The sequence below is a fragment of the Pyrgilauda ruficollis genome, unplaced genomic scaffold (genome assembly GCF_017590135.1).
Source record: "Pyrgilauda ruficollis isolate IOZ18807 unplaced genomic scaffold, ASM1759013v1 scaffold128, whole genome shotgun sequence".
Lineage (NCBI taxonomy): Eukaryota > Metazoa > Chordata > Aves > Passeriformes > Passeridae > Pyrgilauda > Pyrgilauda ruficollis.
The window spans coordinates 944,269-1,016,357 of NW_024511210.1; the positions used below are offsets into that span (position 1 = coordinate 944,269).

The 72,089-nt window shown below is 39.5% G+C and overlaps 2 protein-coding genes across 7 annotated transcripts in view; one reads left to right on the plus strand and one right to left on the minus strand.

Moving 5' to 3' along the window:
* The first annotated feature begins 21,347 nt into the window (after positions 1-21,347).
* GDA (guanine deaminase) lies at positions 21,348-51,288 on the plus strand. Of its 3 annotated transcripts, none has more exons than XM_041458430.1 (14): positions 21,348-21,729; positions 26,671-26,759; positions 28,473-28,644; positions 31,111-31,198; positions 32,423-32,528; positions 35,373-35,400; positions 36,803-36,910; positions 37,384-37,491; positions 39,611-39,708; positions 40,235-40,302; positions 40,759-40,905; positions 43,117-43,235; positions 44,076-44,103; positions 44,828-51,288. In XM_041458430.1, exons 1-14 carry the CDS (start codon positions 21,514-21,516, stop codon positions 44,896-44,898), a joined length of 1,446 nt encoding a protein of 481 aa, XP_041314364.1. In that variant the 5' UTR covers positions 21,348-21,513; the 3' UTR covers positions 44,899-51,288. The 3 variants fall into 3 exon arrangements, with proteins under 3 accessions (XP_041314364.1, XP_041314365.1, XP_041314367.1); XM_041458433.1 differs by lacking the exon at positions 21,348-21,729 and adding an exon at positions 21,736-22,051; XM_041458431.1 differs by lacking the exons at positions 26,671-26,759; positions 28,473-28,644.
* Positions 51,289-65,896: 14,608 nt separating this feature from the next.
* The window catches only part of ZFAND5 (zinc finger AN1-type containing 5), a 16,399-nt gene continuing 10,206 nt past the window's right edge, over positions 65,897-72,089 (minus strand). For all 4 annotated transcript variants that reach the window (XM_041458454.1, XM_041458451.1, XM_041458453.1 and 1 more), the window contains exons 5-6: positions 67,785-67,910; positions 65,897-67,531 (exon numbers count right to left, since the gene is read on the minus strand). In XM_041458454.1, the coding sequence (XP_041314388.1) occupies positions 67,383-67,531; positions 67,785-67,910 (275 nt within the window). In that variant the 3' untranslated portion in view covers positions 65,897-67,382. The remainder of the gene's footprint in view (positions 67,532-67,784; positions 67,911-72,089) is intronic.

Here is a 72,089-nt window from a genome sequence, read left to right on the forward strand (position 1 = left end):
AGCCATCCTGACCTCAGAGAACTAAAGCCAGGCAACCCTGTGAAATCAAGAGCCAGAAAGGTGTACCAGACACGTGGTATGATATACATAAGGCCTGACTAATGATTAATTTTTAGTTGCTAAGCATTTGCCTAGTCTTTGAGTATAAATAAAAACAGCCTGGAAGATTTGAGGTTGGCTGCTTCCATCACAGCAATTCCCAGATGCTGAACAAAACCAGCTGCAACACCTCCAAAATGCACCACAGTTTATGTCTTCACAATGGTCTTTATGCTTTAATAGATAGGGGCACTAGGGCCACAAGACAGGCACTACTGCAGGGAACACCTGAGGAGCAAATTTTTCTCACAGATAATGTCTTTTACAAGCACACATTAGCTGCCCTGATAAATCTATTTACAGAGTTATGCATGCTAATATTCAAATCCTTCACAGACCTGAGAGAATGTACATACTATTGTGAGAAGAATAGTTACATTATTATCACAATTTAACCTTGCAGATAGCTTTCAAAAACTCTAGTTTCAAAAACTAGTTTCAAAACTGGTTTTAGCAGAACAGGTAAGCTATTCATGAAGTCTAATTGTACCATTTTCTGATTAATTATACTGCATCTATATCTCAGCCTTATATGGTAAACTACCTGATTTAGTAGGACAAGATTTTTCTGACTGTGCTTCAAAAACTAGAAAAGATTAAAATCTACTTTATGACTGACAGAAAGCTGCTGATGTCTGGTGATTTTTCCCTCTCACCACTGTTGGTCACCTTGGCCTGGACCACACCACCATCAACATAGCACAGCCTTCAGCAAAGACTCCAGGCCCTGCTGCACCCTGCTGCAGGCAGCACCCTGTCCCTCCGAGATGGCTTCATTCCCTACAACCAGGCAGTTGTTGCAGCATTATACTCAAAATCCTGCTTATGGGATAGAGGAATCATAACTTACGTACAAGTAAATTTAGAAATATATTGTTAGGATGATGGAAATCCTAAAAGACTAACTCATGAATCTTGAATCTCCTGTTGGATATGAGGGAGGGTAACCTGGCTGTGAGATCTGATATGCCACTGATTACATGGATTGATCTGACTGATCTGGTTAGCTTAGGCAGGTGTTCCCTTTCTTCCTCGACATTTCACGTGTGTTCCTCTTAATGATGTGTGCTTGGTTAATGAGTAGAGCCTCCCCAACAGACATGGTATTGCTCATTGGTCAGAGGTAGCTGTGCTCCCCTGCTGGAAGGTCTAAGTGAGCTCAAGGTCCATTTGTAGATAAATGTAGGGTAGTCAAGCATCTAGTACTGAAAACACATTCATATGAGAAGCTGCATGCACCAGTCTGCCAGTGGCTTTTTTAAAAAATTAAAATTTCTTAGGGCAATGAAGCGTGGGAAAGGTCTAGAGTGTAAGTCATATGAGGAGTGGCTGAGGGAGCTGAGGTTATTTAGTCTGGAGAAAAGGATGTTCAGAGGGACCTTATCACTCTACAGCTACATGAAATGCGGTTGTAGCCTGGTGGGGTTGGTCTCTTCTCCCAGGCACTGAACAACAGAGCAAGAGGAAATAGCCTCAAGTTGAGCCAGGGGAGGCTCAGGCTGGACAACAGGACAACAGGAAGTGTCCAAAGCTGTCAGCCTCATGAATCATTCAGGAGGAAAAAGATATCACTGGTTTCTTCTTTCTCTCTCCAGGAGCCACTTGAGGCCACTTGTGCACATTTTTTTTACATCTTCCTTTTTCTTCAGTGGTATATAGCATAATACTACATCCAAATTTACTATGTATGGTGCTCTCTACATATGGCATGTTTATTTGTTCTCTTTGTTATCTTTAAAACCAGTTCTGGCCAGCTCTGGGTCTGCATTTCTTTAACTGATCAGAGGAGAGTTGTTTATAGATACAAGTCTCTCTCCAGTGCCAGCCTTGTTCCCCACTTTCTATCATCCCAAGCCTGTACTCCTCTGCATCATATTGTGCATCTCTCTGCTTTTCAAGCCTCTGTTATTGCACCAGACCTGGGTTTCTCTGCCTTATGGCTTAGTGTCAGAGGTATAACTATCCCATTCTGCATAGAATGGCTGATCATTACTGTTATCTGTAAAAAAAAAAAAAAGTGGTTTGTACTATACACAATTAAAACACTCATCACCAACTCTTGCTCAATTAGAGGAGTTGCTTTCACATCTGAGACAATAAAAAGAAAGCTATAGGTCAACAAAAATTCAGCCAGAACAAGACTGATGATCTTCCTACCCAAGGTCTTGCAAATTCAATAAAAAGAGTAAGGTCTGAGCCCCTGTTAGCTGCTCTGAGCCACTGTGAAAATGGGGAAAGATACCATTACTGCCACTTCTACCCGAAAAAAGCCAACTGCCAAGTGCTTTAGGAGCATGCTTATTCCTGAAACTTTTGACAGTAAAGAGGGAGGGAGTTGTCACTCCTCAAAGGTTTTTCATGGAATAAGGATTCATAAAAAAGAGATATAAAGCTGTTAGAGAGTGTCCAAAGAAAGACCACGAAGATCAAAGGGCCTTGAGGGGAAGCCTTGTGAGGAGTGGCCTTGAGAGCAGGAGACTGAGGGGAGACTTCATCACAGTCTTCAGCACTTTCACGAGGGGAAGCAGAGGGCAAGACACTGATCTCTTCTCTGCAGTGACCAGTGACAGGACCCAAGAGAATGGGCTGAAGTTGTGTCAGGAGAGGTTTAGGCAGGATGTCAGGAAAATTTTCTTCACACAGAGGATGGCTGGGCATTGAAACAGGCTCTCTGGGAAGTGGTCACAGCTCCAAGCCTGACAGAGTTGAAGGAGCATTTGGCCAGTTCTCTGAGGCACCTGGTGTGGCTCTTTGGAACTGTGCTGTGCAGGGCCAAGAACTGGACTCAGTGATCCTTGTGGTTCCTTTTCAATGCAGCATAGTTTGTGATTTTGTCACCTAGATGAAGTCACTTGTCACCTAATGCACCCTCAGCAAGTTTGCTGACGATAGCACACTGGGGAGGGTGGCTGATCCACCTGAGGGCTGACCTTCAGCAGGACCTTCGTAGGCTGCAGATTTGGGCACAGGGAATCCCAGTGAGGTTCAAAAGGGCAAGTGTAGGGTGCTGCACCTGGTGAGGAATAACCCCAAGCAGCAGCACAGGTCAGAGGGTGACCTGCTGGAGAGCAGAGAAGACCAGGGAGCCTTTGTGGATGACAAACCTGTTGAACATGAAGACAACATTTTTTCCATATATGGGAAGGTGATCACAGATTGTTAAGGGGTTGCTCTATCCCTATCCAGTGCTGTAGCCTCATCCTAGAAGATCACCAAATTTGTCAGACATGATTTCCCCTTTGTAAAGGCATATTGTCTGTTACCAGTCAACACTTTGTTTTTCATGTGCTTTTGCAAAGTTTCCACAATTTGCAAAATGGTCTTTTCTGGCACTAAAGTGGGACTGACTGGTCTTTAGTTCCCTGGGTCTTTTTAACTCTTTTAAAAAATGCGTGTTATATTTCCTTTTTTTCCAGTCATCAGGGACTTCACCTGACTGCAATGATTTTTCAAAAGTTATGGCTAGCAGCTTAGCAACTTCATCTGCCAGCTCCCTCAGGACCTATGGAGGAATCTCATTGGGTTCCATGGACTTGTACACACTCAGGTTCCTTAGGTGGTCTTGAAACTGATCCTCTCCTATGGTGGACCTAGGGATTTTATTCTCCCAATTTTTAAATTTTCTGTTCTGGACTTGGAAGGTGTCACTGGAGAACATCATCAGAGAACAGACCTTGGACTTCAAGCACAAAAACGTTGTCTTTTTCAGAGAATTTGTAGGTGGGCTCTCATAGGAGGTATCTCTGAGTGGAAAGAATTCCAGCAAAGCATGTTGGCCTTCAGAGACAGCATTCTCCAAGTACAAAAATGGTCCATCCTCATGGAAGCAAGGAGACATATCAGGAGGCCAGCTTGATGAAGCAAGAAAGTTGTGACACATCGGCAACAAAAAAAAAAAAAATGCAAATACAGGTGGGGGACAGGGGCGGGATACAGAGAAAGAATAAATAAAGATGGCCAAGCCATGTAGAGGCAGAATAAGGGAAGCCTGAATTCTAATGGCTTGCAAGAAGTGTCAGGGGCAATGGACGCTTTTACCACTACATTAGGCACAGGAGGCTGACCATTGTAGTATGGGGTAGGTGATTCAGTGACAGCAGGCATGGATAAGGCAGGTCTTCACCACCCTCTCACCAGCAAAGCCTGCCAGGCCTCTGCACTCAGCGAGGGAGAAGAGGAGCTACCAGCCTAGTTTAATAGTCAAGTCAGGGGTCATGCAGGAGCACTTAACACCCACAAATGTCCTGGGACCTGTCCTGCTGCACCCCAGGGTGCTGAGGGAGGTAGTGACGTCTTTGTACAACCAGTTTCCATCAGCTTTCCAAGGCTGTAGATACCAGGGAGAACCCCAACAACTGGAGAAAGCGAAGTGTCAGAGCTGCCTTCAAAAATGGGCAAAAGCCACCTTGATATGCCTGTTGGCTGGTCATCAGTCTGGGGTAAAAACAAGGAGGAAGACATCCTGGAGCCCGCATCTGGGCATCTGAGAGAGAAGACAGTGATGGGGAGCAGTCAACAAGAATTTACTAAGAGTATTTGTTGCTGCTGGAGAAAGATTCTCTGCAGTAAGACTCTTAATCCAAAGAATTTACATTTGCAGAAATAAACGAGCATGAGTAAACATTCATCTGAAGTAAACACAAACTGAACTATGTGATGTTTACTTCAGTTGTGAAATGCTTACTTTTTTAGAGGTTGGTTGTTTGGAAAGTGGGAGCCAGAGCCAGTGCCAAATTCTTGTAACTCCCAAAACTAAATGGAAGATCACCTGTCATTGTATTTATTCAACAGAAAAATGATTATATTTTTGCTGCATTTTATCCTTTTGTGTGGTGGCTCTATTATGTGGGATGTTGAAATATGTACATAATGAACAAATTCTTAGTGATGTAATCTGCAGAATGCCTCTTCTGCTGCTTTCTATCCATCAATATGTTTTCCTGAATACAATGAATGATCATTCTATGGAATAGTCAATATGTACCATCCTAGTAGCAGCACTAGCCTCTCTCATTTCTAAATAGTTTCAGAAAATAAAATGTAAACTGCTTTTTATTATTGCTCCTATTGCACAAGAGCTGAAAATACATGATTCAATAAAACACATTTCTTTGTTAAGAGAAAGATCCAAAGGAAAGACCTGTAATAACATTTTAGATTTCTGAATATGCGTTCCTCCTTTAATGTTCACTGAGTGTTCAGGATAACTGAATGGAAATACGAAGCTTGTTTTTCAACTACTAGGAGTCAGCTCAGCTCCATTAAGGACCAATCTATGAGGCAAGGTGGCTTCAGAGTGTCAGGCTCAGTATAAATGCAACACTTAGAATCTTGAAGGGGAAATTCAGTTTAGCCATGAAATTTATATATTTTATGAGCTGATATGAGACATGAGAAAGACTTCCCCATTATTAAGAATAAAATTTAATCACACTTCCCAAATAGTTAGCTCATAAATTAAAGAAAACCACTGAAAATTATGTTACTCTGAAGCAGAATGGTATGGAAACATACATGATACATTCAGTAATTCTACAGAGCTTCCCTAATGCAGAAAGCAGCAACTAATCTTTCAAGTCTTGTCTTTCAAATATAAAACTAAACAATTTCTCAAGTATCTGCCTGTAGAAGTAATGTTAGAAATAATAAAGACACAGTTTTACTCAGTGTCCCAAGACAAAAAGAAGGGAATTATACAAAGGAAAAATTTCCTTCACTTTCATTAAGAGCAATGGACTAACTTCTTTCCAGAATAAAGTCATCAGCTTGTTTATTGGGTCCCTCTTTATTATGCTATTCACAGTACTCATCACAAATCTTACAAATGCAGTCTTACTCTCCTCTTACTACTGCAGCTGCAGTGATGTATAATTTGAGTTCATAGCAGATGCAAGTCTTATTGCAGACTCCTCTTATGGAACTTCCAGTGGGAAATAAGGAAATTAGTTTGATTTGTTATTGCTTAGGAATGGTATTCTCCAGTACTGCGCTCCCACTAAAACCAGGCACTGCTCGCTCCCTCCTCTCCCTCTCCGGTGCTGTGTGCTGGAGAGGGGAGCTGGGGGCACAAAAGGCAAAGACCATGGGTTGGGATAAAAACAATTTACTGGAAATAGCAATGAGATAAGAAAATGAACACAAACAGCTACAATATTAATGACAGAATGTACAAAGGTCAGTGATTCACGTGTAAAATGCTCACCTACAACCGTGACCAGGAGGGAGCCCTTCTCCCTGGAAGAGACTCCCTTCCCCCACTCTTGGCAATGAATTGAGGTAGTATAGAATAACTTCTGGGTTCTGGCCATACCCCTCCTGACTACTGGCTGGAACAAGAATAGACATGAAATAAGTTAATTCATTTTTATTTTCTCCCTTCCTTTCTTGTCCTTCTCTTACTGAATTCCCAGAATCTTCATCCAAAGTCTTCCAACTACAGTCTGTTGTAACTGGGGCCTTTGAAGTGGCTTAGAGAACAGGTATATAATCTGAAGCTAGATCTTGACATGGTAGAAATAGCTTCAGGCATTATAATTATGAAAGAACAACTTACTACCTGAAAGAACAAACTGAGAGAACAACTACTTGTAGAGGCTACTTCATAATAAGAGACAGGCTGACCTCAGTTTTGTCTCCTCACACTGTCCTCAAGATCTCTTCTTGAGATAAAATTAAGCTTCCAAATGTTCAAGTAGAAATCTCACAAGCCCTTTAAGAAAATACTTTAGGGGTAGGAGTTTCAGGGCTAGTATAATAAGCTGTTTCACATCCTCCACATTGAAACCGCCTCTCTGAAATTTTTTATACCTCAGTTAGAGATCTGTTCAGCAGAAAGCTATGAAAAAGCTCTTTTTTGGCAAGTACTGTGGTACTGTGCAAGCAAGTACCCAATGGAGATTGGACAGTCACAACAAAAAGAGTTGCTGCTAAGTGGAACATATAAATTCAGAAGCTTAATCAGAAAAAAGGGAGAAAAGCAGGCCCAGAAGCACTGATTAGCTTGCACATACAAGCCTATCTGTACCCCTTGTGAAACAGATATTGCCTTAGCAGGCACACTTTCACTGCAAAGGCATACAATATGTAACCAGTCTTAAAAAAACCCTCAAGACTATCTTTAATCAGGTGCATCTGAGCATGATTTAAGAGAATGAGTTATGAACAAAGTGGGTGGTTGCATGTGGGAAGTGAATGAAGTTATCTGGCAGTGAGGAGTTAACAAATTCTGGTGGGTGTTGCTATTTTTGTTTAAGGCACACTGAGTTGCTGTTAGTATTAATACAACCTTCAACTAATCAGTTGCTTAGTCTTTAACCATTATAGGGTAATAGGAAAGGTATCTTCTCAGTCCCAAAACTAGTTCAATTAAGTTGCCTGGAAAATGAGCTACAATCTGACTTTTCTGATCAACTCCTTCACTGTACAAATTTGTTCCACAGTATAAACATTCCTTCTCCCTAGAGAAGGAAATGGGTCCCTACCACTAATAAAATAAGATTTTAATGTACACAAAATCTTGTATTTCTGCTGTACTATACTGCCAAAAGTATAGAGAAGTATAAACTCCAGTTTAGTTTTGTGGTGTAAAATGCAACTGCCCACTTTTCTTTTTGTAGCTTGGTTGTGTCAAAATAACCAGGCTTTTTCAGTTGAAACTTAACTGCTCAGCTGAGGAGTGAAAGATGCAAATGAGGCTTTCTCTGCAGATCAACCCTCCTTATGTTATAGATACATATTATAATATTGGCTTTTTGCAAATGTTAAAATTGATTTTATATGTGTAGTGTTAAAATAACTTTGTTATACAGGTATAATTTTTATTTCTGTTGTTAACTAAGTTTAGATGTAGTAGTGAAATAGCTATGCTTGTGTTAAAATACCTGCTTGGATGAGGTAACATCCAATGAACACAGGATGAGGGCACCTGCTGCAGATATGCCAGCTATCAGCACTCACCATCTGAAGACAGTGTGGACCAAGGCCTGAACTGGAAATGATAAGGAGAAGGAGCCAAAACCACAGCCAAGAAACACGCGTGCTCTTAAAAGGTGGGCCCAAGGAGGGGCCATGTAAAATAGTTCCTGGAAAATGTAAACCAGTTTATGGATATGCATGAGCACCTATGAATATGAAAAGAGCTGATGTAAGGAAAAAGGTATTTAAGGGGTATCCAAAGATAACAGTGTGCTCTTGGCTGAGTGCCGAGATGCACCCGGCCTTTTTAACCTTTGCTTTATGGTCCTTGTCTCCTATTGTCCTTTATTAAACTTTCTAAATTTTCACAGGAGAGTGAACCTGTTTTTCACACTTAAAATTTGATATAATTTTTTTATATAAAAATTTTGTGATTCCATAGATGAGGTGAAATCAGGAAGTCTAACAGCAACCATTTCAAAATCATTGTAAATTATTTCAGTTCAGCCAGTTCAAGATTCCTAAAAATACATGGGATTTAAGTTTTGCAACAGCAGAACATACTTTGAGGTCAGTGCTTGAGGAGCATCGCCACTCATAGCAAGAAATCAGCAGGGGTAACTGAGAGGTCCATGACATTTTGCAGTCAGAAACTTGCTCGGATATTTTACATTTCCGCACGATTTCCCTGATGTGACGCAACAGATTTGGCATCACTGGAACATGGTTAACTATTGCCTAAAATCATCTAGGTTTTGGCAGCACACGGCTCTGGAATAGCCCAGGCACATCCAGCTTTGTTAGTTTCCCAGTGTCCCCTGGCCACCTGCTGTGCTGTGCAAATGCCTCTGGAGTAATCATGTGTTTCCTGGAAACCAGGAGTTGTCACACATCTCTTGTGCCCAGACCACCATCTCACTGATCATAATCCTCTTTGGGGTTGTGCCTGGGTGTTGGCAATCCCCCCTGCACAGTGAAGATGGCCTTCCCTCTTGGTAGTCATTACTGCAGTACTGGATACCAATTATATGACAGTTTCAAAATCGGTCTGGCTTTATCATGGAATCTATCTACCCAGAGCCTTCACTGAAGAATGGCACACATACATGACCTCTAATCTTGCAGGCCTGGAAGGTCTGTAGTTTCTGCAAAATACAGCTATAAACTCATTGACTAACACTAACACTTTTCAGGAGGTAAACTTTTACCTAAATCTCTTGGGGAAAAATAGCATTTTAAAATTAAAAAAAAAAAAATTAAAAAAAAAGAGTGAATAATTTTCTATAACATCCATTTTTGAGACTAAATTAGAAATCAGTGTTGATACCATGGGAATTACAGAACCTGTCCTAGGTATGTATGCCCTTCCCTTCCCTTCCCTTCATCTCTCAGCCCAGCAGGTGTTCCTGCCTGTATTTTCCTTGGAAGCTGTAGGGTTGGCACACAGAAAAACCCATGTAGAATCACAGAGTAGAAGTTCTCTTTCTCAAATGACACATCCAGAGCAGAGTCTTTTTGGCTGGTACTTACTTGGTTGTCCAGACATCCCTTTCTTTCTTACTTGACAGAGCAATGGAATAAAACTCCTTTTCCCCTAGACAGTGAAGGACTCACTGAGAAACTAGGTAGTAGGTGGTAGGCCCCAGCTGTTTTTCTGTAGCTCTGTGTGGAGGACTGAGAAAAAGGAGCCTATTCGATTTGCATAAATTACTGCCTTTTACAAAGGATTAGTCGTGGTTTGGGGTTTTTTTTCCTCCCTGTTGTATCTAATAGAAAAAAAACCCCCAAATTACAGTGTTTTAACACTGATAGTGTGTGAATGAGTGTGACTTACCAGGGACCAAGATTCTCAAAGCAGACAATCCACTTTGCCTGCTCTGTTCCTGTCATGGTGTACTATTTAAAGCATCATACTTGCATATCAAAAGAGCCTGTGAGTCACGACAGAACTTCTGAATCACAAAAATCCGTGCTTGTGCCACGGATGAAAAAAATAGCTTCACTGTGAATGCTACCAGGCAGCAGATAGTTGAATACCTGTGTGTATGTGAGTAGATGTTCAAAGCAGAACTTCTGCATTCCCAGGAAGCAGCCTTGATAGTTGCAAGGGTCGCAGGGTGGGCCCGTAGATACTGATAATACCTGGTTTAAATACAGATGGCATGTCCTGCATTTTCCAATTCTGGAAGGGTTGTAAGAAACCACTTAAGAGGCTAGTGACATATTCTGCTTCTGCACACAGACTATTTGGGTTAGGAAAGCTGGTGCCTGGAAAAGAGTAGGTAAAAAAAAAAAAAAAAAAAGACAACTCCCAGGAAGTGAAGAGAGACTCTGGAGATCAGAGGGCTGAGTGAAGATGAGTGCCAGGAGATGCCCAGAATTCCTAGCCAGTAACACACAAGAGAGGTACCTGCCAGAGGTGACACAGCCGGAGTCTGTGTGACATTCTGCCTGACAACACTGGGTCAGCAGTGACCTCCCTGCTGCAGACTGAAGTTGACAATTGCGAGCCTAATGCTGAGAGAAGTGAGGATGTAAGTGCATAGCTCAGTCCCCAGATCCTTGATGAGCTGTCATTCAATATGCCTCATCTGGGATACCTTGACAACTTGCTTCATATTTTTAATGTAATGATTTTTTAAAAATTTCAGAGCAAAGATTTACTAATGTGTGCCAACTGATGCACACAGATGCTTTGGATTAGAGATACCACTGCTCTTTCCCACAAGCATTAGAAGAAATTATGAAAGAAAAAAAGCACAGAAAGTATTTACCTCAATCATTTTGAGTGCTTTTATCTCTTAGATAAGATTTTTCTGCTATAGTGGAGTAATAAAATTCTAAAAAACTTAAAATTTAAAAAAACTTCACACTGAGTATTTAGCTAATCTGTTTTATCAGAAATAGCATAAGATGGGGTACCATACACAATGTGTTTTTGACAATCCCACTAACTCATATAAGAATGACAGACCTCTAGCCACAGTATTCATGTGGAAGTATATTATGGTATCTCCACTAGCGCTGTGGAGATACTGATGCTGTGCTCCACATTCTTCTTACTAGCCATTAAAAAAAACCCCAAATTTTCACTGTTACACTCTGCAAAATACACAGATAGGAAGAGTAGCAAATAATAGAATCCACTTCTGTGATTTGGACATCTTGACTGCTTTGTCTCATGAAAATTGTGCATACATAGACAGAAACATATATAAGGTGTATGCTCATAAGTGACTAATGTATATTGTATTTATTCTGCATCTGAGACATAGGATTTATTTGTGGTCTATAAGGCAATATGGCCTGTCAGTGCAACAGTACAAGCAAAATGGCAAACATGCTGGTTTTAGCTGTATAAATAGGGACATTACATAACCTCTGCATTTGGCTTTACCGTGGCTTTCCTTGTTTCTAGCATATGGCATTCAGTTCTCAACGTCCATGACAGACACTGAAATCACACAGAATCAGAAAAAGACATAAGGAATGTTTAAGCTGGAAAAATAGGTTGTATCAAAACCACAATCCATTTAGCTTGTCAAACAGAGAGTGAAGGGATCTGTTTGATACTAGTGAAAGCACAACTTTCACAAAGAGTTTTCCTACTCAATATAAAAATATTTTTTGTTTGGAAATCCAATGTGAACAAATTCAAATTATAAATAAAGTGTCTTTTTTTTTTTTTTTTTTTTTTTTTTTGGCCAGGAGAGGTAGTTATCAATGAAAATAATTTGGCACACCTTATTGAAGACCATAATGAACTCTCTAATAGTATCAAATTATTAATCAAGGTATTCCTAGACATATCTAAATAAACATACGAAACTTCAGGTGTTACTAGTGGTACATATTACACAAATCACCACATTATAGGATCACAGTTTTCTCTTATTTATACAAAATTTAGCTACATATATGAATGAAGGGAACAGCCATGGAACACAGCGCAGTTTAAAAGCCTTGCATTTAGTGTCTCAGCTTAAAACTTGAATGGATAAGGACATCTCTTCATGCCACTAAGGTGAAAAACAGAAAAGCACATTTAAAAAAAATCAGAAAATTTACTGGAAGTTTTAAGAAAGTCTGCAGAAAACTTGTGTAAGCCATAACAATCCTTGAATACTGCAAGTCAGAAAAACTAGTTTGAGAACAAATTCAAATGTGATGGTATTCATCCATTCACTTGGGCTGAGGCCAACTACATGAGGTTCAACAAGGTGAAGTGCTGGGTCCTGCCCCTGGGTCAGAACAGTCCCCTGCAGTGCTATAGGCTGGGGCAGAGTGGCTGGAAAGCTGATGGCAGGAAAGCACTTGGGGATGCTGTTTGACAGCAGCTGAACATGAGCCAGCTGTGCCCAGGGGCCAGAAAGACAGTGGCATCCTGGTGTGAATTAGCAATAGCGGGGCCAGCAGGACCAGGGCAGTGACTGTCCCCCTGCATTCAGCACTCGTGAGGCCACACCTCAAGTTCAGTGTCCAGTTCTGGGCTCCTCACTACAAGAAAGACTTTGAGGTGCTGGACCGTATCCAGAGAAGGGCAATGGAGCTGGGAAAGGGTCTGGAGCACAGGTTTGATGAGAGGTGCCTGAGGGAGTTGGGGGTGTGTAGTCTGGGGAGGCTCAAGGAAGACCTTTTCACCCCCTACAACTGCCTGAAAGGAGAGTGTAGCAACATGGGGCTGGGCTCTTCTCCCAGGCTTACAGCAACAGCACAAGAGGACAGAGCCTCAGGCTGCACCATGGAAAGTTCATGTTGGACATCAGGAAGAATTTCTTCATGGAAAGGGTCGTTAAACATTGGAACAGACTGCCCAGGGAGATGGTGGAATCATCATCCCCAGAGGCGCTCAAGAAACAACTGGATGTGGCACTCAGTGCTGTGGTCTAGTGGTGAGCAGTCAAAAGTTGGGCTCAATGATCTTAGAGGCATTTTCCAGCCTAAAATATTCTGAGTGTGATACGCAGGAGAAAGACTACAGCATAAAGAGGAGTCACATAAAAACAGAATTGAAAAAGTGCTGTTAGTTACAACCTAGTCAATAAATTGAGGTGACGAAATAAATAACGCCAAGCATGATGAAACAAGTCTTGCCTAAAAAGGACAAGTGATCCAATGTTTGTTAACATTAATTCATGGCCTCTGCAACATTTCCTTGTGTCTTGGTGTTCTGCTTTGTGGTGGTATGTTGTCTGTCTATGTATTCATAATGCTCTAGTCAGTTAAGTTTGTCCAGAGCTTTTGCAGATGCATTTCCAGCAGAACAATTTTGCCTTGGCATTACCTTTGGGAGTAGCTCTGTGATTATTTTGTGAATTATGTCAGGATTCTCTTCTGGAAGTATCAACAAGAGCAAGGGTAAGTGACTCAGTATGTCTTGAGCTTCAAGAAGAGCACTCCATAAAATTGTAAACACTGTTATTACCTTTGGAAAACAAAAATGCATGTCTTCAGAAGAAGGAAGATACTTAGAATCACAAAATGGTTTAGGGTTTCTTGACATTTAAAGTCATCTAGACCAAACACTCTACCACTGGCAGGGACACCTTCCACTACTCCAGGTTACTCAAATCTCTGTCCAACCTGGTCTTGAACGCCTCCAGAGATGGAGCATCCACAGCTTGTCTGGGAATCTGTTCCAGTGTCTCATCACCATTACAGTACAAAATTTATTTCTTATGGTCAATCTCAATTGACAATCTTTCAGCTTTAAATTGCTATCCCTTGTGCTATCACTAAAGACTCAGATAAAAGTATTTCTTATAAGAAATATATAAGATATATTTCTATATAAGTTTCTTATATAAGATCAATGTAAGAAAAAATTTATGTTGAAAAAACACAATAAAAATCTTTACTGGAGTATTTTCTTCTCCAGGCCAAACAATCTCAACTCTTTCTTCACAGGAGGGGTGCTTCAGGCCACTCATCATCTTCATCCTTTCCTTTAACAAGTCCTTGTCTTTTCTGTGCTGGGAACCCAAGAGCTGGATGCAGTACTGCAGGTGGAGTCTCACAAGAGCAGAGCAAAGGGACAGAATCCTTTCCCTCACCCTGCTGGCCACACTACTTTTTGTTCAGCTCAGCATGCAACTGACTTTCAGGGCTGAAATGGCATGCAGCAGATTCATGTCTAACTTTTCATCTACCAATATGCCCAAGTCATGCAGGGCTGCTCTCAATTCACAGCCTCTGCTGATGCTGGTGACTGCTCCCATCAACTGAGTTCTGTTGACCTTCATGAAGTTCACATTGTCTCAGTCCTCAAGCCTGTCAAGGTCAATGGCATCCTGTCCCTTCAGCACATCAGCTGTAGCGCTCACCTTAGTGTCATCTGCAAGCTTGCTGAGAATGCACTCAATCTACTGTTTATGTCATTAATAAAGAAACAACTTTACTAGTGCCAATGCAGATCCCTGAGGATCTTGTTAGGGATCTCCTTTGGATACTGAGGCGTTAATAGCAAATCCTTGGATACAGTCATCCAGCCAGTTTCTTATCCATCTAGTAGTCCACCAGTGAAGCGAAGCACATCTCTAATTTACCAACAAGGATGTTGTGTGAGACAGTGCCCTCAACGGATTAAGGCTCTCACCTTACCTACCGCCACGATTCAGTGTTGATCTGCTGCAGGGTAGGAAGGCTCCTCAGAGGGATCTGGATAGGCTGACACCAACAGCATGAGGTGCAACAAGACCAGGTACCGGATCTCACACTTCAATCACAACAATCCTATGCAGCCCTACAGGCTGGGGACAGGCTGGCTGGGAAGTTGCCTCGGGAAAAGCTCCTGGGGGTAATGGTCAACAGCCAGCTGAGCATGACCAAAGTGTGCCCATGTGGCCAAGGAGGCCAGTGGCAACCTGGTGTGTATCAGTGGGGCGTGAACAGGACTAGGGAAGTGATTTCCTCCTGTGCTTGATACAGATGAGGCTGCATCTCAAATCCTGTGTTCAGTTCTGAGCCACTCAATTAAGGAAGGATATGAGGCATTGGAGCAGATCCAGACAAGGACCAATGTAGTGGGTGAAGGTTATGGAGCACAAGTCCTATGAGAAGCAGCTGAGGGAGCTGGGGGTATTTAGTCTGGATGCAAGGAGGCTGAGGGGAAACCTTATCATTCTCCACAACTACTGGGAAGGAGATTGCAGCAGGATGGGGATCGGCCTCTTCTTCCAGGCAACCAGCAACAGAACCAGAAGATACAGACTTAATCTCCGCCAGGGAAGGTTTAGATTGGACATTAGGAAGAATTTCTTCACAGAAAGGGTGATTGGGCATTGGAATGAACTGTCCGGGGAGGCGGTGGAGTCACCATTCCTGGAGGTACTTAAGGAGGGGGTGGGCGTGGCACTCAGTGCTATGGTCTGTTTGACACAGCAGTGTTTGGTCACAGGTTGGACTCTGACAGTTTCCAACGTAACTGATTCTGTGATTCTGCGACAGAGACTTGATTTGATGCTGTCTGTTGTGGCTCTAGAATTGCATATCCAAGTTGTGCTTACCAGCAAATGATTTGATGCTAGCTGATGGTCATCAAATGCACCACGTGTCCATACTTAATGTGTCCATATCTAATACCACATATCTTACGTGTCCATGTGTCTACACCTAATACATCATTCCTACATCAATAAGTTTACAGATTGCATGTGAAACTAGATTTCTGTAGAAACACCTCAGATGTCCTAGTCTTTACTAAGAGAAAATTGTGCAAGTATAAAAGGAAAACTACTGGAGGACCTTGCAAACAGATTTCAGAAGGAGAATTTTTTTTTGGTTTCATGTATGCAGTCATCATCAGCTCACTCCAACCAAGAGGAAAACCACAACAAGCATACAACTGGTGCTCACAAGCAGACACTGCATTACTTGAAATGTAGATACAAAACAAAACTACAACCAAAAAAACAAACACAGCTTGGAAAAGGAATTTAAATTTGCAGCTCAATCTGCTCAAACTGCCAACATAAACACATCTATTGGATGTCCAGATGACACTTGTACTACGTTCAGCTTATATGATTGAGTGCTGAAGAGTCAGCAAGGTAGAAAAAACAGTGGTTTTATGAAAAAGACACTATCAAAAATCTTCTGAAATACTAAGCAAAATAAGGACAAAAACAAGGACTGAGGAAATGAATACAGAAAAGATTAAAATATATCCAAATCTGCAATTTTCCAGCTGTAGGCAATCATGTTTTTTCATGTTCATGTGGTCTTTACAGACCACTGACCAGTAGCCATAATGCTTCAAACTAGGTAAACAGCATCCCATGAAGCCCTGTTAGGAAAGGGAGAGGTTGGGAAGTGTTAGTGAGAGAATGAGCATTATGATCAGCCTTTAGGTGATGAAAACTCCACTTTTTCCTACTTGTCATATTTATTTGCCTTTTGGGGAAGTAAGTGGGCTTTTATCAACTTTTCAGATTGACCTTGGATGAATATGTGCCTCTACAAAATGTTGCTCCTTTTCTCTCATCTTTCCTCCTTCCTTCTGTTCTCTGTCCTTCTTTAAGAAGAACTATTGGGAAGTTCAAAATATTGTATACCTCAAATTAGAGACCACCACTTTTAGATGGCTTCAAAATCCTGTTTTGGATGCAAAGCAGGAAGTTTCTGTCAAAAAGTCATTGAAATAAATTTCTGTTCATTTCAGAACTGGTAATCCATAAAATTATGTAACTGCAGATAAGTCAGTTAGTTCAGTGCAAATGCATCACTATTACAAATGAAATTCAAGAAGTGTTTGGTTATTTTTTAGATTCTCACAGTTTATATATTTATGTTTTACTATCTTCTGTAATGAAGTGATGGACTAATAATACTGTGATGTTATTTCTATATTTTCAATAGACTTCCTTAAACCTGATCACAAAACTTTTCATTATGATTTTGCTGCTTTACTGAACACTGGCACACTTGAAGAGATTCTTCAAATAGCTTAGGAGTGCAACTGCTCGTCAATCCATTGCAAATATTAAGTGATTTTACAGGAGTAGTTTTGGATACACAGACTATTAATCACATGTGTGAATTAGATTATTCATTATGGTTCAGGGTTCATAAATCACTCAAAAAGAAAATTAATTCCAGCATCAATGAAATTTGGTCTTTGGTAAAGTAGGAAAAGTGGTCATGTGTGGACAGCAATACAGCAGAAATAAATTGTAACATCTCACTTTAATTCCTTATGACAATTTATTTGTGTATTTATATTTTAGACATATTTTTATATGTCTAAAATGTTTTATCTTCTGTTAGCAATGCAAAGTTAGATAAATCGCCACTGATAGTATGTTGGAGATTATTATGTGGTTTTATTGGTTTTAAGCATGAAAATGAGACTAAGTGTTCTTTGAGCAGTTACCTACAGTGGTCTATGACATTGCCATGACCCATTCTATAATGCGTGTTGGCTCCACCATACAATGTAATTCTATGGATAAAGTTTCTCAGAGAAAGTTCTCAGGCAATAACAGCAAGTCATGTCCATATTTTTTCCCATAAACCTCTGTTAACAGCAGCAGACACCCAAATTCGATTGTATTCTCTTTTAACATGATCAGAGATAAAGTCCACCAAGCACATTGATTCATCCTTTGTGTCTTGTGGAAAATACGATGAATTTGTCAACAAAATCTTTTGACATATCTCACCTATTCATGTCTGTACTTCTTATGAGAAATGAATTTTACTGATATTTGTGTAGCATTTGTTGTCTCTCCTTAAGAATTTTTCTGGCTTAGTTAACACAATTCCTGTTATGAACAAGTCTTGGCAGTAAAATAGAAAAAAAATCATGAGCGTAAGAACTAACATCAGCCAACCTGTGCTTCAGTTAATTATGTATCTGAGAGCAAGCAGAATGTGCCATTTCAAAGTTCTAATGATGGGATATTTTATGACAGTACTATGCCAGTACTGGCCTCTTTAGGAGATGGGAAGCATCAGAAAGTAACTCCAGCATCCCCTGGCAGTGTCTGAGCCTTGCCTTCCAAAAGCTTTGTAGACTTGTGTATCAAAGGCTGAAAACTACAGCTGGGAGCTGCAGAGTGAACACTCATGGAAGCAAATGACAAAGAGGTTGTTTTTATTGTAATTTCTTCATATTCTTTTGGAGTGTGGTAATTTTCACTTTTACAAGGAGCTGGAAAAGTTAACTAATGTAACATATTCTGATTATATATATTTTTTGTGAGAAAATAAGGTGTATGAAATAGCCTGTGCTGGATTAAAACCTAGCTCCCAACTTAATTTCTCACTTGAGAGTGGGTATTTATCATGCTTCTCTCCTTTGGGTTTTTTTGTTCGGTTGGTTGGTTTTTTTTGTTTTTGTTTTTGTTTTTTTGTTTGGTTGTTTGTTTGTTTTTTTGTTTTGTTTTTTTTTTTTAATAAACCCAAGGATTGAGTAGCTGCATAATCAGCACTTCCTTATCCAGAAAAAGAATAAATTATTGGCAAAGAAATCAAGTGTATTTTTTTTCCTCTCCTCTTATCTAGTTGCTATGTTACAAATTATGGACAAGGTCCATTTTGATCATAAATGCTATAATAACATTCATTGCCAGATCAGAGTAGTAATTCTCGTATCCTGGCACTCTGGCTGCACAGGCACTGACCTCAACAGGCTCATGACGGAGGAGTTTCTTGTTGGTGGCAAGCACTCCATCAACTACTTTTTGAAAGCAGTGGGAAGAAGCAGGTTTCTTTTCCTTACATTTCTCAGAAGTTGCAGGATCAGCTTAAGTGCTCTGAGACTTTGAATCAACTAATTGAATTCTTCCTTGTCAGTGTGACAAGTGAAGAAAAGATCAGAAAGTGAAAGTGTTAAGGAGAATAAAGGCACTCTTATTCCGTTAAAATCTGTCCTTGTGCTCTTAGAAATACATTGACTGATTATTCCTCTAATCCTGAATATATCTGGCTTCAGGACTCCCCTAAGGACTAATTTAAATAATTGTCCAGAAGTCAGTAATTTAGAAGACATAGAAAGTCTGATAAGGCACTGAATAACGAGACAGACTTTTTTTTTAAAACAGTATTAGATCAAAGTACACGCTATTAACTATTAATTGTATTAACACATATATGACAATATTAAATTCTACTAAAAGTACACTCATTGCATGATTTATAAGAAGCTAAATGTCTCTCTCCAGACCATCAACTATTTCAGGGAAGGAAAAAAAAAAAAAGCTACTCCTTAAATTAATTACTGTGAAACAGTCACAACAGAGCATTATACTTCTATTCCAGATGGTGAAGTGCCTAGCCCAGTTTATCCCAGAAAAAACTAAACATACTTCAGTCTCACAACATTTTGGAACAACGGCTCAGTTTTTCATAGTTGGCCATGGTCTCACCTTGAGTCATGTAAGCATCTAGGGCATGCATATGTAACTCGTTGCAAATTAAAATAAAAAAAAATCTGGGAGGAGGGAAGGGTGTTAACGATTCTTCCACCAGCAGTTTTCCACAGCTCCCATGCTTCCATGTGACAGCTGGGAAAAGCAGAAGACACCTCTTTTTGGACGTACTTTTGACAAGGAAATTGTATAACTTCAGAGTGTTTGGAACACACTAAAGCCAAAAAAAAAAAAAATCATAACCAATGTTTGTTATTGACATTTCTCCTTAAAAGTGCTAATGAAACAGACTGTCCATGTTTTTGGTTTTCTTCTCTTGCATAAATACTATCTGGATTGCATCTCACTGAAATCACTGCACTTCTTTTTTAAAGGATGTTGGAGGCAACCCCTGAGATTTTTAAGGGAAAACTAGTGTCAAAGCAGACAGAGATTCTCAGGAGCAGCCCCCTTCCCCACCACACAACCTCAGAAACACTGAGCTCTGCTGAATGTTACTTTGAACAGCAGAGTAAATGAGTTTGGTAGCAGCAGCTCCCTTGGTTTACCTCTCCAGTAGCTGTCCTAGGACAGCTGTGTGCTTCACTTAATGCAAATCAGGCTAATACAGCTTTTGGTACCAAATCTCGAGCTCTTGTGCTGCCTGCTGCCGCCAGGGCAAAGGCAGTCTGTGTGGAACAGCAGCTGTTGCTGGGAAAACTGTTTTCACTCCTCTCTTCATAGGAGGAGCAAGTGAATTTACTGCTGCTTGGTCCCTTCACCATATTTCTTATTTCCACTCACCTTATTACTCAGTAGCAAAACCAGCCTTTCTCCCACTCTTTATCCTTCCTGCTGCAAAAGACAATTTTCCTTGCCTGGAGTAATAGCTTGGAAAACAGCTCATTTCATCTGCAGCACTGACGACCACAACTGTAACACCCTGAGAAACAACTTTGGAAGAGAGGTTTTTTGCAGTCCTAATTGAGAACTCTTTACTGCCTGACTTAGATGATCTCAAAATCCACGAATGAACATTTTTTTTAACTTAATTCTCAGTAACATAACATATTCTTATACAAAGAAGGCAAGATAGAGGCTGATGACTTGCCCATAGGAGACTAAAATTAAATTTATTCTGCACTTTCCTGCTGTGTTTTTCTTTCCTCCCACCATTAGTCTGGAGAGTCTGTAGGAAACATAATCTGCCAAGCATTTGTATAGTGTCAGCACAATGGGGATTGCAAAGGTCCTTCATGATAAACCATGTAATGACAAACTGCAATGCAGCCTTGAGAGCAGTAGTGTCAGTGCCCTTGGTGCCAAGCTCATTTGTCACTTGATAAGTTGATGAATAAAGGTCACTTCAAACATTAATTCAGAGGGCATTCATGGTTTTATCCTTGATGCACATAATTCTGCCTTTGTGAAGTCTTAGTCCAGCACTCTCAATAGTGATCCTCTTAGGATGTGTTCATTATGTGCTTTGACTTAGGTTGTTGGAGCAGAATGTCGTTCCGGGAACACATTTTTCTCAGTTAACAAAATTAATTTTTCTCTGCCTTTCATCCTCCTGAGGTTGTTTTCTTTTTTTCTGTAGACCATTTCCATTGAATGAGGCTGCCTACTTCTGGAAATTCTAGTACCTCAGCTGGCATCTATTCTCTACTCTTACATTCTTCTAATGTCTGATACAGAGGCTGAGGACTGAGGAGACAGTCTGACACTTGAAGGTCTAAAAGGTTTTTTCCCAACCTACAAATCCTATCGCAAATTAAACTTTTGCAAATGCTTACAACCCCCAGGTTGCTGCAAAACTGAGTTGCCAGACGCTCGTAAAACACCACCAGACACACTGTCGAATCTCTCACCGCTCCCCAGCGAGAAACTGGGACCCCAAAACCCACCGCGCATCTCTCCTTTCGATCGCGCCTCTTGCACGGGGGAGAACACATCCCCGGGATGGGGGCATCATTGGCGGGAAGGCCGGGGGCATCCCTGGCGGGAAGGCCGGGCTGCGGGACCCGCCGCGCTCCGCCCGGACACCGCCGTCCGCCGCCCGCCCGGGGGAAGGCGAAGCGTGCGGCGCGGCCTCCCGCCCTCCTTGCGCCGCAACCACTCCCCGTAAAGAAAGTCACCAGGGGGTGGGGAAATGGTTACAGCTCCAGGAAGCCGCCGGCGGCACCGAGAGACACCGAGGGAAGGCAGCCCGCGGGGTGGCAGCTGCCAGCCCGCGCCCGCCGCCATGAGCTCCCCGCAGCGGCCGCCGCTCGCTCACGTCTTCAAGGGGACCTTCGTGCACTCCAGCGCCTCCGCCCCCATGGAGATCCTGCACGGACACCTTCTGGGGGTGGACGATAACGGGACAGTGAGTGGGGGGCTCGGGCGGGGTGCGGGCGGCGGGGAGATGCCCGGCAGCCCCTCCCGGCGGGGCGGCGGGCGCGGAGCCCCGCGCTGCGCGGTGCGCCCGGGCTGGAAGTGACCCTTGGCGGCCCCCAGTCCGCCTCCGGGGTGGCGAGAGGCAGTGCCGGCTCCGCCGGTCACTGGAGAGAAAGCGGAGCATTTTCGCACTCCTGTGTGTCGGGGCAGGCGCCGCGGAGAAGGAATTTCGCACTTGCGGGAGCTGGAGTTAACCGGGATGGAGCGTCCCCTCGGCACGAGTCTGCAGTTGGCATAAATCTGCTTTTGAGGTGTGCTGAGTGTTCCCGGAACAGCAGCGTTCCGAGAACTGGCGTTCTTTCACGTTCTCTGTTTTCTTTCAGTTACACAAGCTGGATTTTGATTCTCAGGGTGTCTAAACAGTGATGGTGAAATTAGCTGTCTACCCACTGCACAGCCGTCTAAATGAGGCTTTTTCTGTCTTCTTGTCACAAAAATCCCCCCCATGGCTAAAGAGTTAGAAAGATCATGATGTTGGGCATTTCAGTAGTATGAACCAAGCTTAAAACAAGCATTGCACTTGCTGATAATGTAGGAGAGAGTCTGGCAGAGAAGCAATGTCATTTCCTTAACCCTTATCACACTTGAAAATCAGTTTCATAGTGCAGGTTGTGAAAGTAGACTGGTGATTTTTTGTAAATTCAATAATATATGGTCACCCTATGTTAAATCTAAAAAAGTAGTTTTCTTTCTTGTGGCTAAATAACAGGCTTCAGTAACATTTGAAATATGTACAAAACACAGTTTGAGCCCTAACAGTGCATTTTCTCTATTCACATTTGACCATGGGGGCCTGTTTCAAGACAGCCCTTTTGTAGCTGTTGAGGAGTCTGGTGCAGGGTGTCTTGAAGTCTGTGAGGAGCTGTATTTTGACGAACAGGAGGGGTGTAAAACCTTGCTTAGTTATGTATTGGCTGGTGTTCACTAAAACAATAGATCTAAATGAAAAAGGTTTGGCTGGTGTAACTCAGGTGCACAAGGCAGAAATTTATAGCCCATCACACTCTCTTTAATGTCAGTTTCTGGAAAAGTGTCGCTACACAGCATCCATATGAAATCAAGATTTTTTTGTGATTTTCTTGAAAAAGAGGTATCTTAGTAAGCGACACCTAGGGATCTGTGCTCTCACTTACTCTCTCCTTTTCCTAGGGAACAAGGATTCACAGTATACTGTTTTCCTTGCATAAATTGGCAGAAGTTTTTGGGTTTTTTTTAATCCATTAAAACACTATCTTCCTAAAATAAAATTCCCACCAGAATACAGTGACAAGCACTTTTATTTTATTCTCTTTTTATTACAAATTCTTGACACTTTAATATTCCAGGGACTGATAGAGTGGCTATCCCATATGCTCTCTTTTCTCTCTATACTCATAATGTAGCCTCATGCAGAACAACCACTGGAATCACAGAAGAGTTGGCTTTTCAAGAAAGACACAGTGGTTAGAAAATTGCTTATCTTTATTTTTCAAATTTACACCAAAACTGCTTCTGTTTTCCTCCCAAAGATGTAAATTTAACTAAACAGGTGTCCTTCTTTTGCCTCATGTTGCTGACTCCACCATGGAAAAATTTTGCATGGTCTCTGACACTGTGTGTCAGAGCTTGTATGAACAACTGGGTTCTGTTTTGCAGTGTGAGTCCCTGCATTTTACATCCAAGGGATATAAAATGTCATCTCTCTGCTTTGCCCAAGATGAAAACAAAGTTTAATGAAGAAAAACATTGCTTTTGGATATAAAACACGAATTTATCATCAAGTTAGCAAAGTAAGGACCATGTTTAACTGAGTGGTTTGCAGAGCAGTGTAGTGTCTCCTTTGAGGAATGGCAAAGAGAAAGACCAGCATTCCTCAGGGTAAAGAAAACAGACATAGGTGCAAAATGTGAGTTGTTATTGAAATGTTGGTGTAATTATCCTGAGTGGAATATTAAGTAAATAGAAAAAAAATATTAAGCTAAAAGCCCTTGTGGAAGTCATGAAAAGAGCAAGAGTTCTGGAATAAGGATTTTGAGCATAAGGTTTGATTTAAGCCAGTTGCGACAGTGAGTGAACACGTGTCAGCTGTACAAGGAGGAAGGTGCCATCTATCTGGAGTTCATTGCTTCCCATTTTTCAGCAGGCTGGGCAGTTCCTTCAGCAGCTGGGTGTTGCAAATGTTCTTGTCTCTCATTTAGCCTCACATTCCAGTTTTGGGAACTAGGCAAACAATAGACATCATCTAATAACTGTGGGAACAGGGAGGGACGAGAGCATGCGGGAGGGGAAAGAGGGAAAGAGAGAGCCCTTCTCATGTTCACCTCTGAATGTCATAGCCAGGCGCTGTTGGATCCAAGCAACCTATGTTCCTTCAGCCAGTATAATTACCTTTCCATTTTCTTGTTAGTAAAATATTTGTGCTGTGTGCTTGAAGGCACTCAGGGTTTGCTACATCAGGGTTGATGCATGGTTTAGTTGACCAGCTATGCTTTAATGTAAGAGCTTTGGGCATCACTTGGTATACAAAAGGCCTGAGTTAGTCACAAGTGTTGGGAGAGCTTTACCCCTTATCTTTGGATTCTTTAGCCCCATTACATGAGTAGCACGTGAGAACTTACGGAAGTGTTTGGACAATGGGGTTAGCAGCCACTAATTTTGTGTTTTGTGATACACCTTTGCCAGAGTGCCAGGTATTCTCCTTGGCTTCTCTTTAAAGCTGAAGTTCTTAGTCTTGTGCACTTCTCTTGACTCTGTAGTGACTCTGGTGTAGAATTTCTTCTTGCTTCTACAGTGTTGAGGTGCAGAACTAATTTAAAGAACTGTGCATCCGGTTGGTTGCCTTGAATGCATAAGCAAATACTAGAGCAAATATCCAAGCACAGGATCTCAAAGAGTTTAAAGCACTGAGCATTAGAAATGCATCCTGAAGCAATGGGGAACAGCTCTTGGCTGACTAAGGAATTCCATTGGGAAGTTTATTTGTCTTGTTGATTTACCCATAGTCTAATTCAACCATAATAGACCAGGTGTCAGGTTTAGAATTGATTTAATGTATCCAGCTTCCTTGAAACATATTTTCTTCATTTTCCATGATTTAGGTATTTTATTTTTCTGCACCCTAAGAGTACATTACAGCCACTGCTTTTCCATGGCAACGCCTGTTTCCAGAATTTGTCATCTGGTGTTTCATGTTTTTCTCGCTCTCTTTTTTCCCTCCCTCTTCACCCTTCTCCCCCCCAGAAGCTCTAACATTGCTCATTCTGCATCCATTTTGACTTCAATATCTGAATGACATTTTCTTTATTGCACATCAGATATTTCTGTAGGTCTGTATTCCAAACCTTCTGCAGTTAAATTAATTTAGATGTATTCCTCTTTGCATGGAGGACAATACTGCTTCTTGTTAACTATTAATGGAATACTACAATCTTACAATCTTAGTGTGGTATTTATTTATATGGCATTATTTTAGTATTTTTTCTGACTGAAAAGGTAAAACATCTGCTCTTTAAGTAATGTAAATCATACCAGCTATGATTAATTTAAAAGACAAGGTAGCCAATAACTTATTGTGGAGTATTTACAGTTTAGCAGCTTTGCTTATTTTTGTCTATGGAAAAACCAGAAAATGGTGAATTTCTATGCAAAAGAAGCATACACATAAAAAATGGCATGCAGATAAGTGGGAAACAATGCTTTTTTCAGTCCTCTTGCTCTTCCTCCTAAGTTTCTTCCTATTGCCATTTTACAGGTACTAAGTTTTGCCTTTTTCCATGTAGTTTTGTTTTTCTTCTTAACTGTTGCCCTAGAAGTTGCTGTTGTGAGGGTGATACAGGCCCTCAGTGTGGACACCATCCGGAGCAGAAGGATACTGATAGCAAGAAGAGTATTCCCTTGAACTTAGGGGAACGAGCTCTTACACCAAGGGAGTTAGAAGACCATGAATTGGTTTCTGGCAGAGGCTGTGGTTAGGGGCAGGAATTTCTGTAAGTTCAGTCTTTGGCCAGGGGAGATCTCCAAGTCCTCTAAATTGTCAAGTATTGAGGATACTTGGATCCCGTATGGAGCCTGTAGTGGGCATTGCAGTTCCTAGGCTGCACAGTCTCTGTTTCCTGGGGAGCTGTCATGCCTATTAGTGATAGACCAGAGAATCAAAGAGTTGAGAATTTAGCTGCTAAGAGTCATCTCATAGATTAAAATACCACAGAAGTTAAAAATAAATAGGAAATGTGTTAAAATTCTGACTAGGCAACAGCAACTCATCATCAGTAGAGTATATGTTCTCTAGGAGTCAAATGGGGTTGAGTTTGGCTCCAGATTGTAGGGTTTTATTTTGAAATAAACAAAGAACTCAGCATCCTTTTAGCCCATTCTGTAAAATGAAAATATTATCCACATTTTCCCCTTCAATTTATTTTCTCATCGTAGGCAGTGAAAAAATTAAAAAATACCAACACAAGCAGAAAATTAGAAAATACTTAGCTTGATGTCAGTCAGTCATAGGCACAGCAGGTAATTTGACCTCTCTGGTTGTGAATGCTGCACCTGCATTCCTGTAAGACTGTTGTACAACTCTTCGCAAGTGACCGTACTGCTAGCACGATGTTACCTTATGGGACACTAAGGTCTGTGCTGTTCTGCCTGTGTATTACCTGAGAAGGAATTAATTGTTTTATTACAAGTTACAAGGTGGATGCAGTTATTCACTGGATTATGAAAAGGTGTTTTAAAATCATGCTTGATAGTCAGGAAGAACAATGTCTCAATGCAAGCCTAACACCTCTGTAGTAAGTGTGTAAAATTGGTTTTAAGATATAACTTGTTTTGCTTTCACATAAAGCTGATGTGGGATGCACATTTAAGGTACTTAACTATGTTTTCTTTTTTTTAGATTGTGTTTGTGGAACAAGCTGATCAGCTAGAGGAACTGGCTAAGACCTGGGGGTTCAAAACATCTGACATAAGACAACTGAGTAAACAGTATGTGTTTTGTTAAGATTAGCTACAGGAAATGCAGTTTGTTCTTTGAGTGAGGTAAAGCGAGACTTTGGAATACATTTTGACAGGGAGAACATTAAACCCATATGATGCCCATACATTTAATGGCCAAAATTCCGTTTTAGTGCAGTGAGAGCTCTTCACTCAAAGGTGCCTGTGTTCTGGATGCAACTGGGAGGATGGACAGTCCATATTCTTTTAGTATTCCTTGGTTTGGGATTGCAGACAAGGCTGAATTATGCTGCTAATGTATGCTGCACAGAACAAAATGCCATATTTAATTTTCAGGCACTATCACTTCCGTGCTTGAGTGCCATTCTTTCCTGAGATTACATTTTATATCCATTCTTTCTTGAGATTACATTTTATATCCATTTTGTTTAGCAGTGGGCTGTGCCTAACATGAAAGTCTAGATGTAGTAAATGTAGGTAACACTGGCGCTGCAGACATGAAACTCATTTGCTTGGACTTTGACACATTGCATAATAAAAATTAATACAAGATGAAGATTTAAACCCTCTAAACACAGAGCTTTTGATTTCTCACTATACTGCAGCTGGAGCATTTTTTTTTCTTCATCCAGTGAAATCCTCCAACTTTATGGTGAAGTGAAGAAGTTTTGGACTGTGTGAAAAAGTTTTGGATTATGCTTTGCATGTAGTAGCACTGTAAATGACTTGTGGCTTATAAGTGAGAGCTGCAACTACCCTCTAGTAATCAAATGTTAAAAAACTTCTATGCTTTGCTGAAAGGCTAATCATACAGTATATATGAATAATGAGATTTTTTCTTCACTTGAAATAGCCTGAGGAAAATGGAAGGTGCTGAGAATGTGGATCAGATTGAGGAAGACTTTTCAGCATGTTTGCCTGCAAGAAAACAGAAAAAAGAGGAGCTAAAAAGAGACAAAATTCAGTTCATTCATAGTCAGGGAGAAGGAAAGAGGAGTGAGAGAAATGTTATGCACTAAGGAGTTTCAGCACAAAACAAAATAGCCATGGCAACTTCCTAGTAATCTTGATATATTAATTCCTGTTATTGCATGAACATTGCATGACAACTTATAGTTTTACAGTTACATTGTACATATGTCTTTCCTGTCAAGATATTGAGCAGAGCTTTTTTAACCAGTGTCTGTATCTGCATTTCTAGACAGAGTGTCTGCTCTTCCATTAAGCCTTGAAATTAATTGATTTTATATATCTATATAGACATATAAATAACATAGAAGAAAACTGGCGTATGGAAAGTCGCATTTTGTAAATATAATGGTCTGGAAGCTAGAGGCTTTCCATATATATTCAAACTGGGAAACAAGACTGTGTACAAGTCTCTTTTTCAGGTGGATTCTATAGTGGAGTAATTTTAGTTATTGTGAAGTCAGTTCCCCTTTGTTGGCATTTAGGGTGGGTCAATATTAGAGACAATTAGATTAATCATGCTCTTATACTTTTTTTTCTCACAGTTAGTATTTTGCTGTGGAAATGACATTACTCAACTGCTTCATACCAAAATATGGGTATGGGTAGAGGTACAGCAGGAGTTAATAGGCTGATGCTGAAAGAGACAGATTAATCTGTACTTGCAATTTATTCTGGTGGATTTTAATCAAGTATACTCTTTAAAACAAAGCTAACTACTATGGAGAATTTTGAGGCATTTGGGATTATTACAATTTTATTTTCTTTCCTTAGTGAATTCTTCATGCCGGGATTGATTGATACACATATTCATGCTCCTCAGTATTCATTTACTGGTACAAGAGTAGACCTGCCTCTTTTGCAGTGGTTGACTGCCTACACATTCCCAACAGAAGCCAAATACCAGGACAGTGGTTTTGCAGAAGAAGTGTACACCAGAGTTGTTGTAAGTCCTGCAAACGACATTTACCTACTTGATGACATTCATTTTTGTGTAATGCAGGCATGTTCTCAGAAGGTCAGCAGAAGGGGTAGAGAATGTTTTACTGTCGTGGAAACCAGATAAAGCCAAGATAGCCGCTGTTCTAATTGCTAGTCAAGACTGTCTGTTGCTAGTTACAGTCTTGTTCTCTTGTTGCTGGCAGTAGAGTTCATTTAATCACAAGGTTAAAAATGAACTGTTTAGTACATTTTCTGAATATAGTGACGACTACTAATCTACAACAGCTAATCTGCTCTCGGAATTAGCGAGAGCAGACAACCTCAATGTAGCAATAACCAAGCATAGTAAAAAAAAAAAATAATTTAGGGGATGTTTCATTTCTTGCACAAAAATCCTCCACCATCTGCAAAAACCACATGAAAGAGAAGATACTTCTGATAGATGACAAATCTGGGGTGTTCTGGAGGAGTAAAAGAAGACATTGCTGCTGCAGAGGTCTTTATAGTGAGAATGTCTTTCACTGCAGGGGCTTTAGAAGGAGTCTCTCCGTGGTGTTGTGGGCCAAAGAAAGACTGTGTTGGAGCTGGACTGGTTCTGAGCATCATAAAGTCTTTGAGATCCACTGGATGGACAACAGGCACCTAGGTCATATTGCAGAGTACTAGTTCTGGCCTGTAACTGAAATTTATCCTTTAATATGTGGACTGAAATATCTTCAACAGATTAAATTATTTGGCCAGCATAACTTGCCTTGCATTTGTCTATTACCCTGGCAGCATCTGTTGTCAATATAATAACACAACAAATCTGAAATAAATAGTTATGCTGTTCCCTGCCACACAAATTTTAAAAGAAATTACTTTCTGCCATCTGCCATGATAAAAGCATGCAGGAGTAGCCTGGTCATAAGCTCCAGTGACAAGCACACATGCCTTCAAGTGCTTAAAACATAGAGGTGACCTCACCTGTGAGCTGTGTGCCCAACACACTGTTGCAGTGCAGGCTGAGTGACCCCGGCACATCTGGAGACCTCACCCTGCAAGGTGTGTCACAGTATCATCTGCAAAAGAGCTGCCAGAGAGAGGTGGAAGTTAGCTGTGGGAGCCTGAACACCACAGTTAGGCTGTCCCCATGTGAATGAAATAGAACAGGGTCAGGAAAATGCCTTCACTGACAGAAGATGCAGAATACCAGTCACTCTGCAGTGTTTGACGGGGCCAATTATACCCTTCATCTGTTAGAAACAGAACTAAACTTTCATGGTGCAGATGTTTTTTCTTAAGTATCATTGTGCTTATGAAGTTGTAATGAAAAAGCAGTGGATTTTTTCAAATCAAAGTCCAGTTTCCAACAAACACCCTCTATACTCGGCAAAAGAAACAAATTAGGTGAAATTTTCCTGCTTTTAGCTGGAACCTCCTCATTGTGCTGATGATTTGGAAACAGAATGTTTTTAGATTTACTTTAACAATGTTGTTAGGAAGTTAGAAGACGAGAATTCTGAATTTCAAAAGCTAGGAAAGACAAAGGCAACTTGTCTTAGTAATGACATTGCTATTTTGAGACTTTTTTTGGAACTTCTAAAGATTTTCATTTGAATATTGTAAGGAACAGACAGAGCTTGGCTTCATGTTTGTCAAATAATTAACTCTAGACATCCTCCAAACATTGTGTGGGACGTCCCACTTCTTATCTCATTAAAAAAAAAAAATTAAGAAAATTCTCAAATTACGTGGCAGCCAGAACCCAAAAGTATAGTTTAGGCCTGTATGTTGAATAAGTGGTCAACATAGTTTGCATCACTCCCAAGGACAAGAGAAGCTACAAATTTCATCATGAATTAATGTAACTAAAATGCCTGGTAATTTACTGTTATGTTCCCCAAAGGTAATATGGGGATTTCCTTTCAAATGGTATACTAGATAAATAATTAGCTCATAGTCTGGGTGGTTTTGCTCAGTTTACTTTTACAGTTAAGTTTGATACTTGGTATTTGGGGCAACAAAGGTTTTTGATACATGAAAACCTGACTTGTTTTTCCAGCTAGCTCAGGTTGCTAAAAGAAAACCACCATGTTCCCCAAAAGCCTAGCTTTGCTAACACTAGTAAACAGTGCTTCACCATGAAAATTGGAGAGCCTTTCATAACTAGGAAACAGCAAAAATTACTAATTGTTTGTATTTCTAAATATAAGTTGGAGTATTTCCTGTTTGGGGAAAGGAATAGAGACTGGTTTCTATGGGTTTAGCCACTGAAAAATGTTGTGAGGAGTTTTTTGTATTTATTAGCCCTCAGACATAAAAAAAAACTATTATGAAATTAAAAATCTATATTTTTACCTTCCCACTTCACTGCAAAATTTCACAATAACTAAATGTTCTTGCAGTTTGAAATGAGACTTCCTGTTCTGCATTTTGACAGCTTTACTGGTTTTTTTCTCAGACAGTTGAAACTGATTTCTTTTTTTAGAGACGAACTCTAAAGAATGGCACGACTACAGCTTGCTACTTTGCAACTATTCACACAGATAGTTCCCTTCTTCTTGCTGAAATTATAGGTAAGTCTAACAGTGAGTTTTGAAGGATTGTGTGGATCGTGTTAGTTGAAGGAAACAATGTTTAGGAGTTTAGACTAGCTAGGGATCTGTCTTTCTCCTAATTTGTTTTTTATTCATTGTACCTGTCACACTGCATCCCCAAACCCACCTGTTACCCATTTTCACTTAAACACCTCTATCCTATGGTTGTTATTCCTTCTCATTCCCAAATCAGCTGCTGGCTGAGCTTGAATTAGGTCTGCTGGACTTGTTCTTCAGCTGCAGCTCTCTGCTTTTTCTGACCTTTTGTTATTGGAGGTTTAAAAGAACTGAACGACAGGAGGCCCAGTCAGTGCATTAATTTCCTGATACACTGAGGTGTCAATCAATATCAAAAATCTTTGCACAAATCAGAGAAGTGGAAGCTGCATCAGAATCTTATTCTTCCCTTCTGTTCATCGTTGGAAATGCTTGCTGTTTGAAAATGTTGTTGTTCTTGCAGGATTTCTCAAGGCTCAGACAGCTCATAAAGCAGAGAAATTTAATAAGAATCTCAAATTCCATCAAAAATTAGCTATTCTGATTTATTATGAAAACTTTAAAGCCATTACATTAAACAACTCAAATAGTAAAAGTGGACAAAGAGATCTGATTTTAAAACACATTTGACAGCCTAGAATTGGATATTATGTACGTGTTTTACATGAGTTCTGATTTATTCATCTAGCATGGGTAAATCTCAAGAAAGAGTCTAGAACAAATCTGGAAATTTCTCCCTCTGACTGCATGAGGGAGGCCTGTTAGCACTCTTTGCCTGTTAGCAAAAAGAGAGATGGTTTGCTAAGATCTTCATGTCTTCTCTCATCTTCAGGTAGTCATCTACTACAGCTACTGTGCTTTGATGCTTGTCTTTCTCATCCTTTGTGTCATAGCTGTCTTCATAGACTACCATTAAGAAATCTGGTTGTGGTTAAACTATAGTAATCTAGTTATTGTTTATAAAGTTGAGTATTAATGTGGAAGACAGCTCTTATTTGATGTCGTTTGTTTCCTTATTTAGTCTTTTCTTTTTATCCTTAAAAGTCACATGAATGATCCTAACTTAGAAGACAGGAGCGTAAATTCTGGTCATCGTAAATGGAGCTGGGTGGGGTGGACTTTGTTTTTTTTATTTCAGTACAAGCTTTGGTAATGGTTTCTGAGAACCAGTGATTCTGAGATTTATATTCTAATGCATCTCAACAGATAAATTTGGTCAACGAGCATTTGTTGGAAAAGTCTGCATGGATGTGAATGACAGTGTTCCAGAATACAGAGAGATTACTGCTGACTCTGTCCAAGAGACAGAAAGGTAAAATGATAAAATTTATGGCATAACCTTTTAAAATAAAATTTTTCATACCTCTGAAAAGTGAATGTGAATATGTCTAAGAGCTACAGGTGTGAATTTATTAGCATCAGGGTTTTTCTTCCAACAGTACTGTCCCCTACAGCCCTGCCAATTCCTGCAAAAGTTGCTGCACCGCCCAAGTAGCATCTCTTTGGCTTTTCTAAAGAGAGGGAGAAGCCATATATCTAGGGTTTGAGAGGATATGTCTGTTTTCTACTGCCTCTTTTCCCTTTCACAGCTATGTATGTCAGATCATGGGACCTGACATACAGTGGTGAGGTGGCAGCCAGTTCCTTCATCCCCGTTAACTTCTAAGCTATTTCCTTCCACCATTTAGGTTAAGGATTTATTCAAGTTGTAGAACTCAGCTTTCATATACCCCATTTTAAACATCTCTTCTCCATCACAGCACCAGTCAAACTACTCCAACATGCAGCTGAGAGAATGAAGGAGATCCAAATGAAGGCAAGGTTTGTAGTGGAGGAGAGCCAAGACTGGATTATGGCAGCTTACTATCATGTTTCTCTTGTCTTCTGCACCCATGCTCAGAAAACAGTTAAGCAGACATACAGCTCTTCTCATGAGACTATCTATTTACTTAGGTAAAAGTTTCAGATGTCATGCTGAAAGAGAAAACCCCTAAGAGTTATATAAATATATTTTGACACTTGTGTGTGGTTGCTCCCTTGTTTTTACAAATCATGCTAAAGGCGTGGCAATAAAAGTTAGAAATGTTCATATATTTCTAATAGTGTTTATATTTAAAGAAATTTTTAAAACATGCAGTATTAGTTACCTTCACTCTTCTAACATTTGTTTCCCTCTATGTAAATCCCTGTCTTCCATAATACAGTGCAAGTCCTGCCAGATAGGTCTGAAAGAAGCAGAACTTCTTTAAAATAGGTTTTAAAAGCTTCAGAAAGATCTAAAGGCCTTTCTTTTAAATGTCTATCTTGTGCCTCCAACTCATTCCCTTTTGATTGTGTAATAAGAAACGTTTCTCAGCTTTGGGTGAGAGGTTGCCACAAGTACTCCATAGCTGTCTAGGGAATAGGGCTGTGTGCTTCTTGTCATAATCTGGAGTACTTACCCGAATCACAGCAATACAATTGCAGAAGAATGAAAAAGCTGTTTCATTAAGAGAGCAACATGTTAGTTGGAGTTTGTTGCTTAGTTTTTTAAGAATCTAAGAAATGTGATCTGTCACACTGTCAGAAAATGGACTACACTCATTTCAGTCACTTAGAGTTAACATTCAGAAGTATTTATATTGTATGCATGGAAATAAGATACAATTCCAAGTACTTCATATATGAAATTTAAATTAATGAAGAATTTGAATCTATCATTCTTTGTCAAAGAGGATTTAATAAAAAGTTAGGGAATTGAACTCTAGATTAGATATGCTACCATTAGTTATAGTTAGCTGCAAAGATGAGAACCTGTGTTGAAGTCTGTTCTGCTACAGAAGACAGTGATTTGAAGCTGAGCTTCTTTCCTCACAGAGAAGTACGTAAGCCAACAAACTACAGGCTATATTTGCAAACCATATTTAATCACATTTCATCAGTTTTGAAACAGCTCGCACTGTTCAAAGAATGTGAGAAAGAATAAAAACAGTCACATTGAAATTTTGGCTTGTCAGCTGGGCATTAGATTTCTGTTAAAGCTTCTGCTCAAGTGCGTATTTTATTGATCAAGTTCTGATCATAAAGCTTCTGATCAAGTGTGATCAGGTTAATTGGTAAGAGGAGAAACAGGCAGGTGATAGCTTATTTGCTTGGCATTTTAGCTCTCAAGTTAGACAATGGTGGGCTCAAACTCCGTTGGTCATTGCAAAAGTCAAACTCCGGTTTCTCATTTCCGTCTGGTGATCTAGCGCGAGGTTCAGGCCTGTGAATGTAGCCTCTAGCATAATTTTCCTTTTCCTTTTCCTCCAAAGACATTTGAAAAACTTGATACTACATGTGTTGTGATTAAAATTACACAGTTTTCTTACTACGAACTATGACATAAAAATTCACAGAGATCCTGTCCAGAAAGCATCTCAAACTATCTTTTACATGTCACTTACATACACTGAACAAATGGGCTTTTGAAGAATTTCCTCCTTCCAAAGTAGGAGGAAGTTTAGTAGGAGTAGGAGGGAGTTTAGTTATCATCTGTATTATCTGTAGTGACTGCTTGGGGTTTTTTGTAGAGGTCTGAGGTAGCGTTTTATTTAACAGAGTAAGTAAATCTTTATTTTTCAGAAGATAGATAGTCTATACACTAACATTAATATAAGCATTTCCAAAAATCAGGGGTTCTTTAAGTGAACAAGGACATATGAATCTACTGCAAGATATAAAATATTGCTGCATCTTTTATAATTTGGATTTGAAAAGGTTTAAACACTGCAATTTGAATTCACAGACAAACAAATTTAAGTTTGGTATGTTTTTTCTTTCTTCAGTATTGCAGCTCTAGGTTATAATTATGTTTTCAATTCATTTAATGTAGGATGTGTTTGGTTTTCAGAGAGAAATCAGAATAATTACTGCTTGTCTGATACTGAGTATTGCTGTGAAACAGTAGTCGGTATGTTCGGAGTCGAATTCAAAACTAGCTTAATTTGGTGTCACTGTGCTGACTTCATTGTGTTCCCTTTTTTTATTTCATCTGAAGGTCTGGCTCAACATTTTGTATAAAAATTGATCTGTCTGAAATGTTTAACAGGGTATCCAAGTATATATTTTTTATATTTTTCATAATTTATTACATAGAGGGCAGATTTATAGCAACTTTATTTCTACCCTTTTTCAGGTTTGTTAGAGAACTACTGGAAAAGAAAGTAAGTAGTGTTCTTTATTGAATTCACTTCTGTATTCAGAAGATGCTGTGTGAACACAGGAAATAATTAATCCTGCTATCCAAATCTGTTGTCTTAGTGACAAATCAATAAATATACATATTTCTGTGTAATAGACAGATATCATCACTCTGAAAAATGTTCTAGTCATGTTGGGAAGTATACTTGTAACAGTGTAAAATCAGTTTTCTGTTCTCAGAAAAGAGCAATGTTCTCTGTGTTTCTCCACTGAGTTTGAAAAACCTGGCTTCCTAGAAAGGATGATTTTCTTGTTAAGAAAGGTGGAATTCAATTTATCACTCTGTAGTATAGAAGTAGACAGACTAATTGAAGGAATTCACCAGCAGAAATCATCATTTTTTTCAGTAAAGTTACTAATGCGCTATAAAATTAGTGTATTGGGTCAGTGCCTGTCTTAAAGTGTGTTTCTAAAGACATTCATGCTTGCACTCCTGTGGTAAAGATAGACGTTTACACTCCAACATTATACACAGTAGTACTTTTCTTATCAGCCTTTGGTTTTCAGTGGCTTCTTCTGACATCCCACCTCAAATTATTCAAGAGCAGTTGCCTGGAGTTTAGTGCCTAAACTGATTATATTACTAGAGTAATTCCTAAACTATGTATCACTAGAGTAAATTGGCTAATTTGCAAAGACCTAAGCTCCTTTTTTCTGGGAGATAGTACAAGGAACTGCAGTCCAAGTTACCACTTACTGGCTTGTGCTGAGCTCTTGCCTCTGACAGGTGACAGAATTGTAATCCTGCTGACTATTTCTTTAGAAAAATTTTAGTCTAGAGATGCAAGGTGTAAACCTCTGTAGTTCTTACTGTCTTCTCCACTATTTCTTACTGTATAGCATATCTGATTATACCACCATTCTTCTTGTCTAAGGAGTTTAGGGGTTTGTTGCTGTTACGAGTAAAGAAGATTGAGCAAGAGAATGGCTTGGGTTTTACAGAAGCTTGCAATTTTGCATCATTATATCTTCAATGGTCACAGAAGTGTGACTGAAAAATATCTGGTCATTCAACTGACTTACTTCTCTTCATGCATTTAGACTGTCAGCAAATATGAAAAAGTATCCAGTGCTGCTGAAGACTGGTGAAATTTCAGCGACTTGATGAAAGTTCTAATAAAAACAAATTCTTTAACAAAGTTTATTAAAATTATTGTAAGAAACACCCACTTTCATTCTCTGTTTCTGCAATGAGATGTCTAACGAAAGCAAGGAAATGACTATACAGCTTAATTTGAGTTGTCAAGAATGCAGTAAGCAGTAAGCAATGAAGACAAAATGTAATTGCCATGGAAATGCTAGTCTTACAGTCACTGAAATGTACAGGTATATGTATATACAAACCTCATCTTCTTTTATTTTCAGTATCCCAGAGTACAGCCTATCGTAACCCCCCGCTTTGGCCCCTCCTGCACAGAGGACTTGCTGAATGCCCTTGGGGATTTAGCACAAACCCATGATCTCCACGTGCAGGTAAGCTCTGAGAGCTCTGTGCCATTTAAGCAGTGTGGACATTCAGCATGCTGACCATCTAAAGATACCTTTGGGAGGAGATACATATCTGCTGCCCTGAGCTCAGCATCCACTCTGTTGTAGGCTTGTTCTCTCTTTCACCTCACAATAACATTGTGTATTATTTTACCTATTATTTTAACATCTTCCTGAAACAAAGTGGGGCCATTGTGTCGCCACATTACTGGGACGGACATGTGTACTGTCTCATATCACTTTATTCCTTTAAGGAACAAATGGAGCTACTTCTTTAGGTCCTATGAAAACTTCTTGAGGTCTGATGAAAAAGGAGATGCAAGGATTAGATTGAACTATAGGCTTTACGAGCACTGTTTTTATGAATGTATGTTTAGCACCAGTAGATTGCTCAGAAGATTGCAATGTCAGGTTCAATGCTGTTTAAAGGACTCGCTCTATGCATTTTCTTGTTGCAGAGTCACATAAGTGAGACTGAGGAAGAAGTCAAACTTGTGGAGGACATGTTTCCTGCCTACCAGAATTACACTGAACTGTATGATAAAAACAAGCTGCTAACCAGCAAGGTAGCCACATAAAAACTTCCCAAATATGACTTACCTTAGTCCATGTAGAGAATATGATGGTTTACTGTATTTACCTGAAAAATTTGTATTGTTCTGTCAAGGTCAGTGGCATCTGGGGAAAAGTAAATTCGTTTTATATTCTATCTTGAGGTATTGGATCTTTAAACAAGCCCACAGTGTTCCTAAATATTTTAGAGGAGGTGAAAAAGAAAAAATATTTTGTGCTCCCTGATGCATTTTCTAAAGGCTCCAGAGAGAATTAGGGCAATGGGTTTAGAAGGAAGCTAGATAAAGTTGGTATTATAGGAACTGGCAATTCTTGTACATTACCTAGTTACCCTTGTATTCCAAGGATGTTATCCAGTTTTTGCAGTTTGCCTGAAGATTTCTTTTGTAGTGTTACGTTAGGACCAGCTTAACTTTCTTCCTGTGGAGAAGTAGCCCTCAGTGTTGAGTTCTAAACATCAACCTTGCTTGCAGACAGGTGCACTTCACTGCTCTGACTATCCAAAAGCACTCTCACCTCATTTTACCAGCTTATTTTACTGAGCTTTGAGAGGCATACTAGCCCAAAGAATTGAAATTCATTACAGCTTTATGCTGTTGAGATAAATGTAATATACCTGGCCCAGGGTAATTACAGGCTGGAGACCCAGGGCACTCCTAATTAGATAGTGGACTGCCCATGCGAAAGTGAATATGAACAGCCTAACTATAGTCAGAGTACCTAAAAATCAGTCAAGTTCATTTAAAAATTTGTGAGAGAATTTTCAGACACACAAGGGGTAACAGCTGGAAACTCCCTAGGAATTAGCTGTTGAGCTCCCAATTCTGTGTTTGAAATTTTACCCCAGTAAAAAACATTTACTGTCCTTTTTGCTGAGAAATCGATATGGACTGCAGAAGTATGTACACAGAATTATCCTTTGTTTTCTTACATGGTCCTTTGCATGCTGATTTGGTGTGCAAGTCTTCTCAAGAGCATGTTTGTGCTGCAAAAGCACAGGTCTTAATTCTGTGACTTGTATGCACACAAGTGAAAATGGTCATGAAAAATCATGATTACTGGTGCTTTCTGGAGTCAGACTCCTGTGTATTTGGAAAAGGATTCTATTAAACACAAGCATGGCAGCAGAACCTCAGATATTTTCTCCCCATCCACTCAAACCATGACACCAAATCAATTTTTTTGAAGTGTTTTAAAAGCAGGGATTTTTTTTTTTTTTTTGAGCTGTTGCTGAAATGTCTCTTTCCTTTTAGAAACAGTACAGATTGGCAGGGATATGCTTCAGTAGCTACCATATGTAGGTCCTTATCTGAAGACGTGGCTATTCTTGTTTTCAGCTACAGTGAGCTTGATGAGTAGAGATGGGAGGGGTGCAGTGCCATTAGGAGACGCTCAGTGGAAGCAGCCTCTGTACCATGCTCAATTTTATGTGCAGATTGCAACAGAGCTCTTGATCCTCTCTTTCAGTGGGCATTTGGCATATGAGGTAACGCAAATTAGATTTGTATGGGAATAATTGGTTTATCCACTATTAAATTATCCTATCCTATACTTCCATGTTTTTCTTGTGAACTTATTTTTAAAGTCAGTTATGTCAGTCTAAAAGTAAAAGCAATTTTTCAGTTGCATAAAAAATTAGATTATATTTTACATAAAGTATATTTAATTTCTCTCTCTTTCCCTGGTGCAAACCTTTAGAGAGCTAATAGGAAACATGCTGAGAGTACATACATCTTCCATTTTATCTGATGTATTCCTAGCCCCAGTTCTTAATCTCTGTGTTAGCTACAAAATATAAATTGTAAGCTTGTTACAGTGCCAGGACAACTGGGAAGTTCTCGCTTTTGTCTTTGGTCACAGCAGTCACTGCAAGAGCAAGTACCCTGCATTCTTATATTTAAAAAATGCAAAAAAGCTGAAGGAATGATACGTCAGGCACACTGAAGTTAACCAGCTTTTCCCTTGTGGGTTTTAAGAGCTTAATTCAAGAAGTGCGTTAATTTCACTAAATGGTAACATGTCCTTTTTGGCTATTTAAAGCAGTGCAGCAAACCTCACAGCCACAGAAGTAAATTAAATATTGAGTAAATTTGTGATTCTCTTTTTCTTTAGACTGTGATGGCACATGCCTGTCATCTTTCTGAAGAAGAGCTGAAACTTTTTAGTCTTCGTGGAGCTGCAATTTCACATTGCCCCAATTCTAACTTTTCGTAAGTTAAAAAAGGAAAATAGGAATGGTGTATAATTAAACAGAGCTATTATTTGTGTAGTACCCTGAGTCGATGCTACCATTGCAAAGTTATGATATAGAAGCTATATGATACCTCATGACAGCAGAAATGACATATTGGATTGAACATGACCATTCATTATCCACTTTGCATAGCATGCTCTGGGCTAATTTGTGGTCCTTCAGTTTAGTTGTTGCATCTATAGCCATATCTATATAAATATTTCTTTTCTAAAAATTTGTTTCTTTTGACTGTTCTGTCAGTGGTAGATGTCAGTGGCAGACTTTCCCCTGAAGTCTGCTAATGATTTGGGGAAATGGACTATAAAGTCTTCTTTCTATTGAGCAGACATGAGATACTGCATGGTATCCAGACAGAATAAGTAATAAACCAAATCTTGTACACTTTAAGGGAGAGTCCTTGTGTTAAAATGGCTCTGCAGCCCTACTTTTCCTGAACTTTTTCTGCATGTAGCACACAGAATGTGTTTCTTCTTCCAATCCAGGATGTGCAGCGGTGTCTTAAATGTGCAAAAGGTTCTCGAACACAATGTGAAGCTTGGTCTTGGCACAGGTTAGTAGTTTGCTCTGAAAGTGTTTTTTCTGGAAACCATTGGGAGATACATTCACCTGTTCATATTTAAAAGTCAGCATGTCTCCAATTTTTGGTCCTCCTTTGTTTTCTCCACTTGAGTAAGGAAGCCTAGACTATTGAAATCTAGGGTTGGTCCAAAACTGTTTTAAAACAAATTTTAAAAATTAGTGAAGACTTTTGTTTGTTGCTGTTTGTGAGCTTAAACAGGGCTTGAACATCAGCCTTTCAGGTTTCTGTTTTTGTGTTGTGTTCTATTCACCTGACTGTGTGTGAGAGCACCTTTATTGGGAATTAAGCCTTCAGAGACAATGCTTAGCTGTAGAACTTGTTGGGTTTACCACATATGTCACTTCAGAACTTTGAATTAAAACTTATAAAAATTTAACATAGAAAATTATACCAAAAGCTTGTTTCTAAGACTCTGATCCCTTCTAGATGTTGCAGGTGGATATTCAGCTTCTATGCTTGATGCTATAAGGAAAACAATGGTGGCATCTAATAGCCTTCAGATCAATAAAGTGAACGAAACAGGACTAACTCTTAAAGAAGCTTTTCAACTAGCTACTCTGGGAGGAAGCCAAGGTAAGAAGAAAATTCTTTAGTGTGCATACGGAGAGCTACAGCTCTCTTTGATTATATGTCTCCCTGTCTTCATGGGAGATTCACAGATTTTCTGGTGCCAGAGTGAAATCTAACTGGTAGGCAGAGATAATCCTTCAGTTTCTCATACTCATACTAGGCTTTTCAGAGAAGAGTACTCTATTAATGCTGAGAGTTTAATAACAAAATCTTAATGGCTTTTTAGGGTTGTATATTTACTTTGCAAAGATCCTCAGACTTCTTAGCCTTATGTAAGTGCTTGTCTATTTATTGTACCAGCTGGAAATTTGTTTTCTCAGCAACCATCACCTAGAAGAAAAGCTGCAATTACTGTAAAATCATGCATTCTATTTGTCATCAGTTTCTAATTTTGCTTGTGCTTTTTTGAGCTGTCAGTGAGGCAGTTTGTTGCAAATCAAAACATCATGCAAATCACTCCTCACTCAAGGAAAAGCAGAAAAACAGGCTTTCCACCATGGTTGTTCAAAACACAGTTGCATTTGCAGAATGCAGTCATATAGTATATGGGTTATCCAGTTTTGGAGGACCAGTTTTGCTGTAATCAGTGTGCACATAAAAATAGATACAATTTAAAAAGTTTTAGTGTAACTGATATGATTTAGCAGAGAGGAAATCCACATGTAAGTGAAAACCTGTTAATGTTTCAGTTACCAGAAATGAGCTCGCTACCTTCTAAAGCACTGGTCCCAAACCTTCTCAGTGTAACCTGTCTGTAGCTGCCAAAAAGCTCCGTTGGGAATTATTAATGGAAGCTTAAAAGAGGTGGTGAAAATGTTGTCAATCAGGTCTTCTCAGAACTGTGTTTGAATTCCCGGAGAGTGTAATGGGGGAAATAGAGAAGACAGAAGATGAGTAGGAAACAAATAGTGTTTTTTTTCCTACAATATATACTGTTCCACAAAGTGTGAGAATAAACTAGCTGAGACACAGAAAGGAAGATTTATAAAAATCCCAAACTCTTATGTGGTTTCCCTTCCCAGCTACTCTTGTGCTTTTTCTGTATTGGGTTTCCTTAGTAAAGTGTTAATTTTTAATATAGATTTTAGGCTGTTTTGTCCTTACTGAATCACTTTTAAGGGTAGAACATAAATTACTTCTACAAGCTTCCAGTAGCCTGGATACTGAAAGGGAAAATTTCAGTAGCAGAAATTTAAATGAGTGATTTTTTTTTTAATAGTTTGCTTTGTTAAGACTTCTACACATTTATCACCCTCTTGTGTTTAATCTAAAAATTGCATTCTGCTCAAAAACCTGAAGGAATGTGAGATCATTTTAGTTGAAACTAGTAGGTAATAAAAATATTTCAAAATTTGTAGGAGTTTAAATGTCTTTAAGATATTGTGATATTCCTGCCACTCACAAACTTCAATGACTTCTTAAAGTAACTTCAAGACTGAATTTCCTTTATCAGTACAATCTGAAAGCAAATAAATTATTGCAGGTATTATGCTCTTTGATGACTTCATTTCAGGGTATTGGAAAAACAGATTTAATTTACAGATTATTTCTAGAACTTAAAACGGTCCTAATTTATTTCTAAAGAGGCACAAAGGCTTCTGTTTAGGTATTCTAAGCACTTGCAATCATCCAGTCCCTGAAGATGAATTTTTAGGTTTTCAGGGCATGTGGACCTGAGGACTTGTGCTTGTAATGAAACTTTTTAAAAATAAAGCTAAATAATAGACCACAAGGCAAGCTGTACAGGTAGGTATGAGACCTTCAGACTGGCTATGATTATTTTCCCACACCATATTATTCTTTGTTCCTGCTAATTGCAATTACTCACTGGATATTTCTTTTATTATTATATTACTATATATTATTATTGCAATATGTTTATACAACCTTTCAAAATTGCTCAAATATTTTTAAAAAATGCAGTTTAATACTGCCTTAGCAAGGTGGGTGTTATTATATGCTTTACTGTTTCTCTGACTTAATTTTATTGCCCCATTTGGAGTTTAAATGTTTTTGGAATATAACCTATTGTTTCTTAAGTCTCTTAAGAGCTCAGGTGCTAACATACTATTCAATTTGGTTTTGGGTTTTTCCTTGTAATCATCTAAATTTTTGTTTGTCTTATGAATATTTCAAATAAGTTGCCAGGTACTTCTACATGGTGGAAGGAGGCTGGTCCTGATGATGTGTTTATAAGCTTATTTTCTTCCTCAGCTCTAGGACTGGGTGATGTGATTGGAAACTTTGAGGTGGGAAAAGAATTTGATGCACTGCTAATCAACACGAAGGCTTCAGATAGCCCTTTTGACTTGTTCTCTGCTGATGATTTTGAGGTAATCAGAACAGGATTGATGATCCAAACATTAGTGGAAGTGGTGTGGTGAAGGTCCATGATATAGAGAGAAAAGGTCTCTTGAGAGTGATTCTGGTGACAGTGATTGGGTGTACTACACCCCTGCTGTCTGTGCTTCAGCCTAGGTGTTCCATGGGTTTTTTCTTCAGAATCTTGCTGACCCCAGTGACAGTGCCATAACACCATGAGCAAAAATGCCTGTAATATTTGATAAATGCACATTTTATTAGCCCAAGATGGCAATTGCAGTTATGTATTTGCAGTAACAAATGGCAGCCAAGAACAAGCAATTTATTTTTAGTCAATACATAGAGTTCAGACTGAAAAATGGCAGCCTGTTCCCAGAAAAAGGTTAGGTTGCCTTTTCTACATTGCTGTTACAAAATGAAGCAAGCATTCAAGATGGCAATTTGAGTTAAAAGTACAGTTTTTATGTTAACATTAAAGCAGTGTTGGTTTTATGGTATGGAAACACCTTCTCATTCAAAATCCTTCTCTGACTAAAAAAGATAGTGAAGGGCAGTTACTTGAATTTATAGATGTGGTCAGACTGCCTGGAAACAATTCCAGTTCTGTTAAAAAGGATTATTTTTTAAGTTTAAATCTAAACCTTTTAAACAGTTATTGTTATTAGCACTTTACAAATGTTTAAAATGTGCCTTGTTTTCAACAAGTAAATTATGTATGTTAAATTTTGATTTCACTATTACTAAGAATATTTAGGAGAAGTGTTATTATCAGTTCTTTCAAGCTTCAAATTATTATGATCAGGGACAGCACATATTGCTTTCTGAATTTGTTTTCTCCCATTTTTTTAAAGGACACTCTCCAGAAGTTCCTGTATCTAGGTATGTTTTGATTTTCAGCTCAAGTTGAATTCTCATTTCCTATATCAAATGTCTAGATTAAATGTTTGGGTTAATAATAAATTTATTTTTACATAAATAAGTATACATTTGTTTGCAGTAATTAAATATATTTATTCAACTGTTCTATGAACACTAACATGTCCCAAATAATTAGCATTAATATTTGATATTAATAAATAAAAACTGTTTTATAATTGTCCGTAAATGTGTCCGGGCAGTGTCTGGACTGGGGCTGTGCTGCTGCTGTGTTGTGATGTTGAGGTGCCTGGTGCCAGCTGTGGCCACAGCTGTGTCGTGCTGTAATGAGACTTTTGCCTTTCTGAGGAGCTGTCTGGGTCACACCAGCTTTCTTGATGGCTGGCTCCCAAGCCAGTTCAAATACTGTGCAAAAAATAATTTTCTGTACAGATACATAATATTTTTGGGATTTGGATCTACTGAATATACAGAAAATCTATGGCACTATTGCAGCAGCTGAATGCTATGTTTATTATTTTTTTTTAAAGCACATGGGTTGCTAAAATATTTCTTAATTTTTGTGGTAGTCCTGACTATTTATCTCCAAAGGGACTTTCTTAGTTCTAGGAAATGGTTGCTGCAAATAATGTGTTCCAAAACTGTTTTTGTAGACTGCATAATTGTCATTAATTAAATCAGTGTTTGTATTTATGAGCAAATCTCAGTTTTGACCATGTTATTTCAGGTGATGATCGGAATATTTCTGAAGTGTATGTGTCTGGAAAGCAAGTGGTTCCTTTTTCAAGCTCTGTATAAATCTGTTTTCTGTTTGCAAAATACTCTGCTGGTCATTCTGCATCTGATTTGGAAAAGTTGATTAAGCACAGTGCCTGATCATCAAGAATGACACCTCACTTTTGAATAATGTTAAAAACTTGCATACATAGAAAATTTCGTTAGACCTTTCAAGAATTACTATACCAAAATTTTCATAGTTCTAGAGGGAATAGCTATTTAAATTTCTTTGTAAAAATAGCATTTGTGCATTGATTGGGGATTTGATAAATACCTTATTTAAAGAGGGCACCTGTGGCTCTGTTTAATAATAGTATAGGAAGCATTATGTGGTACAATGAGATGCTCATTTTCTATAGGAATTAAAAAAAAAAAGACAACAACCCAGTGCTTGTAAATTGATTTTGCAGGTAATGAATATACCACATGCAAGAATGCAATTTCCATAATGTTATTATCAAGTATGGAAAAATCAGTGTCCTTTTGGAGAATGTAGTTTTCAGTTTTTCCTATGAACTTAAAAAAAACTTAATTTAAAACACTATTTTTAAAGAAGAGTTAAGTCAGAAGTGTGTGTTTATAAATAAATAAGGGTCCTTATTTATTTATAAGATGTAAGAGTTTAGGATTGTCGTTTGTAGTCAGACACTCCATTGAATTACCTTGATCTGAGTGATGGCTGAATTAAACTTCTTTTAAATTAGAAGCAGGCACTAAGATATTTCTACAGGCTACAGGAAGGCAAACAAATTCAGAGGTATTTCAGGACTAGAGGGAGTGCGTCATTTAGTTCAGCATCCTGCAGAATCTTCCCAAACTCATTTGCTCCTGACTGTTCAGACAGGATGATATGATGATGTCCCTTCTCCTTTCTGTGAGGGAAGTGAGTGCATTTAAAAATTTCCAAGAGAAATGGTCTCTTTCTGGCCATTACCACCTTTGACTTGAGGTGAAAATCATCACTGAAAAAAGGAGCTCAGCTTTATTGTGCTCTTTGTGTTTTTCAATGTGGCAGCCATAATTCCAGCCCTGTAGAATTCCAGGATTCCAGGTAAAAAAATATGCCCTTTTTGTTTTGGAAATCTGTGTGACTTTCTTTCCTAAAATGGCATATTTCCCTACTTTTTTTTTTTTTTTTTTTTTTTTTTTTTTTTTTTTTTTTTTTTTTTTTTTTAATGTTTCTTTGATGAGGGGATTTCTTCTTGTTTCTCTATTGTGTTTTTTGCAACACAAAGAATGTGCGCTTTGATTTCAGGGTCATTAGAGACCAATATTGTATTTAGATACTGTAAACATGTATTGAATATGGTTTTAAGGCTTACTTCAAGCTTCTTTGATTTTAATAAGCCTTGTTTCGCACTTTTATCTCACTGCCTGGGGATATAGGACTTACCTCTGTTTACAAAGCAAGGGAGGTCACTGCACCAAAGTTTCACTACACTGTCTACTTCAGAGAGAGTGCTTGGCCAGCGCCACTCATAATGCTCTGATTTTAAAAGAATTATCAGAGCTTACGTATTGTTATGATTATGCCTACATGAGACAGCATAGCATCAAGGGGAAGTGTAACAACTGATCTGGGCACTTAAAGCAGTACAGTCTGTTCGATGCGGTTTCCTTGCCGAAGCTGAGGGCCGTACCAGTCAGCAGGGAATAAGCAGGAGGTGTCTTGCAGGCATCACCTGGGTCAGGAGCTGGTCAGAGCTGGCTCAGGCATCCTCCTGGCTGCCGCACCCTGCCGCTGCGTGCCGAGGTACAGCCTTCCTACCCGTTATGTTCCAAGACTTCTAAGGCTTTAGGAGTCAAGACCTGAGGATTAAGACTTACACATTCCATCAGGGTGTCTTCTCAACTTTATGTTTTGCATGTGTCCCAATCACCTGCCCAGTAGCACACTTGTTCAGCAAATAACAACCTTCATCTCTTTAACTTGCTTTCCTGATTCAGGGACATTTATTCTCATTAATTTTGACATGAATTTAATTGACCAAATTTTACATTTCAAAACCAAAGAACTGTGAGACACATGTTTTAATCCTCCCAGTTACTGTTTGAAACTATTTTTAGGGAATTACCTGGTTTTCAGCTTTGGCTTTCCTGTGGTGAAGAAAGATCACACAGGCTTGTGTACAATGTATGCTAGTGCCCTACTTCTTTGTCTCCAGAGCTATGAATTAAATCAATGCTTTTATTTTAGTGGTAGTCTTAACTGTCTCTGACTTAATTGTTTTCCCATTATTTTGTGGTGTTTTTAAGAAAGGGATTCAGCATTTCTTAAAATACTTTTAGGGGGTGGACAGGTTGCTTATTTGCAATATGAGAACACACCAAAACTTTAACAAGTTCAGGACTACACTGCTCGGCCAGTTACAAAGGGACTCAAGAATAACTGCTGCCAGTGAGCTTTGTATCTGAATTTTTATTGGGTCATGAGGAGTTTGACTCTTGTTAAATTCAGGGACAAGGTAGGAATTCCTCTTTCGATTGTAGCTTTTCTAGTGTCTAGTATCCAGACATTACCAGACACAGCAATGGAAAATCATCTTTTTAAGAATCTCAGCTGGAGGAGGAACTCTACCTGCAGGTAGTGCCATGGGCTACCTGCAGCACTCTGCAATGCCAGGACAGGAGGAATGAGGCCCAAGATGGATAGCATTACATTAAATGCTGAGATGTTTAGGGGTAAAGGAAAGAAATCTGAATTTGATGTTTGAGGAGGCCAGTGGAGGAGTTCATATAAAAATAAACTGAGGATCTTTTGACAACAACATTTAAATAGATCTGAATGGAGAAAAAATGTGCTGCCAGAAAAGCTAAGTGGGGTCATTGAAGGCAGTCCCAAAGGTTTGTTGTGTGGGAGATGGTTTATGCACAAACATTTAAAGGTTTTAGCTCATACAAAGAATGTAATAGTCAGAATTCTCGGAAGTAATTTAGGGAAAATTACTCACTTAGGATCAATAAGGATCCCACTGTAAAGTCTTGGTCCTTGAGACTCTGTGCCTGTGTGTAGATTACCAAGATGTTAGTTTTGGTTGGGGGAGGATCACTGGTATAAGCTGTTACTGCTGAGACTTATACATGTACACTACATGCATCTCAAGACTACATACATTCTGCTTCCTTGGATAGATGCCCCTACTGCACATGCACTTTGAAGCAGGCGAAATAATGGGTTCAGATTCTTAGTGTCTCTTTTAGAGACTGGAGTATATTTGGAAGGCAGCTGAGCCCCCAGTGTAGTTTTCTCCAAGATAAGCTAAATTCTTGTATACCAAAACCACCCTGCAAATTGAACCAAAGTTCAGCAAAGGAGAATGATTGGGAATTTAGAGCAGCACTGTTGTCTCAAACCAAAATGCTAACAGAGGCTAGAACCTGAACTATTCCCCGCCTGTCCTCATGCCATCACAGAACCTAGTAGCTGAATACAAATTGAAGCAACCCTCTTTTACCTTCCTCCCTTTTCCCCATCACCACCCCCCCAAAAAAACCAAACAACCAAAAAAAACGCAAACCTTAAAATGAAACAACTGAACATTAAGAGGATATGAGTATGTGGAAGAAAATAAAGGAATAATTTTCATCAGTATAATTTGAAAAATATGACAATATAAATTGATTGGTTAAAGATGAAACCTCTGGAAAAATGTACATGCAACAGATTCCAGATGTCTCTCCCCACAAGTTTTCTTACCAGATGGTAGATGAGATCTTTCTTGCTTAATATATCTTTATGTTCAATGGTAGCACGCCATTCAGACAAAGATAAAAAAAAGGGTATTTGTGTAGAGCTTGCTTGTTGGGACAAAATGCTTACTGTGTTCTATGGTCAGATGAGCACTTATTTATTATAAATAGAATGCATTTGAAATACTGTTATATGTTGGTCTCATTGTGTCACTTTAGGTTTTGAAATACTAGTAAGAATTGCCTATGCATTATGCAGCATTATTTGAATTATTCATGTGTGGCAAGTGGAGTTCTGCACTTTAAAACGTTGCCTTGGCCTAATGTTTATATTTATGCTGTATTTTTGTGTAATTCTAAGGTTTTGTAGGGGAAAAAAGTGTATTTTTTCACTGCACTGAAATTTTTTCAATAAGTTGGCTTTCTTTTAGAAAAGGGAACTTTAAAATTACCCTGTCTAAAATTCTGTGCCTGATTATACACTCATGAATGGAAAAAATATAATAATTTTATGAACTTGAATAGTAACATTTAATGTAAAAAGAAGTGCAGAGAAATAGAATTTTTTCAAATATAATTATCATAATACAATGTAAATTAGCAAAAGGTATTACTGTTGAATAGCTACCGTTAAATTGAGCAAAACAGAACAGTTATTCTTGATTATTCATTTTAAAAGAATACTTAAGCCCAAGTTCTTTAAAAGGATATTCCAGTTTTAAAAGGAAAAGATATTAATGTCATTACTCAGATGAGCTGTTTAAAAATATGGTTTTAAGCATTTCCAGGAACAATCCACAACAGATGATAAGGTGGGCATCTTTTAAAGGTCTGGATTTTCATTAAAAAACTATGCTGCTTTATTTGCAGCCTGGTATGTGTTAGGAGTCAATTCACCTGTAAAATGATTGTGTAGAGTCACAGAATAAGCTGAACTGGAAGGGATCCTCAAGGATCATCATGTCCAGCTCCTGGCTCTATATAGCACCGTCCCCAAGGACAGGTAAAAAATTAATTTCAGAAGACATTTGAAAAAACTGATAGCAGAATACAAAATACTGCAAAGTAGAAAGGAGATTGATCTGAGGAACTCATAAAAAGAAGATGGATGACATGTCAGTGAAATTTTAGGTGTGAAATGCTCAGAAAAAAAGATACATTCCCAGGTAATGTTCTATTAGATCATGGATGTCATTCCTTCTAAAAGTCATGGAGGTCCAAAACCTGACCAAGTTTCCAAAGCAGTTGCTTACACACTTAATAATACAAGCCCAGATACTTGCTCATGGCATAATTATGTAACTCTCCACAGCTTCTAGAGCTCAGCTCCAAGATTTAAATCAAAATTACCTGTAATGGCTGCAGAGGAAACATAATGTAAGGGCATTTTATGTTTCATCTATACATGTCCTGTGAAACATTTAGCACTGGCCAGAGCAGAGGCTGAATTAGTCTGGTCCCAGTGAAGAATTTCTGTTTTTCATGCCCCAGACATCACTCCCTGTCATGTGCCTGGTGATGCAGTGATAACTGAGTCTAGCACAGACATACAGTTCTGGTGTGACTGAAGTGACTGAATACAACGTGTTTTAAATATCAGATTGTTTAGAAATTAAGCTCATTGATGAGACCAATGTGTACATTTTAAATCCCACAATCATATATCTAGTATGAACTTCTAGATACTAGGAATTTGGCTTAAATCTGTGGGGTTTAACTTCTGTAGAAATTCTTTCTTAGAAAATGCCCAGAATCAGTGTTTTCCAACCAAAAGGTCCTTGTGGCTTCTGCAGAGGCAGTCACTTCTGCAGAAGTGAATGCTTTGGTCATGCCTAGACTCTCACTTCTTTACCGTCATGACTCGTTAGTGTGTATTGGCTTTAATTCTGGTATTGGTTTGTGATTTCTCATAGGCTGAGTCTTAGTTTGAAAATAACTATGGTAAAGGAGTGGAGCTGGGAGAAGGAAGAGGATAAAGGGCAAATCTTACAGCAGTCTGCCTAATGCTTCCACACAAAATATTTGTCCCACCAGGTAGATGTTGTTATGTTTGCGCAGCTCTTAGACTCAATGATTTGGCTTAATGACTTGAGTCAACTCATAACAATGAAACTCAAGTCAAGGCTAGGACATAAACTGTGAGCAGCTGACAAACACACACAGATGTTTTACTGTGATCTGCATTTAAGCCATCAGCAGCTTTCCTTGGCCAAGTGCTCCTAGGCATATTTAGATACAAAAAACTGGAGATAAGCCAGCAGGAGAAGGGGCCAGTTTTGGTGACAACTGAAGGCTGTAACCAGCATCCTGTCTGGCCTTGTGGCTTTGGAGCTGGGTTGCATACTCCTCTAACAACTTTTAGTGATGAAGTTTTTAGGAAGCATTAGCATGTGCTCCTTACCTGAGGATGTTTGCATCCCTTACTTCAAGACAAATTTTCTTTCCCCAAAGGAGAGTTCACATCTTGCTGGAGTAACTTCTTCTGATGCTGATTTGTCTGCTTGTCACCTGTTGTGCATAAGCTCTGGTTTGTGTGAAAATGCCTTACTGGAGTTAATGTTGAGTTTATTCTTCCTTTTGTATTTGTGCAGTATCAAGGACGAACAATGTATTAGGAGAAATTGTATATGCGATTTCCTCTGTTCTGCTTGGTTTTGGTCATGCTAAATAGGAAGTCATGTACTGCTGAAACAAAATAAAGAGGCCTTGTGTTTACACCAACCCTTGTCTCTTTCTGTATTTGACTTTTAAGAAGAGAGAGAAAGCTGACAAGCTGACTAATAAAAAATGAAGGCAAAAACACACAGCAACATATCCTGTTCTCTGGGGAACCTGGGCAACCCCCCATCACAGGAATTTGCAAACTCTGCTTAGTATGTACAATTTTATTTTAGGGGATCTTTTTTTTCTGATTCAAAGCTCTTACAGGTTTTGATGTATCTTTATTACCAGATTTGTTGGTTTCATAAATCAAAACCAGTGTTCAGTAGCCACTTCATTTTTTTTGTGTTGAAGTATACTGTCCTGAAATGCTTGCTTCTTATGCTTAACAAAAGAGTCACGTCTCCTTTAATGTGTGTTTCTGCACTTTCTTACTTTTCAAAGCTCAGGCATAAAAATCTCCCCAATTTAAGCAGCTGTGAAACTCAGAAGTGGATTTTCTTGAAAGAAAAACTGCCATAGGAGGACCACTAATTACACTCTGAAATGTTGAGAATTATGTGCAAGCTGTTATCAACTTGCTCAGAATTTTGTGCACAAGAAATAAAGCTGTTCTGTATTTTCATCAACCATCAGAGAATAGAAAGTGGAAGAAAACTTATTTATAGACGACTTTTCTTACTAGGACGATCCATTTAGGCTTTTGGCATGGGAATTCTGCTACTTGACACTTTACTTTTGGAAAACACCATTAAGAAATGCATTTGCAGTATTTCACTGGAGTGCTCTGTTGAGACTTACCTGTTCAAAGTAGTGTGAACCCCAGATGAGAGCAGAGTTCTTATGGTGTAGAGGGTTTCCAAGACAATTTGAAAATCTGAGAGCCTTTGGTATGCTCTCAGTAAGTCTCAGAATATAATTGTCTGTTTCACTACAATGAGTTGGTGCAGGCACAGTTTGCAGGAGTGAAAACAGAGTTTGCAATCCCCCCAAAAAGTCACTGAATGATCCTGAATACTTAATCAACGTAAATGTATCAGTCTTCTCCCATGACTGTAAAGGAGAAAACAAAAATTCTCTTGGTTTGAGATCAGATACTGGATCATTTATATTTCAGCTTAATGGGTTTGCTGTTCATGACTTAATAGCATAGTTAAAATGCAAAATGCAGGTTCCTTGCCCTATGCTTGTAATCTGTAATCAGCTCTTCCTTTCAAAGCATGTGACTGCATTCTTGCATTATTTTTAATTAAATATGGCCTTTAGGAATTACCTTAAAAATATGGCATAAAGGCAGCGAAATCAAGCTGAAATACAAGCAATGCCTCTTCCTTTCATAATTGGTGTTGTAATTGGTGTTAACATCTCAAAATATAGAAGTATTTTTCCTTTTAGAAACTGAAAGTATTAAGCAGTAGGTACATTTTCATCTCAGCCCCTGCTTGAACCAATCTCACCTCCCAGCAAAATGGTGAAAGTTCACAGCCGTCAGAAACCCAACTTCTGTGATAATTCATACAGAATATGAATTCCAGCTAGATAAGGGCAGCATTAATACTCACTGTACTCTCTTGGTGCTCTAAAAATTATTCCCTGGACTTTTATTTTTGAGAAGGAATCCCATTTTTGTATTTTTATGACTTGTGAAACAGCAAACAGATATGCCACGTGAGATCAGCATTACCTTGCAGGACACAGCAGCCAGTGCTGAGCAATCCTCCCCACCCCAGCTGAGGGGCTGCCTCTGGGCACTTCCAGCGTTGTTATGCAAAGTTCACTTGCTTCGAGGGGTAACAGGAAGAAGAGTTTGAACTGTGTGCAGCTGATGCTGTTACAGAAAGAGGATTCGTAGATTTTCTAAGTGTAAACCTATAAAGAATTGAAGAGTTGCAGCCCTCTTTCTCTGACCTTTCCAGGGTTGGGGCTGAGGCACCCGAGAGGCCACGTCTCACGTCTTCACCATGTACCCACCCTCGGGGCTGAATGTCCCAGTGAAACACACACAGAGTGGATTTGAGTGACCAGGATTAGAGTTGTTTCAGGCACAGTATGTAAGAGCAACATAACCCTGTGCAGGTGCTAAACACCCAGTGTCTCAACTTACTATGGGTCTTGCTCCCTGAAGTGCAGTGCCGTGCTGACAGTTTGAGAGGTTGCTTGGACACCCTGCAGAAGCAGGGCCAGCCTACAGAAGCAGCCCAGACTCTCTCTGGAGGCCTGTTGGAGATCCAGGGCATCCTCATCCCAATGACATCACAAAATGTCAAATTAAATTCAGATTGCTGCATTTGCACTTCTTCTGACACAAAAGCCATCTGAATGCAGTTAATGTGCTCTCTGCTGCACCCCTGCCTGTCCTGCAGCAGCTGCTGCTTCTGGCCGATGTGGAACTGAGGCCAGGTGAGGCAGCATGAGGTGGTGTCATGAGCTACCTTCATAAATTCCTGCACTTCAGTTTTTCCTCTCTTTAAAATGAACACGGCTTGGCAGAAAAACTTTTTTGTAAAACCCTGTGAGGATTTAAAGGGGAAAGAAAAGAAATGAAAATAAGAGAAAAAGGAAAGAAAGAGCTAAAGGAATAATGAGAAGAACAGCAGCAGGGGAAAAAAGCATTTTTTCCTGCACTATTTCCCAGGCTTGATCTTACAGAGGTATTTCATACCAGTAGAAGAAGCCCAGGGAGGTGGGTGGAGAGTGGTACCTGCCTGTGCTGCTCTTCCCTATCCCTGCACAGGCTTCTCCCTCTTCTCTTGAAGCATGACTCCTCAAGATTGTCTGGCAGAACAAATACAGTCATCCTCATCCCCTGGTTAACCACAGCCTTCAAAGTAGTGTATTTCATCACTTTTTGTGAGCCCTTCACACCTCTGAAGCACAGTCCATCATGTAGAGAAGCAACTGCTTACATGCAATTTGCAGTCATTGTCCTATGTCTGCTACCATTTCATTCTTTTGCCTCCAAAGCCATATAAGCCTTCCATTAAAAATGTGCTCCAGGCTTCCTGTAGTACTGAAAACTGCAGTGGAGAAGAGGACGTGACCTGCCCAAAGAAACACCTTGTTGTTTAGGCCATGGAAATTGCATTTATAAAATCACTGCAACAATGACAAACCCCCCCAGTGACACAGACCCTCCAGGATCTGCAGAGTTACCTGATGGTTGCTGTCCGTAGAGCAGACGTAACACAGGCTGCAATGCTGAGAGCTACAGTCTGTGCAAGCATGAAATGAAGGTGGGCCATGGTACCACCTCACAGTGCCTCACCTTGTCCCAGGTACACATGAGTGTGTGACAGCACATCATATGTGGCTGCAGGATTGGTGCCAGGCTTTGCAATAGCTCCTTCCAGAACAGGAAGCTGTGGAGTCAGCTGTGCTTAAGCTTTGCAGTCAACCCTCTCCATTATTTTCTAGGTCTTTCCTGCAAAATGTGATTTGATTTAAAATGCCTGGTAATCTTTTTCCAAAAAGAGGTTTTCTGCTGAGTGAGAAAAAAATAGATGTACTTTTAGGGTGGTGAAAAAAGAAGTATACAGTTGTCACAAATGAGTGGTATAGATCACTTGAGGAATCACTGTCAAAGGTATTAAAAAAGAAATTTTAATATACATTTCCAGAAGCACACTTAACGAAGTTCAATGACAAGATTCTCTGCATTACCTACTACGTGGATGAAATATACAAAGTAGAATCAGACAATGAATTACTTAGAATTATTTACTGGGAGACACAGAAACGGTAAAGATGCAAAATGGGAGACCTTCCTTCTGAGATGTGAGATTCAGGATGGACACCCTCATTTTCTAAACTACCAGCAGATATCTGCCAAGTTGAAATCCCCCATGAGTGCAAGGGTAGCACTTGTGAGATTTCTCCCAACCTCCTGTAGAATGAATCATCTGCCTATTCATCCTGGCTAGGTGGTCTGTAACAGACTCCTACCAGGAATCCACTCTGCTGACATTCCCCTGATCTTTACTGACTCAGCCTGTTATCATCATCATGGGTTTCAATCTAATCTAAACAATCCCTCCCAAATAGTGCTACCCTGCTGCCTCTCCTGCTTCTCCTACCACTTCTAAAGTTCTTAAAGCCACCCAAGAAAGAAAGTAAAATTGCACCCATTGCAAAATAAATCTAAAAAACCCCCTATTTTCTCCTGGCAAATGTTATCTGTAAATTCTGCTGGGAATATTAAACTGTTCTGGGACTAAACAGGCATCAAGCTGGCTTGAGCAACTCTTTTTCCTACATAATACCCATTCTGTGGATTCGCAGAAACCTTCAGCCATCCCACTGATGACCCTGGCCTTTCTATCTTCAGACAAAAAATCCCCATAACTTTCTGGTGTATTGAAAACTATTTGGGGAAAAAACACAGCAAAAGGAGTGGGCACGAGAATGCCAGAGTTGTTAACAGTACTATATTCGTCACATGGGCAGCAGGTGCATCTCTATGGCACACCACCCTCTCCTCACTGTGCACCCTCTGCAGGATTAGCTGCACTATTCATTACCATTCAAGGATGTGAAAATCTTGACCTGGGTCAGACCAAAGGTCTATCTAGCAAAACTGTCATGTTTCTAGTAAGATTGATGAATAATAAGGATGTACAGGAGGAAAGAAGGACACAAAACAAGCCTTCCCTTACAGACTGCCCTGCTTTCAGCTAGTAAATTGTATACGTTTAAGTCAACACTGCATTAGAAAACTTTGTTTTAGCTCTTTAGTTTGTTTAGTCCCTTTCTGGTACATTCATATTTTTTGCTTTTTGCAAAATCCAGCAACTGTGAATCCCATCTGATCATTTTTTGTTGGGTGGCACATTCCTTTCTTCTGTTTGTTTTACTGGCTGCCTAAACACATCCCTGCTTCCCAGACTGCAAGCTCTAGTGAATAGTATAGTGTCACCTTTTTGACTAGCATCACTGTCCTTAAAAATTATTTTAAGGAAAACTAATAATGTTTTCTGCTTCTTATGTTTTTGGTTCAATTTATCAAATGGGTGTGTTCATGTATTTTTTTGTAATTTGGTTTGACAGAGAAAAATTAGGGCTAGACAGTAAATTACACATGAAGTAGACTGGACTGGTGTCTCAGAAAACAAGGAGAAGCTGTCAGTACTGCCTATCTCCCAAAAAAACCAGACCATTTCATAGACCAGGAAGCAGCAGAACATTTTGGATGTTTTGCAAGGGCCAAACAGGCTGGCATTTGCCTGAAGCCATTAAAATATCTTGTTTCTCCATGCTAAGGTTTGCTGAGCTGGGAATTGCTGGAAGACGGTGTCAGATTCACCAGACTTTAAAAGAAATATTGTCCAGCTAACATCCTTCACTTGATCCAAGACTGATTTACAGCATCAAGCTTCCACCTTTTCCTCCTTCGTGTGTGAATGTGCTGTGTGGTATGACAGCCACTATGAAGAGGATAGCAGAAACTCTATGACAGGGCATAGAAGGAGGGGAGAGAAGGAAGAGAAGGGTATTTCCTTCCCCATTGGCCCTTGTGCTTTTTTAAAAAAGCTAATTTTTTTAAATAGATCCTTTCTGACAGAAATGGAGTACAATATGGAATGTCGCACTTCCAGTAAGGACATGAGAGGAACTGGTGGTGTCGCCCTGGGTGTGCCATCGCCTTTTGGAGATGTTTTGTGTGTTCCTGCTGATGTGCATACTGTAAGCACTACCAGAACTTTATGTCCTGGAACATAAAAATTTGTGTCCAACTGCAGACATACTTGAGGTCTGATCTCAACAAATTTAAAGCTTGACTGCAACAGGATGCACGAAGTGCAAAATATCACTTTGGATCTTGATTCATACTCACTTCTGTTATTCACATGAGCTCTCAGAACCATTTTTTTAATTGTCCTGATAAATTCAGATACTGGGGTGACAAATGTGGGATGGATGGATGAACTACATGATATTACTAATAGCAAGGATAAGAATTAGTAAGTTGTTAAACCCAAGATTACCATGTAACCTCAACATCCTCATAGATGCAAAGACCATAAAAATTTCAACTAGCCTTCTCTTGGAATAAGGTCACAAAACCAAGGTATTAGACATTACCAACAATTACTTCATAATAATCACAACAGCCTTTTAAAAACACTTACTCATCCTTTTACTCTAGAGGGCAGGAACAACAGCATGGCCCCACTTCTTCTAATGTCTTTGGCAGAGCCCAGGATAGACCAGCTGGACACAGTGGCTTCTCTGCCAAGACAGGGGGCACAACGATGAGCACCTCCCTTGGCCTCAAGGATTCACCTGCCAGCTCTGCCCCTCTCTGGAGCAAAGGAAGCCAATGCTCACTGCTTGCGAAGGTCTAATCAACATGCTCTGATAGACGTTGAAAGATTGCATTGCATTGCTCCCCTCTGAAATGTTTGTGCTGCTTTGGAAGAGTTAAAACTTTCTACAGGCATAATATAACCAAACACTTCTAGTCTCAACAGCATGTGAAGATTTTTATAAGGAGAATTCTTGCCTATTCAGTAAACACTACACCCTGGTTACTAAAAATGTCTATATAGCTGTTTTGAGTGGTTCTGTTACTTAGGCAGGCTTCTGAAGTTTTAATTGTGATATTAGTGCTAAATGCAGTGAGCTGTCTTTTGCATTTACTGGAATTGTGACTCACTGAGCTGACTAAATTGCTACATGTTTAACTTCAGAATAAGGCAGAGCTAATGTATTTCGAAGTGGTATTTGATAAGCAGATTATTCCGCTGCCTACAAAAATCCATACTAATAATTAGACAAAATTAAGTATGAGAATTTATTGTGTGGCGTCTCTCACTGACACAAATAGCTCTCACACTCTTCTCTGCATTTTGCTTGATCTATTCACCATGCAGAGTGTGAGCACCTTGAAGCAACCACAGCCTCAACCTTGTATACTGGACTTTGAGACTCCTATTTTGACATTTTATTATATTGTCATAAAAGCAGAACAAACACTCTTGTGTCCTATTACAACCACAGCATGACAATTCACTTAAGCATGACATAAGATTCCTTGTTCCAAATCTTTATAAAATCATAAAACAGAAAAAAATGTTTTTCTCACAAGTCAGGTCAGATATGGGCAAAATTCACATGGAGGCCCTATGAAGAGCAATCATACTGCAGGCATTAAACCTTCCTTGCTATTAAAGTGTTTGAAAATTAAAAAAGGAACTTGAAGCACAAAACACCCTCCTGGATGATCCACGTGGCCACTTGCAGGGCTTTGTGCAAGCTCTTTTGGCACTGTTGTGCTTTGCTTCTGAGTGCAGGTAAAGTGAAGTGGGTATGTCTTGTTGAAACTCAGTCTTCCATGGCATTTGCAATGAATGTGGGGGTATGAGACTGCTCATGCTGCAGCAGTGGTGACAGAGGAGGTGCTGTTCTCCCCTCTTGCAGGCTCAGCTCTGCCTGGTGACTTGGAGCATTTTTTCCATCTGATAGCCCCTTGTTCCAGCATCCTGGGGATCAGCAGAGGCAAAATGCTGGGAATAAATACTCACCCCCTCCACGGTGCCCTGGGCAGGGCCTGGCTGCTGACTGCATCCACATATTGCTGAAACTCCAGATCCATCATCACAGTGGTGGTGTGGCATGGACAGCCGCAGGGCACCATGCCCTGCAATGATGCCACGCCCCAGGGCACTTTTTGGCCAATTCAAAGTCCTTCTGAGCTCTGGTGCTTAGCTTGTGGTCAAAGCGACCTGATTGTGTCACAGCTTGGCACTATCAGCACAGATAAAACAAACACACCTGCCTAAAAATATTTACTTGTTCCTGAAACTTTGTTCTGGGACTAGCCAGTGTGACTGACCACTTCTTTAACTGAAAAAAATGGGGTCGTTTTAGTTTTTAGCCTTGGGAAAGGGAAGCCTTAAGACACCAGTTAGTTTATTTTATTTAAGTATTTTTCTAGAAGCAGTTTCCCTATATTGAAATTCCTTGTATGTGGCCAGGGAGGAGGGAAAAAAAAAAAAAAAGTCTTATTCAGCTGCTGAGTCACTGGGGAAGGTTTGCGGTGAGGACGCCTTGCTGGGGCGGTGTGGGCTGGGATTGGCCCTGCATGGCTGGGACCCACACAGGCCTGCCAGCCAGCCTGGGACTGCTGCAGTGGCACAGGAGGCCTGAACTGGGCTCCTGAGAGGCACAACTGCTGGGACTCCCGCTCCCATGGGGATGGCAGTGTCAGGGCTCCACCCGCAGCAGGGAGACCCTGATGGGCTGTTCTGGACATTCTTTCTCTACAGCTGATTTTTGTGAATCACTTCCTGAAGTGCCAGAGGGAAACTGAGGCACAGTGAAGACTGTGGTTAGCCACTGGTTATATTAAGCTGAATCAAACTCCTGAGCCTGTTGTGTTTCTACATTTGTGGGCTCATAGTGGCTCTTTCCTTGAAGTAGGAAAGAAAAAAGCATAAAGGGTGTTCGTGGCTGTAAATCCTCCACACACAAAAGTTTTCAAAACACAAAAGCATATATCTGATGTCTGAACAAAAGGCCTTGCTTCTCTACACACAGCTTTTAGATGACTGAGGTGGGAGAGTGAGTGGCAGGGGTTTTCAGAAGCAGCTCTCAGCTAGAACAGAACTGGGCAGCAAGCAGGTGTGCTTGAACAACAGACTTTAAAAACACAGTGAGCAGGTTTGCAAAAACAGAGATTTCAAACAGTATTCTTTGTCTATACTCCACCTAACTAAATTGTTTTTAGTTAAAAATAACCCAAACATAAGTTTGGACACCCTACAGAAGCAGGATCTGCTCTTAACTGATGATAGTAAAATATTCCCTAAAAAGAAGCATATTTAGCAGAAAGAGAAGTGGAAGTTACCCTGACTGAATGTCCATAGGGGCATTCTTACTTTTAGCTTTTCTAAAAACAGTTTCACATTTGTAACTCAAACCAGCACACTACTTATGCTGCAGGCTGTGCATATGTTAACTTACTTTCTTCAATACTAATAAGGTCTGCAAAGATATGTTCTTGGCATAAACTTTCACCAGAGTTAAAAAACAACAGACACACAGACATACACAGAGAGCAGGTTTTCAAATTATGTGAACTGCCTTAAGAAAATCAGACATGTTTACTTCAGACTGTCAAAGTGCTATCACAAGTGGGGACAAAATGAAAGAGAAAAGGCAGTCAAAGCTTGTGTAGGAGTTAAGTTACAGAGTAAGGGTAAGGCAGCAGAAGTATATGGGTATTCTTGCCTATTGATGCTTTTCTTGTTTGGCATTGGTGTGGTACAGTTGTTTCCTGAGCTGAAGTGCCAGTGATCGAAGAATTTTAATAGCCTGATGAGGACCAAGTGCAGTGATGGGTGGATTTTAGCTTCCAGAGAAGCATACTGGAGTTCACAGATCTTTTGGGGCAGTATTTGTTGTAAGGTAGAAATGTAGAAATGACAGCTCTAGGCTTCATCTGGTTTTGCCCACCAACGTGATAGCATGGAGCTGTGTCTTGAGTAGTGCCTGTTCAGGGCCCAGCCAAGGGGCTGCTGCTCCTCCCTTGCCCTCCCTGATACCACTCTGGAGCTTGGGGAAAGCAGGTATGCCACAGTGATACTTGAAGAAGCAAGGAGAGCTGGGTCCAGAACATGGCACTGCTGCTTTTCCCAGCCAGGGGCAGTTTAGAACTCAGATGTTGTACTCTTATTGAAAGATGGCATTAGTCAGCACTTGGGGTACTCCTAGATGTTGTACCTCTGTTTCTGGTAGTGTAACTCACTCACCCTCTCTAAGATCTGTGATGTTGCTCTTCAAAATGTGGCTTTTTAACTTGGATCACTTCACCAAAACCAAATCAGGGAGAATTGCACAAGTTAGGGTAAAGCTAGTGCTATAAGACAGTCAAGCACCTGGTGACAGTAGTCTGGTAATATGGCACAGCTGCAGCCAGAACTGCAGAACTGTGTCCTCACTGACCACCCCCTTCCATGCTTTGTCCTCCCTTCTGTGCACTGAGACAGCAACCCTTGCCCACCAGTACAAGGGGCTCTGGGAAACAAAGAGGCAGAGTCAGTAAAAATCCTGATGTTACTGTTCAGTGATATAACCTTTGGCCTCCAGCAGCTATTTGCAGAGCGAGTGTTAGATGCCTCTGTTTACTGAAGGCTGGCTAACACTGAGAAATGACTGTGCTGAACTGTGATTCAGCCTCAGCAGATGACAAACATAACCACCCCGCTTAGGTGAAATGAGGAGTAAATTAATTTGAATCTCTAGGCCATTTCCTAACACAGTACAATTCCCAAACTCTAGCTTAGAAAATGTTGCTGAGAAGCCAGTGAACTGCTTCTACTGTCACACCTTTATCTAGTGGCAGGTCCAGACATGTAATTACTAGCTAGTTTCAGCAAAAGTATCCCCTTAAATGTAAAACTATCTCTGCAACCTGCAGGTTACTGGCTCACACTCAGCTAGCAAACCTTAAAGTTGCAATGGCAAATGCCAATCTGCATCACTGCCATGCTTGAAGCTACCAGCCAAACTGTTTCAGCGCAGAGACCAAAACTGCGATTCCCCAACAGTGTGTGCAGACCTGTGTGTAGTGGTCTCACCTCTCCTGCCTGCCTGTGCATCATCCTCACACTAGACCCGGTACTCAGTGAACTTCCCTCAAGGTGTTGTCGTGACTGAATTGACCACAAAACATCCAAGACTTTGGTCATACAAGGTCAGTCAGGAATTCTAACAGAAATACACAAACCAGTAAGGGTATTATTCATCATATGAATCCAGCAAAGGAACCAGCTCAGTCTCACTCTGAAGACTGAAACCAGACTGAGAGGGATCAAGATTTTTCCAGGGTCATAAATCTACTTTCCCCTCATAAATCCCACGCTACTTAAAATACAACTAAGGAATATCTACTTTAGCCTAATCCTGTTTAAACCAAATCTGACTGGGTCTCCCAGAAGTATTATCAAAGCCAAATAGTCCTGTGCACAAACTGTTTCACAGGCTTTCTTGGGAACTCAGGGTACAGTCATCATGCACCCAACTTCTCACTGATGCACTGAAGAAAATTCAATCACATCTAAAAATGTTTTCCACTCAAGGAAAACCCTAATCAAAAAATTACATAGGCTGGGTGGGTTTTAAACAATATGTATGTGCACTATGGAAAAGAGTAGATGAATAAGAATAAGGGATAGTGAACTGATTTCCTTTTCCTCAGATTTGTGCTACAATCTCACTGATACTACCAAGTGAAGATTCTCAGTGGGACTTCATTTCCTTTTGCTATATTTGAAAATATATTAAACAGGCAAAAATATTAGACACAGGTATTGTAAGTCTCCAAAAGCGAAAAGTCAGAGCTGTAGGTAGCATTTCTTCATCTCCGTGCTTGCCATGTAATAGCTCGGCAAATGTTTTCTGCTTCTAACACCTCTCACAAGATTATACCAACAACATAACAAAAGTTGTAAATATAATTATCCCATTTATTGTTTGTTTTCTCTCCATAGTGAATAAACCTCAGACTGTGATAAGCAGGCTTACTGCTGCTTGGAAATAAATGCTGGTGAACTGGCTGTAGATAGAGACAGAAAAGAAAGAGCACCACAGGGTGTTTAATGAAGACACAGATATCTCACTTAGGTGGTTTGAACCAAAGTAACACTCACCTGAGAAGCCCATCTTCCAACACTGCTACAATTCTGGCCATGAGCTTACAACAGAAACACACACTGAAATGAAACAGGCATTAAAAAAAGAATTTGTCATCTGCATCTTACCATCTAGTACAAAAGACATGTACAGGACAACTTCTTCAGGAAGCTATGACACTAGTTATTTCAATTAACAACTTTTTTTTTAAATAGTAGATTCTACCTACACAAATAAAACATTCAAGCCAGTGTTTTTGGTAGGTGTTAATTCTTGCATTTATTTCAGTACTCCCATCTTTACCCCTATTTTAATTTAATTTACATCAAATCACAGACTACTGATATTCTGCTAATTTGCCTCCTACAGAACTCAATTCTTCATACCATGAGTGATCTGGTCTTTGGTTCAGCTTTATTAGGCTGACATGCCCTTTTCAAGCAGAAATGGCCTGTGTTTTTTTTTTTTGTTGTGAAAGAACCCCCCCGCCCCACCCCAAACTCCAACTCTGCTTCTTTGGCCGTCACTAAATTACTTCTAAAACAGGCAACTTAAAGGCTGAAGCACTTTCTCCTAAGTGTTTACAGTAGATTAAGTGACAACTCAGGTTTGCAAAATGGCATTTAAAACTCTCTGTGGTGATAACTCTCACTGCACTCACAAACAGAACTTCGTTCCTGCACTGTATTTCAACATATAGTCACTCATTATTTTTCCAGCTGAAATTTTCTAACTATTCATGTTTGTCATATGTCAATTCCAATGCCATCCAGGTAATTTCAGGTATACTGCCAAAGCTCTTTGTGTCCTAAATCAGAAAGCAGTCCGTCAAACATCATGGGTGTTCAATTACAGAAAAAGACAAGTAATATGTTACTTGTGAGAAAACCTGTTATTTCTGGCTGACAGAGAAACTAATGAAAGCAGCAGAAAAATCACACATCTATACAGAGAGCAAAGTTCCATTTGTGACTGAATCATGGCTACTTAATACACCTGGATACCTGAAACAAACCAATTCCTTATTTGCTGTACATTTCCTCCTTCAAGCAGATGCATCAGATGATACTGTAGAGCAGCTTAGGAACATGGGAAAAATGACATGCATTTTGATTCATCAGGGACACCAGACCTGAGTCAAATCCTTAAGCACCCTTTCAGTGACTAGAAGCATCTAAGACATTCCTTTACACTTGTGAATAACAACCTCCCAAAGCAGAGTCACCAATGATCAATAGCACGGTTTCAAAAATCTAAGCACCATAAAGATAGTCAGGGGTTCTGACCCCATGGCATCCTTACGCATCACAACCAACAACCAACCGAAGCATCTGGCAGCTCACGAGCATTGGAACCACCACAGGAAGGCCATCCTTACATTCCAAATTTCAGGCTTAACAGTAATATCTGTCAGTAAGTTCGCCCAGAATCCTGTGGAACATAGTAGTGGCACAGCCATAACGCTTGGGCCGAGGCAAGCATTTCACAGATATGAAATGATGACCTAGGTGTTTTCATTTACTCATGTCTTTACATGGCCCTTTCTGTTTCCTAACCAAAAAAGTCACCATCACCCAGTAACATTGTTTAAAACAGAGTAAGAATTTTCCCAGAACTTGTGTTTATGCATGACTTAAAAAGATCTGTCTAACAGGCAAGTGTTAAAGGAGGATCAGTGACACATGAAGAAATTATGTTTCTTTCTTGGAAAATGTGCCAGTGTTTGCACTGAAGTCCAAATAGTGTCCCCATCCACATACTTTGTCAATACCTACTCTTTTCAAACAACCTTCCCCTCCTTTGTTTCGTGAGCCTCAACAGAATCAGAGTTCAGGACATAACACTATTAAAAGAACAAAGCACTGGCCAACTTGCAGACTTGAGGACAGGCTCATACCCCACTTAAGTGTAATTGACATGATACAGTCAATGATTTTACAGGAAAAAGAAAGATTTTTCATTCCATACTTCCCTGTACAGATGTACCAAGATCAAATATTTCAACAAGTGTTTGCAAACACAACCTTTGTACAGAAAAAATCAGAGACTGAGACCACCATAATCATAAACCAACAGTATCAGTACTAGTACCAGTCCTAAACCACTCTAGCCAAGAAAGTGCAAAAACCAGAGTTCCTCAAACACCCAGATACAGGGCATTCTTCCCAGGTTAAAAAAAAAAAAAAAAACAAACAAAAAAACCCAAACAAACAAACAAAACAAAACAAAACAAAAACAAACAAAAACAAAAAAACCAAACCAAAACAAAAAAACCCCAAAAAAACAAACAAAAAAACCAAAAACAACCCCAAACACCTTTGTGCTGAAGTGCAGTTGCAGATGTTGCTTTAATACAAAAGGTAGAAATACTGTAATTTTGGTGCTTTAAAGCAGGTCCACGGTGAAGTCCCAGAGCATGCCTGTGTTCCCTTACTGGAAGTACACACAGTGGCTGGAGTATTAACTTATCACGTTGACTGTCAGCTGACTGGTGGAATACACATTATCCATTTCTGATATAAGCAATTTTTATGGCTCATCCAGTATCGAAGAGGTCTTTCTCCACTGGAACATGCGCTGTGTACTGTATCCTTTTCCTTCCCACTGGGAAGGATAAACCAGGTATATTTACCACCTGCATTTGGTTGCTGGCACTGACAGTAACTGACGAGGTCTGCTGGTGAAGATGTGGACAGACAGTTTAGTCAGTGTACTGGCTCTATCACGACAGATCCACTGGAAGCAAGTCAGACGTTCATTGCTCATACTTTTCTCCCTTTAAAGCACATTGCTGCTTGCTGGCGTTTTTGTCAGGTCATCAAGTAGTTACCTCTACCCCTGATGCTCATGCAATTCGTCTCAAAAATTTGAGACAAATTTGTCCATATTTGGTATATCCAAATAAGGACACAGGCAAGCTTATGCATAGGACAGTATCTGTAAGAACTTATATTAAACTTTGCTCTTGATCCTCTACAAGGTCACATTCTCATTACAACAAGAACTAAAACCAATGAACTACCATAAAAGGAAGTAATCCTTCTGTACATTATTTTTATTATTTACATAATACAATATAGCATAGATGCTGTAGCTTATGTGCAATACATAAATATGAACTATCTGTACATGTTTGCATATCTAGTAACTCAGAAGAACAAAGTTAGAAGCGAAAACCTGACGCTTTTAATAGTGAAGTAAAAACCAAGACTGAACAAAAATCAGGTAGGAGTAGTGCCTTGTGTATGTATGTAACTATTTACAGATGGGAACAGACATTACCACAACACTAGTCTAAACCGTATTTGTTTATATAAAAAACACAAATTTCATACATCACAAAAACCCCTTCCATTATAACACAGAAGTGATATATATTACCAGACAAGCATCAGTGAAGAATACTGCCTTTTCTAGTTGTTATTGTACAATGCCGTAGATAACGCAGCCCATGCAATACACCCAAGAACACTACAGTCCTATACCCAAGTACAATTAAAAATGATAAAGCAGCCCTCCAAGAGTGGTTCCAGCTACCATTTAAGTCTACAGCAGCCATGTTAGGTATGGTTTTCCATGCAGAACGGTGCAACTGTTACATTTAAAACTAGAAAAATTAATTCCTAATATTCTTTTGAACTTGGAACACACAGAACATAAGTAGTACATGAATAATAAACTCCTCTAGTATTTCAGCAACTTATTCAGACTCTTGCTGCTTGATAGAGATGCTGTGATATGTCTAGAAACATTTGTAACTGTGTTTTGAAAACCAATCTTACAATATTGTGCTACACAACATTTTTAGCTAGGCAAGGAAAAGCGGACAACTCTGCAGGCCAGTTCTTAAGCTCCTAATGGGACATTTCCTTTGGGAACTTTTTTCCAAGATTCTAAAGTTAACGTAATCTTTTACAAAACAACTTTCTTCTCATATGTATTTGATTTTTTCCATTTTTCTCAGTGCAGTTGTTAAGTGACTTAAATATGGCAAAGATGCTCATCTTACTGTGATGGTAGACCCCTCTACACAGCTTGCATTCTGCTGGAAAACTAAAATGGGAGTGTGACAACTAAAAGTAGAATGAGATTTTAAATGATAGAAGTAGACTGCCAACTGTTTTGATGTGTCCTTCTCCTAAACAGGCATATAACATTAGCCGAACATTAAATACCTCATGCACATCTCAAAAGGCAGAGCTGCTGCACACATGCAGATTGAATAAATCTATCTGGCACATGTGAACTAGTCTGTCCTCTGTGCATGTGTATTCCTGTGCAGGTTTCTGATCATCCATCTATTCTGGGGAGGGCATATACATTTTCAAGGGCTGTATCTATCCAATTCTGTCTGTAACAAACACCCAAACATCTGAAGTATCATTCAGACAGACAGGACTAGAAGTAAAACTTTTGAAAAGAAAGGAAAATGACCATGCACCCGCTCTTTTCATGGTTTTTAGGATGTATTGAAAAAAAAAGCCCCACAAAAAGTCAGTCAGTCTTTTCACAAGCACATTAATTTATATTCTCTGAATTTTTTCAGCCACCACAACTGGATTCTCTTTTCTGATTTTTGCTGCAGCTTCTGCTTTGTAGTCATATGGGCAGTTATGCTTGTCAGAATAACGGTGAAGTCCACAAAATAGGTTTCCACAACGGCAGTCAAATCCTGTACACAGAAAAAGAAGAAACATTACTAGGAATTAGTTTTAAATAAAGGTGTTAATTAAGGGTGCAGTCACTACAAAGGGGATAGGTTTGCCTACTACAACATACAGGGCAAGAAAAAGAAATGGATTTACTAAGTTGTGTAAATTGTGAAAAAGCTGGTAAGTTTAATAGAACACAAATTTTGTCAAGTTTAATCTAGCAAGAAGTAACTAATCATGCAAATTTGTTTAAAATTGACTGTATTTTCACACCTGTAAGGCCAACCTTCTTCCTGCACATGAAACATCTGTTCTTCTTTGGTTTCGGCAGTTCAGCAGCTCTCTCCTCACTCTCTGAAGTACCAGGCTGAGAAACTGATGGACTTGGCTGAGTAACAACTGTTAAAAGCACACAAAGGAAATCAGGGTTAAATTTGCTTTTCTTGACTTCACGAGGTGTCCAGTAGTATGTATACATTAATGATTAATTCACCCACTAAGACCCTGACATCTGTTGCCTACAGTACTACATTGACTAGTCTAAAAACATGAATCAGAAATAAGAATTTTGATCCATCCCTTCCGACTTTACTTGAGACACTCAGATATTTCCCCACATTTCAACCAGCTAGAAAATATATGGCACTTACTCTGTATATCTATACAGGCTTGAAAAGCATGACAGAAATTCCATGTACACATTTTATATTTAAATAAATCATATGATCAAGTAACACAATCTAAACAGTAACAATACTGTCACAGCTGAAGTTGCTGAACACAGATACCACTCTAGGAAATATAACTAACAGGAAAATATTTTACGAAAAAAAAAAAAAAAGAAAGAAATTCAGCAATGTGTTCCTGCTATAGTACTGAGTTGTTTTGCCACTTCTGCAGTGAAGTCAGGTATCTAAAGCAGTTCACCAAGACAGCAGCTAGGAAGCTGTTAATTCTGTGACAGATCCAGAACACAGCTATAAAATACACAGTTCTAAAGAGCCCTCAATTAAATAATAAAGTGCAGATTTGAATTGCATATCTGTAGTTTTTGTAAATTATTCCGTTTCAGTGTTCAAGCAGGTATAGTCAAAATAAACACTTTCTCAATTGCCTCTTTAGACATGGCTGTTTTATTGAAAAAAGTGTTTTATCCCAAAAATTTAATTTTTTAATTGATATCCTCTTCATATCCAAAATTGGCACTAAGGAAAGCTGAGAGATGCGCTTGTACACAACTTGCTTGTAATACTTGCTCTTGGTACAAGTTTGCTAAACACTCTCAGAGTATGATAACATCATCATAATGTCTATTAACTACAAAATGCATTTCATAATAAATGGAGTACATAAGCCTCAAGGACGTATTTGCAATCAACTTCATACAAATATGGTTTGTTAGATGAGATTCTTTTGAATAGTACTTGCTTTTTAAAATTGTGTTTGCATTGTCATAGAAAACTTCACAATTCACTGTACAAGAAAGGCCCCAGACAAGACTTCATAATCTAAAGAAGACTTATAAGCAACAAACTCTCAGAAGTAACAGGGAACCTTCAGTGCTCATTATCAAATTTCATGCAGCAGAACAAATGACTGCTAATATTTTTCATACCTCTACATCATAGCAACAGTCCTAATGAAAAACCAAGGTCATTTACAACCTGATTGTTTTGGGTTTTTTTTTGTAACATTGCAGATATTTTATAACCTGTTTTTTGTGAAAACAATTTGTTTTGATTAAGATTTTCTAGATGAACAAATTTGACACTCTGAACTTGTCTTTAAATCCTAAGAAAATCATTGTTCAGTACCAGTTTGTCTAGTAGAGAGCCTGTGACCAAAAACTGGCCTAACAGCCAGCAATATCACAAACTGAGTGTACCTGCTGGATGTGGTGCACCTTGGCTAAGAGCTGTCAGCTATGGCCTTAAAAAATAAAAAGACTGAACACCTCCCCAAAAGTATAGTCAAATCCCTCTTTTTAAGATTTGTTATACTGCTAGTCTGTTTCAAAATGAAATGCTAATTGTAAGCCAAAACAGATGAATAAGAAGAACCAGAAACACAGACATTGTAATTTGGTGTGTAGTTAATTAAGGGGAAGCTTCATCTATGTCAGAAACAAGTTAAAATTTTGAGCCCTGGGAGTATGCATGTTGTTTCAACCATACGCCAAAGAAAATGTAGAGGGGGGCAAATCAACAATGACATGAAGTCACTCACAACATACACTAAGAGAAAACGAAAATGAGCAGGAAACCATTTATGTCACTGCCTAACACATGTCAACATGGAAACAAAAATGAAAACTTTCCAAGAATTACCATGGCAAAAAGACAGCTTAGATCACTCTACCACAAAACAAAGCCTCTGAGAACAAACTCATCTAGGGAAAATGTTACGAATTTCTACAAGTCTACTTTCATCTTTGCATCAAGAAACTGCAACAATGGCAGCCCACAATGTGTAAAGTGATGGAAGTGATTCTAAGAAACTGCAGCAGCACATTCCCTGAAAGGGCTTCTGAATAGGATCCTTCCCCCACAACTAAAACATCTTCCAAGGAGTAAAAGCAGTACACAACATACAGTAATGGTCACTAAAAAGTATCAATACAAGAGGGGACATAGTTCCCTAAATCCAAACTAAAATGTTCCTTTTATTACTCTCCAAGAACAAAGGATTCTGCTATTATTTTATGCCAGCAGACTTTAGTCTGATTGGCTTTTATGATGTTAAATGTTCATAAATGTGATTCTGAGTAATGGCAAGGACAGACGAAAAAGCTGCCTGCCCTGTCCCCTAAAGCTCAGAACAAAATTCCTTTTTCATCAACCTGTAGAGGAAAAATGTTGAAAACTGCAGTTGTTCTGCCATGACATCAGGAACCTATCCAAATCAAAATCAAAATACTGTTCTTAGAGTTGCTTGTCACAAAAGGCTTCCTTTAACACAAAAGACAAATTCAACTGGGCAAGTACAATTTCAGTCCTCAAGATATTCACTTAAATTCTTGCCAGAAATCACAGTGTTAATGATAAATGATTTATGTATCACTACAGAAGGTAGCTGAAAAAGTGCCAAAAGCTGTAAAATAGTGGTTACTGGTACCTGTCAACCTGCTTCCTCAGTAACACTGTTCAGATGAATCAAACTCTTTTATCACCAAAACTTCTCACCACTGTAAAAGAGCTCTTAGTGGCATGCAGGCACTTTTCCATCCTGATCTCCAAACTGGAGAAACATGGATTTGAAGGACAAACTACATGGTGGATAAGGGATTGACTGGATGGACACAGCCAGAGAGGTGTGGTCAATGGCTCTATGTCCAGGCGGAGACTGGTGATGGGTGGCGTCCCTCTGTCTTGGGAGCCCTGCTCTTGAATACCTTAATCAGTTACACAGACAGGGATTAAGTGCATCCTCAGCATGAAGGAGGGGATGCCAGACAGGGAGATCTGGACAAACTTGAGAAATGGGGTCAAGACCTGTCCATCTACTCTGCTACTGTAGACCCCATCTGGAGTGCTGAATCCAGCTCTGGGGTCCTCAGCACAGCAAAGATGTGAATCTACTGGGTTAACACCAGAGGAGGGCTACTAAGATGATCAGGAGGCTGAAGCACCTCTCCTATGAAGCCAAGCTGAGAGAGATGGGGCTGTTCAGCATGGAGATGTCAAGGCTCTAGGAATACCTTATTGAAACCTTTCCAAGCTTAGAGGGCTTATAAAACAAAGGGATAGATTTACACGTGGGTAGATAGTGATACGACCAGGGGAAACACTTTGGAATTACAAGATAGATTTGTATTGGATGTTAGGCAGAAATTCTTTACTACAAGAGCAGTGACACACAGGAACAGAGGGCTTGGAACTAGATGGTCTATAAAGCCCTTTCCAACCCAAATGGTTCTATGGCTCTGTGTAGCCCTCTCCATCACCTTGGTCATGGTCCCCTCCTGTCGCTGGCTCAAGACCTGCAAAGATTTACTTCACTTGAATTCTACCAGATCAGTTCTCCTAATACAATGCCAAAAACTTCAGGGAGAACTGATTTTCAGAACTGGGTAGGCTTTTATTAACACTTTTGGTCTTAAATGATTGCCTGCAGGCACTATAAATATGCATTACCATAATGGCCAATGATGGCTATTATCCTAACAAATTAATGATAAAGACTAACACAAGCCTATACTGGAGGTGGCTGCCTAAAAGAGTCTACACAAATATAGGCATTTCACCGTGAATTTTGGAAAATTTTCTTCAAATGTAGCCTAAAGATAAGATGCATCTTTACAAGAGAAGCAGCAAGGCCACTGATGGAACCAGTCAGCCACAGGACAAAGTACAACAGCTACTCAATCTACATGAAAAAGGTTCTACGAACTGAAAAATAAAGTTCTTCTTAGACTCATGGGAGTGCCACTTGAAATTAAAAACCACTCTAAGAAAAGCATGTTCAAAGCTGTCAGTAGCTTTCTTATATAAAACACTATGGCTACTTAAAAAAACCCCCATGTACTAGCATTACAGAGATTTCACTCTGAAAAGGAATGAATCCAATCTCAGCTGAAGA

Excerpts from the sequence above, each read along its gene's own strand:
- GDA (XM_041458430.1), top strand. The coding sequence starts at position 21,514 with ATGGTTACAGCTCCAGGAAGCCGCCGGCGGCACCGAGAGACACCGAGG. Across the intron at positions 36,911-37,383 it reads CCCATGATCTCCACGTGCAG|AGTCACATAAGTGAGACTGA; the intron begins GTAAGCTCTGAG and ends TTCTTGTTGCAG. Across the intron at positions 39,709-40,234 it reads TGCCCCAATTCTAACTTTTC|GATGTGCAGCGGTGTCTTAA; the intron begins GTAAGTTAAAAA and ends CTTCCAATCCAG.